Source organism: Meleagris gallopavo, chromosome 1, assembly GCF_905368555.1.
Source record: "Meleagris gallopavo chromosome 1, MGAL_WU_HG_1.1, whole genome shotgun sequence".
In the NCBI taxonomy this organism is placed as follows: Eukaryota; Metazoa; Chordata; class Aves; order Galliformes; family Phasianidae; genus Meleagris; species Meleagris gallopavo.
The window spans coordinates 102331652-102386592 of record NC_139404.1 but is presented as its reverse complement, the minus strand read 5'-3'; the positions used below and the strand labels follow the sequence as shown (position 1 = coordinate 102386592).

At 39.5% G+C, this 54941-nt stretch overlaps 1 protein-coding gene across 3 annotated transcripts; it reads right to left on the bottom strand.

Annotated features, from left to right (window-relative positions):
- Positions 1–23169: 23169 nt before the first annotated feature.
- On the bottom strand, positions 23170–53004 carry MAP3K7CL (MAP3K7 C-terminal like). 3 transcript variants are annotated; one of them, XM_019620473.3, is made up of 8 exons: positions 52559–53004; positions 52203–52280; positions 50265–50409; positions 50028–50088; positions 49677–49785; positions 41898–41959; positions 32689–32804; positions 23170–24345 (listed from the first exon to the last, which is right to left on the bottom strand). In XM_019620473.3, the coding sequence occupies exons 4-8, from the start codon at positions 50043–50045 to the stop codon at positions 24165–24167; spliced, it is 486 nt and encodes a 161-aa protein (XP_019476018.1). In that variant the 5' UTR covers positions 50046–50088; positions 50265–50409; positions 52203–52280; positions 52559–53004; the 3' UTR covers positions 23170–24164. The 3 variants fall into 3 exon arrangements, with proteins under 3 accessions (XP_019476018.1, XP_003202929.1, XP_010720864.1); XM_003202881.5 differs by lacking the exon at positions 52203–52280; XM_010722562.4 differs by lacking the exons at positions 50028–50088; positions 52203–52280 and having other exon boundaries at positions 52559–53002.
- Between the last annotated feature and the right edge of the window lie 1937 nt (positions 53005–54941).

Genomic DNA, 54941 nt, shown 5'->3' with positions numbered 1-54941 from the left:
ATTGGGAACTGGAACAGGCTTCCCAGGGCAGTGGTCATTACTAGAGATCAAGAAGCATCTCAACAACGGTTTCAAACCGTTGATAGATCTGATTTTTGGGTGGTCCTGTGTGAAGCCAGTAGTTGGATTCTCTGATCCTTATGGGTCTCTACAACTTGAGATATTCTGTGAAATTGAAATTAAATTGATTCTATGAAAAAAAAAAAGGCTGTCCTGCCCTGTGCTTATGTGCCTTATAACTTCGACAAGCTCCTTTTTCAATGGGTACTCTATACTTTTAGCCTTCCTGAGCATTTTGAGGGAAAGTTCTTTTAGATATTATTTTACTCCTACACGTATTTATACTCAATTTCTAAAGAGTTACCATGAGAGTGATAATTAAATTCTTCTTTATTTCCAGTGGTTAACTAGCTAGAACTCACAAAAATGTGCGAGCTGGTTCCAGATCCCACCCTGTGAACTGAGGAGAACTTGAACACCAAACTGTTTCATTTTCACTACAACCTAGAGAGGAATTTTTCAATGTCTTTCTTCAATGGTCATTATACCAGATTAAAACTGATAACAGACAGGAAGTCCCCGCTCTTTATTGATTCGTTGTTTTTGTTGTTAGCTTAAGAGTGAGTTCTCAACGGCACTTTTTTTTTTTAGGTGGGGACTGGTTGCATTTCACAGGCAGGTTTCGTGTTTCCTTGTATACTTTCTCTAAGTCTTTTAGCTCCCATTTTGAAAGGTGTATTTTGTTGAGGTTTGTTTTTTGTCTCCATTTCTTTAGGAGAAATCTTCCCCACCATCCAAATAAAAACGACAACCTGAAGCATCGTAAAGTAGATCTACAACTACCCCTGGAATAGGAGTTCCAGCTTGTTTATTGAAGGGTTCCCGATTGCTCCAGCCCTTGAAGAACTGCAGTATTTACTTTGTAAACTCTGCATGCAGGTGCAAATGTCTGTGAAATAAAGCTGCCTTTTCCTCAATGGACGGCTTTTGATATAGATGTTAACACCTTGTCTAGATTTGCACCAGGTAGAAGTCAGTTTGTCTTTTTGCTATGCCTGCTGTAGGCACATAAACTTTAACCACACTCCAAAGCGACACACCTTTCATTTTACTTTTACTTGTTCCTGGATTCTTTAAGAGTGTTTAATGTGGGCCAAGTAATAGTTGTCATTTGTAACTGATAACCATGCAGAACAAATAAAAGCAACACGAATAAACAATCTACTGTATTGTCTGTACATGAGATTTAGTCAAGCAGTGCTTTCTCTGAAAGGCCTACAGCAAACAGAACTATGTACCTGTATGAACATCCATGCCAGTGGCCAGATTTTCATTATAAAATACCATAAGCAATTGATTGGCAAAATCTTTAAGAACAGCCATTTTATCATTATATCCAAATAGTATATTTATGCTTGAGATGTGAGTACTACGAGTTCTTAGATTTTAAGTAGCAATGCTTTCTGAATCTAAGTTTTTCTAGTTGTTCTTAATGCTTTCTATGACTTGCAGTTCTCACGCCCTTACACATGTTGGTAACTCCCAGTCCCCAAGTGCTCAGACACAAAACAAGCAGCTTTAAAAAACTGTTTAGAACTCTTACTTTGGCTTGAAGATTGGCTACCAAACCGTGGACCGCACCCAGCAAGGAGGGATCTTCATCTCTTGTTCTCAGTGCTAAGGATGATGCAATGCTGAGTTCCCACACAATAGGAAAAGAAATGATGGTGTAACAGCTTGTTTCTCACTCACAGTCACACAGAAGAACTGAATAAATACTTTCCTTACTGAAATTAGACACAACTGGAAAAATGGAAAAAAAAAAAAAAAAAAATCATTTTCTTTTTTCCTAAAAAGGAGAAGTAAAACCAGCAAAAAGGAGATCTGGGAAGTAAGCTGACAAAATAAGGAAGTGTATCTTCCTGCAGATTAATGATGAATATTTTAAAGATTAAACACTGTATAAATTGAAATTACAAATGCTCACGGGATTAGAGAGCATGAGAAGGAATAAGAATAAAAGAATGTAATTAAGAGAAAAGGAAGAATGTCTCTTTTTCTGATACATTTAAGACATGAAAAAGCATGACTATTGCTATCTTTTTGCTTGTGTCATTTATTGCATCAGACACACTCAGCGCACCAGTCTCAGCTCTTGCTACTTTGTGGCTAGGTTTCGCTAAGCTCTGCCTTGTCTTTGTAGGGTAATGGCCCAGATAGATGAAAGTGATGTAATTTACAGAGTTTGGTTTTGGGTCAAACAGGCACGGCCTAAAACAGTCACATTCATGAGATTCTGGGCAGCCAGGTCTAGTATTAGATATGGAGGTTGGCAGCCCTACATGCGGCAAGGGGGTTGGAGCTTGATGATCCTTGGTGTTCCTTCCAGTCTAAGCCATTCTATGATTCTGTGGTTCTATCTTTAATATGTGTTTGACTTTTTCTGCAGTTGCCCTCAGTTCCTATGCTGAAGCTAGTTTCATACCACTGAATCTTGGCTAATAAATTCTCATTTAGTTGCAACACATCCCAACGCAAAAGGTGAGACTCATCCCACCTATCTTTATCCACCAGCTGTCTAGTATAAGCAATTTATTTACATTCCTGTGCAGTTCATGAGATAGGATGAGCTAGGCATCTCTACAGGGTAGTTTTCCCCTTCCTATGGTAGATGTCTGAGTCAGGTGACAAAACTCCTTTTGGAGTTTTGCCTGGATCGCTTATCTATCTGCATTGGGAACAGAGATAACTGGATTAGGTTTGGTGGATAATCCTCAGAAGACTGTGGGTTACTTGAATCTGTGCCTCCATCCATACTTCTGCTGGATGCTGGGATCAGAATGTGTTAAAGGCATTGGCAAAAGTCACTGAGAAATGTAAATGCTAAGGGCTCATCTCCTGCTTTTTGTGCCCAGTTCTTTCTGGCTGAGCATGACGCTTGGTGTCAAAAGAGGGTTTCTGTCTCTGTCCCCATACTTACACTGTGATGGAGTGATGAGGCATATACAATGAACCCAGCATTTCTAGTCATGAGCCAAATGAGCTAACAGACCACTGTATTAAATCAGGTGTAGTGAACTCGTCCCAGACACACTACTTCTCCTTGCATGGACTGAATGCACTGTACAGCACATGGAGCAGGTCTGATGCTTTTCTGAAGCAGTGTCGTAAGTACTGAAACAAATGGATGCATGCGCAGCATTCCAGCATCTCCAGCAACATATTTTCCATGCATGCATGCAGCAGCTGTGCTGCACATGTGCACGGCAAGCATGCTTGGTGGCAGGTGGCAAGGCAACAGTTTGCATCTGGGACTGGCCCAACCCCACCACAATATCAGTGCCAGTGTCCCTCAGGGGGACCTGCAGGAGGCTGGTGCTATGGCTGGAAGCTGGGGCACACATCTGCATCCAGTATAGCAGAAACCATGCAGAACACCATGGTGTTTGCATTCTGCTAACTGCAGCCCAAACCATTCCCTCCTGTCAGCTTGCAAACACAAAAGCTATTTTTTAATCTATCCTTAGACTACATTTCCTATCTGAAAATCTAGCTATCCAGTAGCTAATTTGCATGTAATGTATTTAAGTAAGGAAACCTCAGGGCTGTGTCAACATGTACAGGCTGTATGTATATCTGCCTCATATTTTAAAACTATTTTTAAAATCATTAAATAAGTTCTTCTAAATGGCCTCTGAAGACTTTCTACATTTTCTCACCAGTACATAAGCAGCCAAGTGAATTTCTTTCCATACTGTCTTTTGCTGTGTGTGGGGGGTACTGTTCTAATTCTTAAAAACACACATGCTTATTTTTCATGGTTTCTTGCTTACAAAAGTCTTTTGTTCATTCTGGGAAAGCATACTGTTACTCACAGGAAAATATTTTTAAATTCCCTGTTTATAAAAAAGAAAGAAAAATGCTTTTCATCTGGAAGTAAATCATACTCTAGTGGACTGTTCTTTAAAAATGCAACTATAAATATGATTATCTCAAAGTTGATTTGGTCCAAATTCTCATCGAAGCTTCTTAAAGTGAAAACTGCCCCCTCAGTTAAAAGCTGATCTTTTTTTTTTCAGATAATGTTTTTAAAAACAGCAACTTTAAACAAAATAATAACATTTCCATGGGGGAAAAAAAAAGTGGGGTCCCATTTGTTTGTTTTGATTCTAAAGAACAACTTTGTGTGTGTGTGTATGTGCACGTGAAAAGGGTTATAAACCACATGTAAACAATGGCAAAAGAAGATGGGAAACATGTTAAAGTTTCTAGCTGAGGAGCATCAGAAGGATGCTGGGATGGTCTGAGGGAGGTGAATGAGGAGCCCAGCAACTGAGAATTGCTAAAGGAGACCCATCCAAGTGCTTAGCTTGAAAGAGGACAACTGATTTATTCATGAAAAAATAGATTTGCTTTCTCGGAAACTTGGAGAACAACTGTTAGTGGCTTTAATTTTGCCTGACAGAAATTGTTGGCCTGAGGCATCTGAGAAAAGACCAGAAATGTTCAGGAGGTGAGATGAAACGACTGCAGTCAGACTGCCCACGTCACACATTGTCACACAACGTCTCTTTTGAAGTTTGGGAGGAAACTTTGGTGTTTGTGGGAAAGGCAGTGTATGTTGTCTAGAGCTTGATGAGCATTCTCAAGTAATGCTGTGGCATAGCAGCTGTGTGGATTTTAAATGAATTAGTTCAGTGCAGTAGAAAACCACAAAGTTTGAAACCTGCAGAAGCTGTTTTCAGCCAGATGCGGATCTGCAGACAGATTTGTGGAAATGCTGAGTACTTGGGAAGATGTAGGGAGACCAGGTGAAACCTCACACTGGGGTGCCCCTTCACAAACTATATACATGACACACTGCATCATTTTGGTTTTCCCTTCTCCTATGACCTCATGCTGGGTGAGAGAGCCATCATCTCAAAAAATGCCCTCAGTGGTGCTGAGAGAAAAGAAGAAAGAAGAGCCCATCTGTTTTCTTTAACACATAACATAGTCTATTGATAGTCTCAAATAGCAACTTGAATGGCTCTTGGTTTAGAGGGGCTGAGAGCTGGTAGATCATTCTCTCATATGTGTCTGGCTTGGGACACTGTTATAGCTCTTGCTCAAAGCTGCTCTGACTGCACAGTCCACTCGTTAGTGCTAAGTTATCAGAGATATCTGGAGTACTGGTTTGTTGCTCTTCCAGTAAAATGCAAAATATCTTCCCTAGATTAAAGCCTAAGAAACATTCACTATATCTACGGAAGGAGATACTGAGTGCTCTTAAAGAAACAAAAGTATTTGTGGGAGAGACTCTGGAAGGTAGGGAAAAAAACGGCTTCTCTTTCAAACATATGCAGATTCAAAAGATCTCCACAATACTTGAAACATTAAAACTTTGGACCGATTCCCTAAGAACTGTAGTCATACCCCTGAGAGGAGAAGGATGTTGAGTCATAGTGAAGAAAGGAAAGAAAAGCGGAATGTTTTTTCTATTACAATCATTACAGAGGTCAGACGCAACCAAGACAGACAGATGAACAACAAAAACACTGGTTAAGTGATTCAGAAGGGTAGGTTTTCTGGAATTAGCCAGAAACATTTCAAGGACTCTGAAGAAAATATAGAAATGAATTGTCATTTCAATTTATCTGAGCATATGTGCCTTTGGACTCTAATGCCTGAAGAAGGATTCACTTTTAAATGATTTGATGGAAACCTTGTGAAGGACTGACACTTCAGCTATCATAAATATGTTCGTAGCAGAACAGTGAATGATAACATTACATTTTGCTATTGGAGTATCTGACAGTGGCAAAAAGACTTGAAAGCGTAGGTTCCTTTGCAGTATGGCAAATATTAACATAACATTACCTTTTTATAAAATAACTAAGCCACTGTTAAAATAAGTAAGCCACTGTTTTGCTCAAATAAGTTCATTATGATCAACTAGTTTGCTTTTGTTACGCAGGAGGATTGCAAAAGTGAGTGATTTATCTGAAAGCTTGGTTAAGACTGGAAAGCCTACAAAAATTGGGAAAGAATATCATACATTCAAATACTTGGCTGGGTTTTAATTTCACAACATGGTGTTGTTGTTGTAACCTACCGCTTCTATATTGATCATAGAATTACCTGCCAGGAAAAGAGTTTGACCGTTCAGTGTACTAATTGCTATTATTGTTATTATATCTTTCTGAAATATATTTAAAAAAATAAAAAGGATTTATTTTTCTGAGGTTGTATGTTTTCCCATTTGTCATAACAGAGGAAAAAATTGATTCAGTGCCTGCTTCTGTTTAGAACTGCAAATTAAACGCCCCACAACAGAAGCCGTTCAGTTTCTGGTACTGATTACCAGGTTGGAGTCTCATCTGAGAAGGTGGAGCGATCGCAAGTCTGAACGTCACTGCGGTGATCCAGTGGGAGGAGGCAGCCCGCCCGGGCCCATCAGCCCTCGATCTGGATTTCCTCCTGTGCGCAGGCAATTGGCCACTCAGCGCATGGTTCTCTTGGGTGTGACTGTGAGCCCTGGTGAGTCACGGTTCAAGTGCACAACTCATACCGAAAGGAAAATGAGGCCAATTTTAACTCTGCTTTTAATTTTGTTTCCAGCTTAGTTCTGTGAAAGTCACAGAGAGTCCAGAATTGCTACGTGCAGCAAAAGGTAACCAAATAGTGCAGAGAAGACACAGTTGTGGTGGAGTTATGATCACCAATGTGTCAAGAAAAATGTACCTGCATGTCTCTGTGCTGGGTCTGTTTGGGATGGAGTCCCTTCTCAAAAATAAAACATTAGGTGATGTACAGAGTAGTGGTCATCTATTGTTGGAGGATGAAAGTTGCTACAAACAGCAAGTTTACAATTGGAAAGTGTACTTACAAACCTGGATCTGGTTATAGAAATGACATTATTTATTATATAGTCATTTTCCTGATAACTTGGTTCTCTGTTAGTCTTTTGTTAATCTTTTGAGTATATTGTATTTGAGTGAGTGGATACAGTAATCTTCTTGATAGTTTCCTATTCCTGCTTTTCTTTTCCCTTCTTTGGACAGTTGGTGATCCAAAACTGACAGCTTTTTCCAGAAACATTTTGCAGGTGTATTTCTCACAGTGCAAAGTAGGACCTTCTGGAAAGCACTTCATAAGGGAGTTTACCTCAGAAATACAGTTTCTTATCCACTTTTCCCTTGAAGAATCAGAGAGCAGCTGAGGCTGGCTGGGCCCTCTGGGTCCACCTGGCCCAACCTCTGCTCCAGCAAGGCCACCCAGGGCAGGACTACGTGCCCTGAGCCACGTCAGGATGGCTTTTGGACATCTCCAAGGACAAGAATCCACAGCCTCTATAGGCAGCCCGTGCCAGTGCTCCAGCACCCACACAGTACGCGAATGCTTCCTGGTATTCAGAGGGAACCTTCTGCATCCAGTTTGTACCCATTGCCTCTTGACCTGGCGCTGGCACCACTGAAAAGAAGCAGGCCCTTTCCACTCTGCATCCACACCTCAGTTATTTGCGTACATTGATGAGACTCCTCTGAGCCTGTCCATGACTGGGATGAAGTATTGAAGAAGGGCTGAAGAAGGCCCAGCTGCCTAGTCACTGACTAAGCTGACATATCTATTCATCAGAAACCTCCGATGCCACTTCTGCTACTTTCTAATGATTACAACGTTTTCTGAGGCATGTTTTTTGTCAGTCAATTGTCTAAATGTTACAATTAATGTCAGTGTAGATCTTGGATTTTTGCTGGGGCTTGGACACTGTCCCATGCAGAGCTTATCTTGCCTGGGAGGTTTTCAAGAGACCCTACAAAAACACCCCAAAAAGTTGGTGAATACTTATTTAGATATATTGGGTCATAGTCCAGTATATTCCTTTATGCCTTGAGCTATTTTTTCAAAATCCAGATGTATCTTAGGCTTGAGTACAGTACTGAAAAGATGTCTGTATGTTGGTGATATGTTCTGATGCGTATTTTGTATCTTTCTGAAAGGAACCCCTATCTCCTGTTTGCAGAGCTCACACAGGGGCTTCAGTCCCCTAAAAAATACAGTTTGCTTCCACATTGACTGCTTTACTTCTCAGAAAACATTCAGGGGGAGGGGTGTACATTGCTCACAGGAGTTGTGTGCTCCAGGGTGGGCTGTACCAGCACGCTGCCTGCTTCTCACATCCCCCACATCAGGGTCACTTGGAAAATTTGGGATTCTGGTGTTCACGTGGAGTTATGCAAGTCACAGTCAAGCTGTTTAAATCTCCGTGTGCAGCCCCAGTAGAACATGGCAGTGTTTCTTGCTGATAAGATATGAGTCTGCAGTTCTGAGTGCTTGTTCACAGGCATTCCTACCACGTGAGAGCAAGTTCTTGCTGAAGAGAATGTGAATGCCTTACACTCTACGACAATGTTGCAAATCAGAAATAATTGCAGTTACCTCATGCTAGTTCCTTCTAAGGCAGAACAAATCCTAAGGTTTCAGCTGAATGCTTATGAATCACTACCTTGGAAAAAAAAAAATGATACCACCTGTCATATTTCATCTGAACTCTCAGAAAATGGGGAAAATGTGCTGAATGAGGCAGTTAGTGATGGTGTTGTACAGGGATGATTACTACATGACACTGTGAGTTATGATATACTGCGCATTCCTTTCTAGCAGAGAAACAAAGCAGAAACCTCACAGCTGATGGAGTGTGAGGAGAAGAAATCTGAACATCATTGTCTAAGTAAGAAAAACGTAATTTTTTCAAGCAAAGTAGAAATGAACACAACACCTATATTTTCTATGAACTTAAAAAGTATGTGCAGAAGTCACATGTAAATTTGCAGTTAAATAGGGAGAAGTGAACAAATGTTCCAGGGATGTTTTTAAAAATGCTCTGGAACAAAGTAATAAATGGAAGAGCAGCATTCAGGATGGCAGAAACAGTGTCCAGGTAATAACATAGGCTGTGGGACTGAAGTTTATAGTACAGGACACTGTTTATGAAAGATTACCCAGCTGCTCTAGGGCTGTGTGCTAAACACCGCAAAGAAAGAGTGAAATGGAATATAGTATACGTAAAGTCTCTCCTCTGGTAAGACATTTAACATGTGTCTACAGGCAAATGTGTTCCTCGGACTGAGATCTGGATGAGCAAGCTTTAAAAAATCCATTGGACATTTACCCTGCTAAGTTACATATCAAGAAATACGATTCTATTAAATATAATTTTGTGAAATACCAGGGATTTTTGTTCTCCATCGTTTTCATTTATGTTATTTTAGTACTGCTTGGTGGGACAAATGCTTAATAAAAATCAATAACGACTCATTTTTTTGTCTTTGAGTAACTACATTCTTTTTTTCCCCTGCAGATCTTTATATAAGGCTTCTAAACCTTTCTGTCAAAGTTCATTCAGATCAGCTAAAATACAAAACGATATATAAACAAAATACAGTTTGAGATTGCAGCCATTTTGTCTTACCACTTTGCCCGGGAGAGGTTATGTGTCATAATTGTATTTATTGGTATTAGTGGCTGTCTTTCTACCAACAAGAAATGTGTAACTGCCTTTATGTTGCTGGCAGTTGTATTGGTAAGGGCACGATGAGTAAGCTTCACATGTTTCTATTAATACAAAGTTGCCTGTCACTGATAGCAGTGCTCGCTGTTGCATAAAGCAAGAAATACTGTCGGATAACCACTTCCAAATTGCTAGAAGCTTCTCAAATGAGTGCAGTGCCATAAACTTTGTTCTAAAAGTTCTCTCTTGTACAGTGCCACAGAAGCTTTGCTTCTGTCCGGACGTGAGCAGCCTGCTTGTTTTTTCGTTATTTGCCAATTGCAGTGGAAATGATGCAGCACAAAAAAATTGCTGACTGAACAGTCTGTTGTATTTTCTAGGTACTTTCTGGTTTTGAAATAAAACTAGAGATTATCGCAAGTGCTGCAGTTGTTCAAATTCACCTTCTGCCAAGTTTTCACACCGCTGATGCATCTAAGAACAGAGAAACCTACCTTAGAAGCTTCTTCCCAAGTTGTATCTTGCTATTTTCAGTATTAAATTTAGAACAGTGTCTAAATGAAATGTCTCATCTTATTTGTGGTGGCATTCTTTTAATGACATTGTACCTCATACACTTACATAAAGATTCATTCTGAGTGCTGCAGCTCCGTGGCAAGCAAAGCACCATCCTGTAAATGAAAGGATCGCATTCTCTTTGCAGGTTTTGCTCTTTCATGTTCCTTCTGGAGAGCTAAAAGACATAAAATATGAACTGGAGAAAAAGGAGAGGAAGGAAGCATCACACATCATCCAGCTAATGTATTTTAAACACACTGTTCTTTTGGAATGGTTTTGGTAGAATCATGAATAACAAAACTGTGCCATCATCAGTTTCCAGGAAATCCTCTTTCCAATAGTTCTCAAGACATCAGCCTTTTTGTGGTGCTCAAACAGCTTCTCTCCTAAACAAATCACAAGGATTTTATTTTAATCCATATTAAATCCATATTGTTTTAAGTGTATTAAAAAAAAAAAAAGGGGGGTGGGGGTTTAAAACAGGCAACAGGCCATTAACTGTGTGAAAATTAGCTTGGATTAAACTGAGCTTGTTCAGATGCTGTCAAGGTTTCAAACAGCAATGCAGGACACTCAGCCAAATGTGCTAGCTAACTGCTAGAGCCAAGATGTACTTGATTTATTGGCTTGATAACACTATAGCTGGGTTTGAAATTGTCTAGCTCCACTGAGTTCAAAGGGGTTCAAGTGAGGAGGTTCTTTTTGAGGCTGTTTCTATTTTCAAGGTACAATGTGGCACTGAGGGACATGGTTAGTGGGCATGGGGGGTGGGTTGATGGTTGATCTTAGTGGTCTTTTCTAGCCTTTATGATTCAACGATTCTATAGCTGAGCAAGTATTATAGGATGCATATATTAAAAATGAAACTTCAACCAAAGGGAAAAAATAGTGTTTAGGTAGATAATGCCATGGGAAATCCTTACAGTGAAAGCATAGAATTTAACCATTGATAAACCACTGTAGCACAATTCGTTAATTCTGAAAATTCTGAAAGTCTGTCTGGAAAACAAACGAGAAGTGCTAAGAAAAATTGTCTTGCTGAATTTAATCTTCTTGCTTATAGAAACTGTTACAGCACTTGGTGTTATAGGACTCTATTTTTAATGTCCTTTCAATATGTAAGATACACTTAGGTAACTACAACACGTGTTTGTTCTACAATTTCACTGGAGCAAGGCAAACAACTACTGTTAAAGACGTTTGTGTTATCAGATAAAAGCATGAAACAAGCTTCTAGGAAAATGTGTTCCAGGTAGGAAAGGTGCCTCTGACTATCATGCCAAAGCAGGCATGCTAGCAATAAAGAAGTAAGTTCCTACCTGGGAAAAGAGTTGCTGCTCCTGCTTCAGAGCAGTACAGAGCAAAAGGGGCTCAGAAGAGCAATGAGGAAAAAGAAACCAATTATTTGTTAGGAGAAGCATGTTAATTTGGAAAGCAGAATTATTCATAAAACAACTAGTACCTGATAACATTAATAATACAACTAGCACATACACATACATGAATACTAGTATATGTACAACTTGTGTATATGTACAACTTGTGTATTCATAAGACAACTATGCTCGTACAGTCAGGGAAAAGCTGCCCATCAAGAAAGGTAAACTACCTGTTAACGAATTGAGGCAGCTACTATGTTGCTACCAATAAATTCAATTTTTCTAGCAGTTTTGGTATGGGCATCAAATAAACTTTTCTACAGAGAAGGAGAAACTCTTGAAAAAAGGCATCTGACAGCAGGTTTGGGCAGTTTTAACAAAAATAAATAAAAATGCAATGAAATGGTTGTTGACTGAAGGGAATGAGGAACAGGTTTCTAGCAGAGTGAACAGGTAATGGAGAAGTTCAGCCACAAGACTGCTTGTAACCAGCACTGCCATTTCACATTTCTGCTGTATCCAAAGAGATTGTTTTTCATACTACTAATGCATGGATAAACTGTAGGCAGATTTTTCTGAAATAATTACACAGAAAGCTGAAGTTGGAGTTGAATTCACAGAATTACCACAGCAATAGAGAGGAGACTGCAGGCCTGTCCCAGGCTGTCGGGCCTGCAGGCTGCACTGAGGTGGTAGACATCACTGCCCACTTTTCTGCCCATGAGGTTTCACAGGGAAACAATCCTGGAGGGTGTTGCAAGGAAACTCCAGGAGACCTATGTAAACTGTCACAAGGTTTACAGTGAATATCTTATTTCCTGATCTCTATTACTCTAATGAGATAGAGTAAAAAGTCTATTCTCATACTGAAGTGTCATCAAAACCCTCTTTGGGTCAAAGAGTGCATGTGAGCAAAGTTCATAGGGTATATTTCCCGTATTTCCTAGCTCAAATGACCAAGTAATTTTTTCCTTCAGCACGTTAAAAAAGCAATGATCAATACCACCTATGTGCTGTCCATCTCCAGGATTTCCATTTGTCAGGTTTCACATCAGAAACTCTTCAGAGGCAGCATCTCACTTATTTTTTAGTTATCTTTTATAGGCTACAGCAGTAGTAATTATCTTGTACCACTTCAAAGAAGTTTCATGTTGAATCCACAGAAAGCTCAAGTTCTGGAATATAGTTATCCATATCAGCAGCTGTCTAAGGCCGTTGGTAGACTCAGAACACCCTGGGTCATAAGGCACCCAAAAATCATGGAGTCCAGTTCCTGGTTCCACACAGCACCACTCAGAATTCAAACCCTATATCGGAGAGCATTGTCCAGATGATTCTTGAACTCCAGCAGCTTGGGGGTGATAACAGACAACTGTCCATTTGTCTCCCACACATCTTCATTGCAGCACCACAGTACTATTTAAAAAAAAAAAAATATATATATATTTTTAACAGCACAGTTTCTGCCATTTCATGTCTTCTCTTATTGTTGAGTGCCCTGCTAGAGCTGCAGGAGCATTTGGTCTGCAGGTCTCGAAGCCCTTCTGGCTGCTTCTTTGCCACAAAATGGTCCCTGTAGAGCTCTGGTAACCAATGCTTTCTCTTTCTGTTCTCTGAAGACCTCTCTGCTTCCTGCTACTTGCAAGGAGTGGAGCAGCTTCTTTGGCTCCACTTTCCCCTATAAAACCTGTAGATGGCTCAATAAGGAAGGAGTCACACAAAATGGCTGCAATGTACATGGCACACAATAGGGCTTTATGTCAGACCTCTATATTCAAGAGAGCAATAACTATAGCTGCAGAGACATACCAGAAGGATTTCAAGCTCTCTTTCATGTTTGTTCAGCTCTTACCCATGCCATACCTGCTTCTGTGGGGCTGCCAGAACAGCTTATTTATATGTCTGCTTTCTGAGTGGGTGTTTTCAAATGAAGACAAAAAAAAAAAATTAAGTGCTAAGGATACTCAGAATCTGAGTTTTAGGTACTTTTTACATCCACATAGCATGACTCAGAGTACCAAGAGTTTCATTCTCAGCAGTATTCCCAGAAGCGTTAAGTGCTGAGAGCCAAGATTTCAGTGAATGAATGGCTCTTTCATACACATACAAGATGCAGTAAGTAAGAACCCTTTTGAGAACCAGCTGGTGGGGGACTGGACCCCAAGGTCCCCATACAGTCTGTGGAAAAGTAAAAGACCACTGTAGAAGGCACTTACCATTAGGATAGATGCTATTGACTGTGTTCTCAGAATAGCAGCAGCCCCACGTAACAAACAATCTGATTTGCTCACATTTTTTTTGAACCACGGCACTTTCTATGTTGTCCAAGGCCTTCTCACATGTCAGAGGAGATCTTTACACAACCTAAATTTTCTGAGGTGAAGTCTGGCTTGCTGCATTGTAACAATTTTGATTTATTTAAAGAGATATGACATTCAAAAAGTGCTGTTGCCCAGTTCCTGACAATGAAGCCTTGGGAGACTACTGTATGATGCTTATTCAAACATTATTCAGTTTTCAAAACTTGACTTAAATTATACTGCGAGTAATCGAAGTCCACTGAGTTCTACTTCTAACCTCATCCTCTGGTTAGTATTGACTCTTGTAACTGAAATGGCATTTATAATTGTATGGCTAATTAAATGGGATTGGTAATTCTCATTTATTGTTTCTAAATAAGCCCTCAATGGTGCTGCAGTAAGATACTGTAGCTGAGACTATCTGGATATAATGTGTTTCGTAAACCCTCTGCTCATTTCAGACAGAGATTAAGTAATCCTTACTCTTGAAATAGGAAAGTGTGTCATCAGACAAAAAGCTCCGATGCTTAAGATCATACTGAAATAGTCATTCTGTTTGTTCAGCTGTACATATTATGGTAAGTCTGAGCTCACTGCCTATCTGCATTACAAAGGCACTCTACTTTAAATCACTTATCTTTTCTAAGCATATGCTTAAATATTCCTGGATAGAGAGAAAAGAGAAAGAAGAAAGGAGGAGGGGAATGAAAGAGAAGGGGTGGAAGGGTATTTGGTTTTGATTAATAGTGATTAGTGATGCTAAAACAAATCAGAAAAGTAGCAATGGGTTCTAACCAGGTTTAAAGACAGAATCTTCTTCCTTCCTAGACCCATTTGTATTTGAAGATGACATCTTCCTCCTTCACAATTCACAGTGACCAAAAGAAGAATATCAATAGCATGGGTAGCAAAACAAAGATGAAATCACAAACACAAATCAGTGGTCATGTGTACTTCATGTTTGAAGTATGCATTTGAAGAGGAGAACAATCCATGTGCTGAACAGTAACAAATATACCAGTCCTCTTGGATTAAGGAATAAATTCAGCTAGAAAACAGGTTAGCTTCAATGCAACTAACAGTATGCAAACTTAAAACTTTTTATGTTTATTATAAAGCTAAATTTGAGCATGCGCTCACATGGAGAGCAGAGAACATCCCTTTATCCGGGCACCCCTCCCCTCCCAACACCTGCATCTGAAACAGAAGGGATACAGAGCTTCTCAGAAACAAGGGTGCCACAGTCACAACTCCCAGAAACATTTTTTCTCTATCACACCCAGTCAAGAACAATTTCTAGATGTGTTTTACAGTGCTTTGTAAATATTTGATTTTTTTTTTCTATGTTTGCTTGCTTTTCTTTAAACTCACAGGTCCATATAATGACTCTCTCCAATAAGCATTGGCACAGCTGTAGTTGTGTAGTGAGAATGGGTATGACTGCTGCCCGTGGGTGGGACCTACTCATTTCTTCAAGTTAGGTACACGTTTAAGAGATTTGTTTGGTATGGACACTGTGCTCCACAGTAAGTGCTGTGTTGAATCAGGGCCTAAACGTAGTTTGCTATGCGGGGCCTTCTTGGCCTTGCTGATTACCTACCTGGCAGCCTTGCTCACTTAGATGAGAACTCCTTCACTTCAGAACATGCGTTCAGGAATTTAAAGGCTACTTTCTTGTAGTAAAAAATCAGTGATTATTCTCTTTTGGATAATAATAGAACATTCTTATGGTAAAACTTTGAATTAACACTCTTGAGCTGAGATTACAGGATTAGGAGATCATCATAAACATCTGAAAATATGGCATGTATGTTCATATTAGGAGTTACACAGCTATCACAAACTACAAATAAAAATGTTGTCTGTTGCCTTTTGTAAAATTCTGCTTACATTTTCTTTCTTCATGCCTCCTTTTACAATACGATGTAACTAGAGTTTTATCTCTTGCCAGATTTAGCCAGGTGAGGAAACATAAACCTCTTTTTCTTAACTAAAGGGGAAATCTGAAACAGTTGTAGCAGCAAAGCAAACTTATTAGCATGCTTTTTCTGCTCTTTTTCCTTCTGTGAATCCAAATTTTCATAAAATACGGTTGTTCAAATGAACCATGGGCTGTGCAGAAGCCACCAAACTCATGGCTTGCAAAACAATCCTCATATTCCAGCACAACCACTTTAGGTCACTGAAACTTGACCTGTGGCTGGAACATGGCCCGTGCGTTAGGGCTCACTTCCGAAGCCTGGCACTCGGGATGTTCAGATTGCTTATCCTGAATAAAGAAAGAAAAATAAGAAGACAATATTGCATTATTTATTTATTTATTTATTTATTAATGTGTAACTCATGAAAACAATGCTGTATGAGATTTAATTCACCAACAGGAGGAATAATGAGTCGTCATACTGTAGTCTTTTTTGAAGTACATATCATTCTTAATTTTTCTGCTATTATATAAATACCTTTTGCCTAAAAATTCTGCAATTGATTAATACTAGATAGTACTTTGTAAAGCTCTTTAGGTCTGATTTCCAGGCAGGAATCCACACAGATCAATGTAAATCCAGCTGAAGTCAACAGAACTATTTTGGACACATATGACATGTAAGTATTGTGAACTCTCTCTCTTCTCTAGAATGCCAGAACTCATTCAGCTCTGGAGTTTATGTTAGCTGCTGTCCAAGGCTTTGCTGAAAACTGTACCCCCATGTAAGTATTCATAGTATGTAAAAAAAAATATTGGATATCTCTCTTCGATAGCTTCATGGAGCTGTGATTAGATAGTGAGAAATTGGTATCTTCTCCTAAACTAGATAAAGAACTAGTAGTTGTAACTACTTAAATAAATAATCAAAATTCCACTCGGATAAATATAATTACATACTGAAAACATTTACTCAGATGTCTGTATCTGCTTCTCAATGACATTGGTAGATGTGACGATACCCACTAGAGGGAGCTCACACAGTCACATTACCTTCTACAGATTTATGAGATGTTTTTCAAAAGGTCGTAAATAGATTTTTTAACACATTTTAATGAATGGCTGGATGTAAATTAGTCTAGCTGGGAACTTTTACCACAGTTTTTTTCTTTCTCTGAAAGAATACTCCTTTTTTGAAATTATTTCACAGTTTGTGTATTCCTTTTCAATAGTAAATCAATCTTATCTAGCTCTTATTATGTTCAAAGTAATGTATCAAATGACTCAGGTTGCAGTTGCAAGTGCTCAATAGTTTTGCATATCACTTTCAAGTCCTACACTCAGAAAATGTGGAACCCAGCAACAGAACAAGGGGGAATGGGCACAAGTGAGTTCCATCTGAACATGAACTTTTGTACTGTGAGGTTGACAAAACACTGGAACAGGCTGCCCAGAGAGGCTGTGGAGTCTCCTTCTTTTAAGATATTCAGGACCTGTATAAACGTTTTCCTGTGCGACCTGCTATAGGCAACTGCTTTAGTAGGCGTTGGGCTCAATGGTCTCCAGAGGTACCATCCTACCTCTATGATTCTGTGATTCTCATTCTCCTTGGCCTGCTGATAATTAGAGAATATCCCAAGCTGGAAGGGACTGATGAAGATCACCACGTCAAATTCTGTCTCCACTCATGATCACCCAAAATCAAACCCTACATCTGTCAGCATTGTCCAAATTCTCTTTTAGCTCCTGCACTGGGGGTCGTGCCCACCGCCCTGTGATGCAGACCCTGTCCCTCACCCCCAGCCGCCCCTCCCCTGACACAGCTCCATGCCGTTCCCTCGGGCCCTGTCGCTGTCACACGGAGCAGAGCTCAGCGCTGCCCCTCCGATCCCTGTGAGGAGCTGCAGCCGCCATCAGGCCTCCCCTCAGCTCCTCTGCTCTGGGCTGAGCACAGTGAGGGGCCTCAACCGCTCCTTGTATGCCTTGTCCTCTTGACCCTTCACCAGGAAGTATTCCACAAGGAGGTATTATTTTGTATGTGAGCAGCAGACGGTCTTTTCTGAATAGACGTACAAAAAAGAGCTGAGCCTCCCAAATATACTGAATAAAGAATTAAAGAATATTCCAAGTTGGAAGGGACTTGTAAGGATCATCAAGTGTAACTTGTGGCTCCACACAGGACCACCAAAAAATTACATTTAGGACTGTATTGCTATGAATATGTCTGAACACGTCTGCCTTCTGTGAATATTACCACTTTCTTAGTATTGTCTGTACTGATATTTTATCAGTAAATCTCTGTGCTGACATGAACGCAGAAGGATTTGAGCAGAAGGAAGCTGAAGCTTTCAGCAGGTAACATTTTCAAAAGATGACTTTGCTGCTGGCTGCTGTTAGCAGCTCTCAGGGGCAGACACGCTCCAGCCAGCCCCATGCAGCAGAGTCGCTGACAGGCACACGCCAGAGGAAGAGCTGGGAGCCCACTGTAGGGAGCGGGCTGCGGAGGAGGGCTGTGCGCTGGCAGGGAAGTCACAAAGCAGAAGTGGGAGGTTTTCCCTCCCAGAACATCATGTCATTTTCCCTTCATGTGGGTCACTGGGGGTCTAGTTAGTACAACAAACATACTGCACTTTTGTGGTGGTAGCAGTAAAAGCCAACTACTGGGGATGCATTTATTTCAGTGCCAAAGAGCTCTACTTTCAGAGTAGTTTTTACTACATATAGGCCGGAATCTGTAATTTAATTATTTTTAATTAATTTTAATGCAAATATAGTAATTAGCATAGATACATCTACACCAGCAGAAGAGAGTCATATACCAATGCTGGTTATTCTTTGTATATGAGAACACTCTGCAAAACTATAAGCTTCTTTACCCCAGGTAGCTCTATTCATATTAGGCATGTAAGAAAGAAACAGTACAAGAAAGATGCAGAGCTCTTGCAATGAGTCCAGAGGAGGGCCACTAAGATGATCAGTATGCTGGAGCACCTCTCCTATGAAGAAAGGTTGAGGGAACTCACCTAGGGTTGCATCTAGGGAGGAATAATTGCATGCACTGGTACAGGTTGGGGGATGAGCTGCTGGAGAGGAGCTCTGCAGAGAGGGACCTGGGTGTCCTGGTAGACGACAGGTTGGCCATGAGCCAGCAGTGTGCCCTCGTGGCCAAAAAGGCCAACGGTGATCCTCGCCCTCTACTCTGCCCTGGTAAGGTCTCATCTGGAGTACTGTGTCCAGTTCTGGGCTCCCCAGTACAAAAAAGACAGGGATCTCTTGGAAAGAGTCCAGCGGAGGGCCACAAAGATGGTGAAGGGCCTAGAGCTTCTCCCCTATGAAGAAAGGCTGAGTGAACTGGGTCTGTTTAGCTTTGAGAAAAGAAGACTGAGAGGGGACCTGATTCAGGTCTATAAGTATCTAAGGTGTGGGGGCACAGTGGCGAGGCCAGACTGTGTGGAGACAGGACAAGGGGAAACAGCCAGAAACTGCAGATTAGGAAGCTCCACACAAATGTGTGCAAGAACTTCTTTACAGTGAGGGTGATGGAGCACTGGAACAGGCTGCCCAGGGAGGTTGTGGAGTCTGCTTCTCTGGAGATGTTCAAGACCCGCCTAGACACCTACCTGTGCAACTTGGTGTAAGGAACCTGCTTTGGCAGGGGGGTTGGACTCAATGATCTCTGGAGGTCCCTTCCAACCCCTACGATTCTGTGTTTCTGTGCTTGTTTAGCTTGGAGAATAGAAGGCTCTGGGGAAACCTCATTGTGGCCTTCCAATACTTGAAGGGAGCATATAAACAGGAGGGAACGGCTGTTTGCAAGGGTGGATAGGACAAGGGGGAAATGGTTTTAAACTGAGACAGGGGAGGTTTAGGTTAGATATTAGGAGGAATTTTTTCACTCAGAGGGTGGTGACACTGGAACAGGTTGCCCAAGGAGGCTGTGGATGCCCCATCCCTGGAGGCATTCAAGGCCAGGCTGGATGTGGCTCTGGGCAGCCTGATCTGGTGGTTGGTGACTCTGCATATAGCAGGGGGGTTGAAACTAGATGATCGTTGTGGTCCTTTTCAATCCAGGCCATTCTGTGATTCTATGAACATTCCCATAATGTAAATATTTGGAAATAAATATTTCAATGTAAAATATCCAGTATAAAATATCCCAGTAAAAAAACCTCCAAGAGAAGCTTTTTAATTTTGGGCTAAGAATAACCGTCTGTACACCCCTCTAATGTCAGCCATAAAAAGCAAGCAAGGCAGCAGTCAGAGCACACAGCTCACTCACCAGTTCCCCTTCTCACAGCTCTCGTATCCCTGTGCTCACCATAACCATCCAAAGCACAGTCTTGCATCTGTCCATGCATTTGTTACATCAGCACACACATCCTTATTTCATTTCCCTAATTTATCTATTAAAATTTAATGCACAATTGAGACAAATAACTAAATCCACAGATACTCGTTCTCATATTTTCCTAAATAGTTCAGAGAAGGACAAAGCACCTCAAAGCTGGCAGCTGCAAGCTGGCTGAGCACTTTGCTGCCATGCCCCAGCACCCAATCACAGCGTCCTACAACCAAAACTTTTGGAAGACATGTGAAGAACACAGTGATCATCAGACTATGTCATGACATCACCAGTCAACTGGATCTGCACTCCGGGCTATTGCTCTGTTCTCCAGAAGGGGTAAGGATGCATGGGCTGAGAATGAGGGAACTGAAGGAACTGAGGTTTAGAAGGGGGAACTGATGATGGTCACACAGAAATGCCGAATGACTCATGCTAAAGCCCTTGCTTTCTACAGCTTGAACCACTGGACTGTGCATCTAGAAAGCCTTGGTTGAGGTATTTTGTGAATGATAGCAGTCTTTTATTCATCTGGGTGTGACTAACACACGATACGCCTTTTAAGGAATGCTGAAGAATCTATTCCAAGAAGGTAGGTTTTCTTTAATTTTAAATTAAAGATTGAACAGCTTTTTGTTCATCTGAAGCATCATCTCCAAATCAAGGCATCCAAGAGAGGAAACAGTGAAGACTGCCCATCCAACTTTACCTTGCTTCCCTCCTCTCCCTCTCCTTGCACCTGGTGTGCTATAGGACCCAGCACTTGGTCTCTCCTCAGACAAGCCAAGCAGGATAGGCAACTGGGGGCAGCTTTTTGGTACTTGGTATTCTCCTCCTCATTCAGAAACAGCTTCAGGGCTCCCTTATTACACACCTTTCGGTGCCACTTGAAGACATTCAAGAGTATCTGTATGGATTTTCCAAGGATATTCATAGAATTATAGAATCATTTGAGTTGAAAGGGATCCTTAAAGGCCATGTGATTGAACTCCCCGCAGTGAACAGGCATAGCTACAGCTAGATAAGATTGCTTAGGGCCCCATCCAGCCTGACCCTGAGTGTCTCCAGGGGCTGGGCATTCACCACATCTCAAATCACCATGTTCACCACTTCATTATCCATGGGTCTCCCACTTACCTTTCCTACAGTGAAAGATGCATTAATTTTCTTAGTATGTGCTCCCACCCCTTCTCTCATATAGAACTGAGGCACACAGATTAGAATGCAAAAAGCCATTAATACAGCCTGCTTGGAGATGCACAGAGTATCACAGACTGGGGCATTCAGCATCAGAGAACACTTCAAGAGTTGAAAGTCCAACTTTTGTGGGTATTAATGCTCACTGAGTTGGGAAATTGGAGCCACAATGCGTTCTGCCAACCTTCCTCATAGTCATGCTGGCCAGAATCCTCCTGCTATGCTTATGCCTGAAGCAAAATTTCTCTCCCTGAGACCTTCTTCTTTAGTCAGTGCCCATTTTGCATTCTCCTCCAGGAGAAGAGTGGCACGGCTTCTCCCACCAGCAGCCCCCTTGTCCGTTCCGGTGCTGTCATCCTGAGCATCAAGCAAGCGCAGAATGTTAGGTGGGGAAAAATGAGCTCCATGTCATGGTCACAAGGGCCTCGGTGGCAACAAAGCTTTTTAGACAAGGGAGATGACACATTTCCGAAGATGATTAATCCACAAAAGCCACCGGAATACAGATAACCTCGGAAAGAGGAACATTAAAAAAACATGCTGCCAAACCCAAACCTGCTGCAGGTTCTTATCCTCCAGACTTTTCACATGTAAAAGTACCCTAGGATCTGGCTGCTTTGAGACCGCATGAGTCATATCCTTGCTAACTGGAATACTTAAATTAAGCTTGTTCAGCACTTGTTACGATGGAAGGAAGTTCGTAAAAATAGGAAATGGATAGCACAGGTCTTGTTTCTTTAAACCCATTTACTTCTTTCTAAGTGGTCTTAAGCAAATCTGTTCGTCATTGTAGTTGCATGTTTATTTTTGCTAATATTTGCCAAATAATAACAAGGAATATACTTTCTCTTGTAACAGACTGTATCTGCTAGTTTTATATGTGTAGAAACTCCTGCTATCTGAGCCTTTTGCATTTCTTTCCTTGCCACTTTCCTTTGAAAATTCCACTCGTCTACTCTCTTTGAATCACATTGTGCGACCTGCTGTAGGGAACCTGCTTTAGCAGGGAATTGGATTCTATAGTCTCCAGACATCCCTTCCAACCCCTACGATTCTGAGATATTGTGATCCCAGATTCCACAGCATCCAGTGCTCCAAACAGAATCCTCAAGCCTGCACAAGGTATGTTAGCCATCAGAATGGCTTTTCCAGCATTCCCAAGTTTGACATCCCAAGTGCTTTTTATTCATTATCGTATTTTTTTCTCTCCAGTGTTCACAACACGGAGTGCAAACCGGGTCCTCAAATAACAGTGGGTTCAGAAAGAGGGACAGAATCACAGAATCTCTTGGGTTGGAAGGGACCTACAAGGATCATCAAGTTCATCTCCTGACTCCACACAAGGCCACCCAAAATTCAAACTCTGTGTCTGAGTCCTTCTATGAAAACCTATGTCCAAACGTGTCTTGAACTCCAGCAGGCTTGTGGCCTTGACCACTGCACAATCTTTTACTGCTCATTAAGTACTCCAACAGCAAACAAGCACATGTGATTGCTTATTACCCTTTACGTCTCCGCTGGGGTAGGGTGATAGAACAAGTGCTGTGCATATACACTGCCTTGGCATCCCAGATGGAGAAGTGGGCACAAGGCTGCAATCCATGATCTCATGCTCTCCTGTTGCAATGTGAGGCACTGGCAGCAAAGCAGGGCCTGCCTCCACTCTGCGCCATGGGGAACACTGAGGTGACATGCACGAGGTGACTGGAGCTCATGCTCCAGTCTCTGCTGCCAGAGTCGCTGGGGTGCCAAGAGACTTCCTTAGGAAATGTTCAGATGAACCTAAAACCTAAGAGGTTACTGATAATAGTCACACTTAAAGTTATGGCAAAAATCTTAAATTTTCAATTACTAAGACATTTTAGAACTGATGACAAATCAAGTTTGTATTGAATTCCAACCTCATGAAAATGTAACAAGACGAATTAACAATTTGAGCTAAAAATACAGGGAGGTTTAATAATGTTCAGAACATAAAATGGTTTTTCTGTATTTGCTTTTAATGAAAAAAATACTGTATGAATAGAAATGGAAGTATAACAAAGAATTTCAATTGAATTAGGAAAATACAGGGATAAATAGAGCAAGGAAAACAAGCATTTTAATTCCAAGTTATTTGTGTATCATGGAACTCTTGTCTGTACTTATAGTTACTTACGTTTCCAAGCAGACCAGAAGATGAGAACAAAATACCCTCATGATACGCTTACTGACATGTTCTCAGTTACAACTATGACGGTAGCATTCATATATTAACTTTTCATTTCTCAGATGGCAAAGAGCACAATAAAAAAGACTCTCAGGTCATCTACGTTTGGGGAAGGAAAGCCTGATCTCATCTGTTCCCTGCAATTTCAAAACTTGCAAATTACTGTTGTCACTACTCTCACTTCATAACTAGTAACTGGGTTAATTCAATTTTAATGTACAACTTATCTGATTTTATACAACAGTGTAAAGCTGACACGGGATAATAAAGTCTAGTTTTTACCCATGAGGAGATCTGTTTTAAGATAACTTCCAAACACTTTAGGCATGAGGAATATAATTTTAAAAATCTTCACCAAACTAAAATTAACATATGTGTATTCCATATATTAACATTGTCCCTGCTGTATGCCTTAGTATGGTCCAAATTCCCAACACAGAGACTATTTATATCATTTTCTAGTGTGTCCATATCTTCTTAAATTGGAAGAAATATGTTTAGAAAAGAAACCTGATCTACTAGAACATATAATGGGGATAGATTAACTTCAATTATGTTACTTGAAATAAAATATCCATTATATAATGGATGAAATATCCATTATATTAAGCTACTGGCTGGCAAGCATTAAATCAAATATAGACTTCTACATACTCTGTATCTGTAGTAAAGTATTATAACATATTAAACAGACCTTTATTTTAAAATCTCTTTCCAGCACAGGATCAATCCTGTATTAACTGCCTGACATAAGCTAGTTGCGAGTTATGAGGATCCCTGCCTTTTTTGGTACTGTATTCTGAGCTTTTCCAGTTGTTCTACACACTGCGTCTGGGCCAGCTTCAGTGTTCGGTTCTCCTCTGTCAGTTCTGCATACTCCTTGGCCAGCTGAGCAGCATCCATGCTTTCTTTTTCCACTTGTTCCAGTCTGGCAATCAGCTCCTTTCTGGCAATAATATTAAAAAGAAATTCACAAAGATTAAAAATGGCAGCAAGCAAAATACGTATTGTCATGGGTTAGGAGAAAGCTGCAGTACACCTTGTTGATATGGCATTACCTGAGCTGCTATGAAATACACACCTAAAAACATATCTGCTACAGATGCTCTTTTTCCTTTAAACGATGAATTCTCTGATTGGTTTGTTCTCCTGAGGCCAAACCTGAAAAATGCTGAGGACCTTTAAGTAAATATCTCTCTCTTCAGTACGAGTTCACCGTGCAGCTGTATGGGGAGGACCAACATCCTAGAGACTGAATGCTAAATGCTGCCTGTGTAAGAAGAGTAGCAATTTACTTTTCTCTAGCATGCCAAATATATTTGAAGGCCATCAAGGTTTCAAGGATTCTAGGGCACACTAGGCACACAGATCTGAACTAAACAAATTGCTTCTTTTCAGTTTTTATACTCAGATCTTAGTTCTGCTGCTGAAGCATGGTCACCAACTGAAACCTGACCCCTCCTGGCCTTTTTGAGAGCAGACACCCAAGAATTCAAGCTGTTGCTCCAACCCAACTGGAGTCACCTGGTGCCCTATGTTCCCAGATTTGGCCAGAAGTCGCAGGCTACTGTAGACCATCCGCTGAAATTCCCTCCACAGGAGTTAAGATAGTGGAGGCCTTAAAACAAAACACGCTGAGCGCATATGGGATATCTAATCGCACTCCACTTTGTTACCCAGCAGACTAGTCTGACCTCTGTTTTATTTCCCTTTGAGTCAAATCATTTTTCATCTCTGCTACAAGAAGCCTCTTTTAAAGGGTTCTTGGCTCTTTTGATCACTCTATCTCAGCGCTTAGTTAATCTTTTAACTCTTTGGAGCCCTGTGACTTTCTCAGTCACGCCAAAACAATGCTTGTAGATCATCTGTTGGAAGACGTAATGCCTTCAAAGCAGACTGCTTTTTCTGCAGTCTTTGAAGGAGTCCCCTGGCAAACCGAACCAGTGCTTTCATGCAGGAAATTCTTACAGATTAGTGATTCCGCTTCCGTAGGCCAGAGCATTCACAAAAAGAAAACATTTCAGTATTTGCTGATCGCTTGCATTACTTACACCTGCAAAACCACCACTTCTAGCAGTAAGACTTTAAGCACCTGGGTTTTCAAACAATTGTCCTATCTGGCCTTCTTTTAAGATTAATTTAATCCTTCTCTCTCTTTACTGCAGCTTTGAGAGATAGCATCGTTTACCCAAGGCTTTGCTGACTGTTTACATCTGCAGTTACTGCAGCTCAACGAGTTGTAAGAGAGCCGTGGCAGACCCATTTCTCAAAAAAATGCTTCCCATACAAAAAAGAAATAGGGAAGAGTTAGCAGGCTTTACAGCACTTTAAATCACCCCCAAGTTGCAGTATATAGAAGCTCTCCTGTAGCTATGTTTCAGCTTTGTTTTAGACCACTGGTGTAATGCACAGGTGATGCAGTGGCACAGGCTGCCCAGGGAGGTGGTGCAGTCACCGTCCCTGAAGGTGTTCAGGAGCCGTGTGGATGTGGCACTGAGGGACGTGGGCAGTGGGTGTGGTGGGGGTGGGCTGATGGATGGACTGGATGATCTTAGAGGTCTTTTCCAGCCCTTAGTAGAATTCTGTTAACATTTGGCATAATGTAGTTGTAAAAATTTTAAAACCAGCAGAGCCATTAACAGATTAATTTTTCATTGTTTAGGCTGTGCTAGATATTCTGCTCTTCAAAGTAGGCTAGATGAACTGATCATGCCAGACAGTTTGATATTCCAGTTCCTGTTAATGAGGCTATTGAACACGCAAAAAAAAAAAAAAAAAAAAGCAGGTAAGATTTGGAGAGTAAGAAATGTATTTAAGGCAGTGAAATTTTACTAGCTTAATCACTTCAGCCCCTTCAGCTTCCACTGAAAGGTTTTTTGTCTCTTAGGGCCAAAAGAGAGCTTTAGCAGTACTTTCTTGTAATTATTCTACTGGTGCAGCGCTGGGCGGAAGGATTATATGACTCTTTTTCAAACTACAGGGTGCTGGCCGAGGAGTCTTCTAAACTAATTAATTAGGAATAATTATTTTCTCACTCTTTATGAGGTTCATAAAGGCAGGAGCAGTGAACACACTAGTAAGTAATCAGCATAGTAAGAGCAGATAAACCTTTTCCATGGGAAATTTTAGCACTTGTGAAAGAAAGGTACTGCCTACCCTATTTGGAGTTGAGCCAGAGGTGGAACAGGCAGACAGTGTACAAACTCAGACAGCTCTATTAATGAGTGCCAGTCCTGATTTGATAAGGCTGCTTGCAGGCATGGTTTTCATGCTGCTATCTAATGAAACTCAAGCAGCATTTATATATTTTTTTAATTTTTTTTTTTTTTTTTGCTGTTGAAGAAAGCAAAAATGAGTTAAGATCAAAGTAAACTCATTTCTGCAGTCCAGACTCTAGGACCTCCCTTCCTTGCCCTGAGGTAGTAAAATTGCCCTCTTCTGAGTCAGCAGAACCTACTTATTCCCTTCCCATCAGGATCAACACCTGTTTACAGGGTAGGGTGATGTTTCAGGCAAATACTACCAGCCTGCCACAGAGATCTAAAATTAGAATACCAGGGAATTGCTAAATGTTATGAATGGTGTGGTTTACGAAGCTTACAAAGGATGAAGACAGTAACTAACATTTGCTTCTGATCTAATCCAGGATTTGAACTTAGCTCTCAGAGGTTAAAGAACACCGTACTAAGCTCTTGCACCATCTAGCCTTTGTTATGGATGCCTAATAAATAGATTTATCATTGTGTAATCTGTGTTTGCTGTTAATGGTTACCCCACGTTTAAATATTAACAGCACTTATAAGGTATTTTCTAAAATGGTGTTGAGGTACTTAAAGCTTTGAGACAATCTGTAACATGCACTTTAAGTGCTCTTTTCTGGGGAGGGGTTAGGGTGGGAAAGGAAGACCAGTGTGATTTGCATCATAAACCAATAAACCATAAGCAATAACAGAGAAGGAAAAAAAGAAAAGAAAAGAAAATCAGCATGATCTTAGGGAAAGTATTGCTTTAGTCCTGGTTTTAATGACTTTACCCATGCAATGAACAGAATTACTTTATAGTAATATTCACAATGGATAAATACCAAATAAAGTGACAGATGAAGCAGATATACTTGTCTCCAGATAAATCTATTGGCAGAGAGATAAACCAGACTCAAGGAAAACTGCTTCCACGGTGCAAAGACACAGGCTCGTCTCCCTGCAGTTGTGAACAATGTATTCAGGATCATACACGTGGTGCAATGCACGTCTTCCTAGCTGACGTGTTCTGGTGGCCATAAGGTCATTTACTTTTCCCATATTTGACACAGCTTTCACGTCAGGAGGAATCACGAGACCCCCGTATGATAACTGCTGACTGAGGAGACTAACCTTGCAGGTTTAAAGTCCAGTAACTAATTTTTAAACTGTGAGACAGACTTTTTTAATGTAAATAAAGCTATTTCTCAAAAACCAGCAGGTAAAAGATAAGTATTTCTTACTACAACAGGGGAAGTTGTGGTTTCTCTTTATACTTGAAAAGCTTTCATTTCTACTGGCTTGGCAAGTTAACAAGTATTTTGGATGTGCGTAAGTTAATGAAAAATCAAGTCTGGAATGAAAAAAAAACATAGTAAGGTAAAAGGTAGTTTTTATGCCTTAACATCAGTCTTTTTCTGCAGTACCTGGAAGTCTGAAGAAGGCTTTCCTTAACAGCCCAGGGAAAGTGACACCAAAAAGTGTGCCTGAAGGAGCCACTTGAATTTGAGACCTTAGAAACACTCCAAGGTCACAGTAACACATTGAAGCACATAGAAGGCTCTCACAAAATTCAGTGGACATCTCCACTGCATACCTACTGTAACATGTAAAGGAAGGAAAAACAACTATAACCATCGCAAAGAAGAAGAGTGATCCTAAACCAGGTGGTGGTCGAGTGATATTTTCTGGACAGTTATATTAGAATTGTCTGGGAGGAAAAAGAGAAAAGCAGCCAGAGCTAAGAATATAAGGTATAGCTAGCAACCATGGCAACTCTAATATTTAACTACATAATCCAGGGTCATTATCTAGTAATAGCAATATAACAAGTGCTCAAAATAACCAGCTATCCCATCCCTTTCACCCAAACTTAGATACCCAAAAACATCTGTTATGGAAATACATGTGTGTTTCTGGAACATAAATTAAATAACATTCTGTGACCTAAATGTGGTGTGTTCTCACTTCCCCACCCTTTTCTTTCTTTTTGATCATGTCTCCCATTCCAGACTGATTTTGTCCCTCCTACTTCGTATTGCTGGCATAAAAGGGAAGAGTCTGAGTCAAGACTGCAAACAGAGCTATGATGAATTATATTAGCAAAGCAAATCTATTTAATGTTCCCTTAAATTATTTCAATTTCTTGCTTCCTTTTGTCTTTTTTGTAACCTCAGTCTACCTTCTCATTGCTTTGCCCTCTGATTTTTCCATTTTTGAACCTGCAACCTGCCTTTCACATTTCCCATTTTCTTATGAAATAGTTGTCATCTTCTCTCTCACTACTAGTCTAGTAGATTCTCTTTCTATCTGTACTGCACACAAAATAGAAGGGGCAAAATAAGCCTCTGTTCAAGCTCTGAAGAAAAGCAACCCCAGTCATTTCACACTACTCCCTTTCAGTACTCCAGCTACAGATAACCCACACACTCCAGGGAGAGATAAGCCAAACTAAGAATTGAAAACCACTGAAAAGTTTCAAAAAGAGTAACTACTTTAATTTTATTCATCTTTTTATTTCTTAAAGATGCTTCTTTTATAAGTATACCTATGTGTTATTTCTATATATGAAAGGTTACTCTGAACTTTGGAGGCTGAAAAAAAAAACCACCAAACCACCAGACCTCCAATAACTTTAATAATTTCAGGTTGACTTTCTTTCTCCTAACCACCAAATTAAAATGAAAAAAAATCTTATTTTCTGCTTTGTGCCTGACAACTACCATCAATAGTCTGTATGCACAGTGTTACTAGTAGTAGGCACCACAGGTGCCGACGCTGCCACTCAACATTTGAGTTCCACAGGTGAATTGACTTGTGAAGAAGAAATTCAGAAGACTAGCAGGGCCATCAGCCAATAGCACTTCTCACTGTCTTTAGTAAAAACGGAAGCTGAACAACCCTGCACAAATTATTTGTTCCCATTACAAGGGATTCTTTGTCCATTTTATCAAGTGGATATTTAAAAGAAATAGATAGGTGTATTAAGCAATTGTGATTCTCCACTTCCATACATTCAAATTCAAATTTAGAAAATTAAGACGACTGTAACATTTCCTCATCTACTCATGGTTCAGAAAGCTACAACATCTCTACATTTTCCATTTGATTATAACTCTTCTTTAGTCTAAAATCTCTGCATCACCTTGGACTTCTTTTAGAAAAGACAAAGCATCGTTCTCTTCTGAGAAAGGAATACTCAATATGCATGTCACTCCAGCCATCATGATCCATTCTTCACGTTTTCAGTTCAGCATATGATAATCTATAAATTTCCTATAACTTTCAAACTGTTACTATTGAGAATAATTTCGGATATAAATCACTGATTGCTAAACCAAAAATTTCATTTATGTCTTGCTTATCTCTACACTCATACCCCTTTCAACATAGTTTTATATAAAAAATAAGGTAAATGTGTTCAGGTCCTGCATCCTTACATGTGTGTAGAGGTGTGTATTTCCTAGTAAGATTTTAATCCACCATCTAACTTCAACCAAACTTTAAGGGATAACAATGTCTCATTTTCTCAAAGGTTTAAAAAACAAACGTACTGCTACAGAAAAGAAAGACACCCCAAAGAGGAAAGACAGTACCCTGACCCCTCCTCCAAAGCACCGAAAGATCGAGATTTATATGGAGGGAGGGACTTCATAAATAGTTTCCTGGAGAAAAAGTTTCAGTTGGTATTTGCAGCTTTTTAAGCCTCAAAATCAAATACCTACAGTGCACCTACCGGTAGGAAATAGGAATCTTTGATCCTAATGCTTGTTTCTCTATTTCTTTTGATTAGAAGATTTGAAAGGTGGGGAAAGATGCTGCACAGACATCTTTCACTTCTTGGGACTTCACGGCTACGAAGCACGTGAGCATCTGGGCCATAAATGTGCAATTAGGAGGCTTGTAAGAAGGATCATAATAGAATTCTATTTGCTGCCTTATTCAGCTGCTCTTGCATTATTGTATTTTCTGGAGCACGAAATCTTATGTCCACCACACAAGTTCAACAGAGGTAGAAATATGGAAACTTCCTCAGGTTGTTCCACTGTTTGCATCCTCTAGTGAAATGAAGGAAACTGGCAGCTTGAAGCCCTTTAATTCATCCAGAATTACAACTGCTGAGAAACTTTCTTCTGGTCTCAGAGGCTTATTAGATAGTTTTTAAGCTCAAGTAAACAATTCCATGCATGCATCTCCCATTTTCAAGGAGAAAATATTTGTAATGTAGCTAGTACCACAGATTGCAAAAATGCACTCAAACAGCATTCTTTTTTTCATTCTTGCAAATGCAGAACATACATATTAGTTTAGTTTTCAAGAGTCTCAAGATAACTTTGTAAATGTGTAGAGCTGATTCAGGAATGCGTCAATAACAATAATGAATTTGTATTGGTGGGCTCTAAAATACAATTAATCTAAGGCTATCATTTGAATCTGTGTCTGAAGTTAAGCACCAACATTCAATATTTTATATTCAGTTGGCATTTACAGAAAGGATAAGCACATATGGTTCCCTGTGAATTCCCTTGGTTATAAAAATAGACACATAAACAGCTTATAATAAATGATCAAATTTGATAAGTCATTGTAAAATTATTTGAACTGTATATCTTCTCTCTACACAATTTTTAACATGTCAGTTGCTTTCCACTGGCCAAGTTTAATTAATGATGAATCAAGTGCAGTCACTGAGAGAATGTAGTGTTAAGATTCTTTAGGTTATCGTTTTCTTCTTTTTTTAACCTCTGTGCCAATATGTTAGCAATTGAGTGCCATGCAGATCCCACAGTGGAAGAGGATTTGGTACTGGAAAACCTCAACTGTTTCTGATACATTTGGCAACAACTAACAATATTTTGTCTACAGCCATCAACTCTGATAAAGACAAGCATCACTTTCTTACTCTACAAAGTTTGGTTTCACAGTGATCTCTCGCTTATTACTTACTTACTTGTATATTACTTGTATATTACTTACAAGACCACAGAATTCCACCAGTTTCCACCCCCTCAGTTTGGGGTGCAGCTTTTGAAGCTGCAGACTCCCGCAGATGCAAACGTGGCTGAACTGTGTGGTCAACTGGTGCTAAGATTGCCATGACACATCTAGAATGGTTCCTCCTCTAATCAAAACCTTCTTTGCTAGAGCTTTTCCCAGCCACACTGCTATGCTATGAATGCTTATCTTCCAAACATGTTAAGAGCTATAGTCTTTCTTTCGCCTTTAACTACAGCAATCACAAGAACTTCATGCAGCATTTGGAAGTATGGTTGTGTGGTTTTATTTTCCCAATAAATCTCAGCTATCCACACTGAGATAACTGTCCTAGAGGACAGCAGCACTTCTTGAAATCACCCTCAATGTAAATGTCAAAATAAAAAAGCACTTGAAGTAGAAAGTCTTCTTTGCAGTAACTGCTATTGCTTGGGGTTTACTGCCACTCACCCTTTTTCCTCCCTCACAGAATTCCTTTTTGTCAGGTTTCTTGTAGAAAGAGTCCCAGAAAACCCACTTTGTCATTTAATAGTCATGTGAAGATGACAGGGCTATGACATAAGACATAGACAAAAATTTTAAAAATAATTTAAAAGTCTCCCTCCAGCTTAAGCACTCTGGATGTGAGCACCTGAAATATGAATGTACATAGCGATGACACTCAGAAAAAAATTTACTAGCATTGCCAAATAATTGACATCAAACTGATCCATTATGCTTTTCATTAAAACGTACAAAGTTACACTGGGTAAAACCAGCCCTAAAACTAACAAGGTAACTGCTCCAGATGATCTAGATTGCTATGTGACAAGGATAAAGCGTCCCGATGCTGTCAGTGAGGGTTTTAGGGGACTTGGTATAACTGAGGGCCCAAAGCTTTGAAAGCTCTGTGTTCTTAGTGGACTCAGTTAATCCTAACGAAGGGCCTGTTGTGCTGTACTGTGACTGTCACGCAGAGGAATAAGGTCACAAAGTGTCATCTAAGACCCTCGCATTTAGAATGGAGTTTTACAAGGAGAATATACAGCAGTAAATACTGTGGGAAAGTTACTCACTTTCTTTCTTCCAGCAGAGCAATTTCTTTTTTCACCTCATGATACTCTTCTGCTATTTTGCAGTGTTGTTTGTACACCTGCATCGATTCCTTAGAGTCATGACAAGGAGGCAGAGGCTTTATGAACAGAAGAAGAAAAAAATACTGCTTTTGAATGCAATATTAGGAATAAACACATATTTTGAAAGATACAATTGTCAGTTCATCTCTGTGAGAATACTTAGAGAAAAAGTTGAATACTTTTGAGAAAAGCTACTGTATTGAAAATAATCCTAGCGATGGCTTTCCACAGAAGGGAAAGAATGCTTTTCTGCACATGAATATGCATAACCTTCAATCTTTGTAAGGATTTTCAGAGCTTTTCACAACAACTTTGCAAAGTATCATGAAAGACTGTTTAAAGAAAGATTTCTCCCTTACCTATTCCTTTTTCAGCTATAGCAAAGTAAGAATGATAAAGCTGACACATCAGTCATATGTACAAAATATGTGAGCATCTTTACACTGCAGAAACTACAGAACTGAAGAGAAGGGTACTTTGAGTGTAAAGTAGCCCTTATTCTCCAATTCTCAAAAGGAGAATAAAAGGTGGAAAGTTATTGACTAAACACTCTTTTTCATAGAAGCACTGCTTCTTCCAGCTTATTATTAAAATAAAAATGGACAAGACTGTGAATTGAGACACTAGGGCTGGATTCACAAGGAGCTACACTGCTGACTCTGGTAAAACCAAGATTTCATAGTGCATGTGACCCAGCCATGCCTCAATTTCTAAGTAGTTTGCTCAAGACTGTCTCCAGTTTCCCTGCATCGCTAGTTCCTGTAGAAGAGGATATACTTAGTTAGCAGAAATGTTATGAGAGCATTGGCAAAGTGTGTCCAATTTCCATGAGAGGAGCATGTGAGATTCAGAATAGAAAGATGACAGTAGTTAAAAAATCTGATAAAAAATAGTGAAGTTACGTAAAAGCATTGTATCCCCTAACCTGTATACCTTATTATTATTAATAATTATACATTATTACAGAAAGATTTGTTGTTGTTGTTCCAGTGCATACTAAGTACAGCAGATTAAATCACCCTGTCCTAAGTCTCTTCATAAGAATTTCAACTAAAAACTTGAAAATACAGTGTGGTTAAGTGTCAGTGTATTCTGTTCCTTAAAAGAGTACGACTTAATTTGGGCCTCAAGCTTGGCTGGCACATCGTGACCACAGCACTTTCAGGAAGTGTATTATTTTTAAGTTATTAGCCATGAATCAATTGACTGTAAATGAAGTCCAAATAGCATGCTTGAGCCACCTGTTTGAAGCAAAAGGAAGCACTTAAAATAGTTTCTTTACTGTCCAGTTAAAGAACATCCAATTGCCTTTCACAATATAAGCAGATTTTTATTTCTTGTCATTCTATTTTGACTCTTATTTGTAGCGTAATATTCCTCCAAGTGCGTTCTTAGAAAAAGAAAAGCACAAGTCTTCAGACATTTCCTATCCATGGTCTTGCAATCTTGTGTTCTAGCTAAACTGGCAATACATCTTTTATCAAACATATTCAGAAATAAACGTTGAAAATGTTTTTATCCAAGAGGCAGAGTGTGTTGGCTTGAGATGCACACCAGTGCAAAAATGTAACTAATGTATGGACCTCTGAAAGTATTTGCAGATGGTATGCAGTTCCGCATTGAAAATTTAAAACAGATAGTCGTTTTCCATCTTCTGAATGTAAGAAATGCCACAGCAGAATAGTTTTCATGGCATAGTTCTAAGCTCGGAGAATTTGGGACCCCAGAGAAAGGGCTGTTCATTACTGGGTGAGTGGTCCTAGGAATGGGCTTTTAATTGCATTTCAATGTGGATGAGCAATAGCACCATTCATATAGTCACCCAAATAATATCCACAAATTTAACAGGACAGAATATAGAAGTCTCGGCGCTCTAATCCAAGAATGCAAGGGTGAGCCAAAGTAGCATCTCTGGTATCTACCAGAGATCAGCAAACAACAAATGCATCATAATAAAACAATCTTTAACAATACCCAGTGAGGGAAAGTCCCCAGAGTGATACTTCAAAGAAGAAGAAACCTGCTTTTGCTTTCAACATAGTTTCCGCAAAACTAGCTGGTTTAAATCAGTTTAAAAATTAAAGCAGCATTCAGTTTCTGTATTCCAGCTTCCCACTCAAAAGATATATTTAGAGAGTTAAAATTATCTAGTCATGCTGAGCCTTAATATCTAATTCCCACTTAGAACCAGTTGCTGGCTTTCAAACTCCTACCATTGTTTCCTCTTCAGTGTCATTTTTTCTTACATTGATATTTTATCGCTCAAAATAAACAGACAATAAAAGATATAGTTTACTGATATTCCGTTCATACAATTCTGTTTCAACTTTGACGGATGCTCTTACACAATAAATCAATAACTTTATTTCTATTTGTGAAAAGATGCTTATTCGGTACATAAAAATTAAGGCGATGCATTTTACTTTGAAATGTAGATCATGTTTTTGTGTGACTGGATATTTTGGTTTGCTCTTTGGTAAAATTGGCATTTCTAAGAATGGTTTTGGAGGTAATACCTACAGTTCCTATGAGTAATTTCTGGGCTGTGGTACATAAAACAGAGGCTTCTGCATCATTATTTAACAAGCAGCTGTACTGTAATCACAAGAGACGTGGAGGTGCAACACTCTGTTTGTTTCTTTGCTGCTCACCATAAAAGACCAAGCAACACATAAGCATAGGGAAATTATTTCAGCCATGTCGAACAGCCTACTTTTTTGCCATAAACAAGGGTGCAGAGAACTAATGATACATCTATTCCCACTAAAATAAGTGTTTTCAGAAGATGGAAGGGCAAACTCCTGAAAAAAAAGCTCAGAAAGATGTGAAGCTTACTTGTTCCAAAGGTGTACCTCCGAATTGGCACACATTTACAGTGTTGACAAATTTCCTTAGAAAAGAAAAGAGTAACAGTAACGTAGCAGTTACTGAACTTGCCCATAATCATCTCAATAAGACTGGGAGAAATGTGCTAAAATCTGAATCCAGCCCCATGTTATCAGAATCAAATTCTGCAGTCCACGGACTTATCATGTTGTTAGAGCAGCTTAAGTCCTCTGCCTCAGCTAAGGGTCTGCCCCAGAGCCTCATCAAGACTAGAAATTATTCTGTTACTTCCAGTCCCATTTTGCTGAAGACAAATTTCCAGTTTTTTTTACTATGCCAGCATTGGCTTTCATTCAAATGGTGCTCCCTTATCCTGCCTGTGATATGCTTACAGAGAGCTCTCATGCACTTTCCAACCCTACATCCAAGCTGCGCTCCTCTAATCCCTCTCAGACAAAGATTTTTCCTCTAGCTTGTCCTAAGCAGTCTCTGTTCCCTGTTCCACCTCCAATGCCTTTCTGAATGCCTGTGACCAGGCTACATGAAGCCTTACAGTGCCTACCCAGAGGGCAGTCCTCTGGCAGAGAACTGGCATCCCCATTCTAATCTATGAAGTCTGTATGCTATTTTTTAGTAAGAGCACTCCAGCTTCCATAGGTGACAAATGACAGAAGTCCTTAAAAAAAAGTTCAATTTACAGTATGGTGTTTTTTTTCATTCAGATACTTCAGGAAGTATCTTGCCAGTCCATAATTAATATATATAAAAGCATACCTGCTACGTAAGCAAAAAAAGCTCCTGCCAAAGAAAGTTATATTTAATGGCCACCAGTTGCTACTTTTAATCCTGCTTATTTCAGGCTTCAGTGTCATCCACCCTCATTTTCCTGTGTTGGCAAAATATGTGCACACAGCATCTCTGATTTGGTTCTCAAAGCTATTACAGAAACTATAGCCTTCAGTGATACCGTTGGTCTATCCTGCCATCCCTAATTTTCGACAAGGTCTGATTTTCCTTGTACTTTATGGAATGACTCACCTTGACAAACTTTCTAGAGAATCCAGCAAACAGACACTAAGAAATCCTGTTATAGGCTATTCTGTTACTGCACATAGGTATGTACGTCTGTACAGGACATCTGCAATGTCTGTTTAGGTTTTCATTTCAAATATATGAAAGACGTTGAAAGATGATATGTAAGGATAGTTCATGAAAAGACAGTTAAGACACTGAGCTTTCTGCCTAAGACAGGTTGTTCTTATTACCTTTGCTGAACAATTTTCAATTTTGTTTTGCACATTTTTTCCTTGATTTGTTCACTTTACAAACTACATTTTCCCACGCCACATGAATATCAGCATTCTAAATCCACAGAAGTTCACAGTCAAATCTGTAAGCTCTGTGTAGTCAGTAGTGTCACTGTAGTATTCAAAAACTTTAAAAAATCAATTTTTTATTTATTAATTTTTGTTTGTGTTTATTTTTGTTGTTGTTGTTCTAGGTACTTGAAAAAGAAATCAAGACTTGTTTCTGGGAAGTTTAAAGAAAAAGACTGTGTCATGCATTTTTGCCTACTGAGCATGCAGACTCAACTGGAAGGTAATCTCTAGCCCAGGTCTGGAGTGGTGTCTTATTTTTTGTAGATCTGGTAAACCAAATCCAGTTAAACCATTCTGGAAAAACAGAAAGCCCAATGACAATATTTTGCATGTGGCCTATTTTCATTACATGGCGTTGTCCTTTCATGTGATAGCTGAACATTGCAGCTCCTTTTTGGTAGCAACTGCAATTCTTCAAGCAATTTCAGGCAGCTAGTCTAGGATATATCTAGTCTAGTCTACTTTTACTATGGAAATAAGCAGCTATCTTTCTTTCAAACAATTCAGGTCAGCTGGATGGAAGCAACTGAGAGTTGTGCTTTCATTGCCTGAGAGATTTTCTATACTTTTCCAACCATAGTGTGTGATGCTTTGGCTTTTTCAACACCCATGCCACAAAGAATCTAAAAGTGCAGTTATTACAGCAGTGTTATGGGAGACTTAATAAGTTAATTGGCAAGCAAATCTAATTACAGAGTACCAAAGTACTATAGGAAGTCTCTTGGAATTTAGTACTTTTAATACAGAGCAAACTTTTTAAAACTTCTGTACACTTTTTAACTTTCTAAAATATTGTTTTGTTTGTGTACCTGTGGTCTTGGCAGTCAGCAGAAGCAATGGTTCCATTATTTAAGTTCCAGACAGAATAAACAGAGTTTCTGATAAATGCTTGTGTCACATTTAAGTGACATTCAGTCCTTTTTGCAATGTTTTCCTCACTTCTTTTGTATAGACATTTCCTACTCAAGCATGGAAAACAACTCCTTGACTTAACAAGCTGATATTATGAACAGTTGGAGTCTTTTCTCTGTCACGGGAAATTTAATGGTCATCCAACTCTACTGATTTCAGGAGATTTATCATTCATACAAAATATGATACAAGCACTTGTCTCAAGCTCATGATTTCATGAAGGATAAAGAGTTACAGAACTCTCCATATATCTGTATGACATTTGTGTTCTTCCCTAGTTAGAATCAAACACCCAGATGAAATAAACAGTTTCTTGGAGATGAACCACGGGAAATGTTGGAGCAGGACAGACAGCAGACAGGGCCTAGCAATTTAAGTTTTTAATACCAGACACATCCATCTACATTCTGTGACCTGTGCAGTAAGGCCTTACATGCTGATGTAGATGTCTAAATATAGACAAAATCAGTAGTGAAATGTCCGTCAGAGAGGCCATCACCACTGTGCAGCTAATCAAGGCCTGGTTTAGCTCTGACACAAGGCGAAACATTTCCCAACAACAAACTAACAAATGCAACAAGCCTGGCCTCTCTTCACCTCTGACTATACTGCCTGTACAATGGGGGGAAGAACACAAACCCGAAGCCCAAATAAGCAAGTTCTTTATCCTCAAAGTGTTCTTTTCAGTGGGAAGATTATACATTCCGAACAAAGGAAAGCCAAATTAAAAACTTAGTAACATGAGTTTGGTTTCATTTAAGCATATAAGGAACTTCTGTATATATTTTCTTTTAATAACGAAGCTCCAAAAAAGATGAAGCTTTTCTTGTCTATAAACTGCTGTGTTCTCATATATAGAGCTATTGTGTCTGATTGGCCATACACAATACTTCTTTTTTTTAAAGGCCAAGAAACAAGAACAAAACTTCTGAATTAGAGAACTGGTATCATTTTCTTACATATTACTTCTTGAAACATTTTCCTCTCACATTAGCAGAAAAAGTAACACTCAGAAAGGTAATTGGAGAAGATAATATTTTTGTCTGAACATATTTTTGTCTGAACACTGGACTGATCATTTTTATTCTTCAGAAAGCAGCTCTGACTTTCAACTAGTTTCTCCTCTAGTAAGAATACTTACAGAGAATTAAGTATTTGCAGTTGGCCTCCTAGAAATACCCTTCCTCCAGCCAATCCTACCTCCACCTCTGCATAGCTGGCAGCAGTGCTTGGACAGCAGGCACGATCACCCTGCCAGGGTGGCCACACTGAACTCTGCCCTGCCATCGGACACCAGTGCCCGGGCAGGAGGCATGGCAGGACTGTGGGAGGAAAAGTGGGAACACTAGGTAATTCTGCTCAAACAGCCAAGATGACTGCCAGGGACAAAGATAGAAGGGCAAGGGCTTGAAGCCCAAAAGAGAGGTGCAAATTGCTTGGTACTCAGGCTGTGGTCTGCCGCCTGCATGCATAAAATACTAAGGCACTGATTTTCCAAGTGGCTCGGTGAACTTACATATCTTTCAAGCTGCTTTCAAAATCTAACCTGAAGATCAGTTAATTTGGGCTCTTCTTTTTAAAGGTTTCAAGGTCTCACCAGTTTTCAAAAATACAAGGATAGTCTTTTTTTTTTTTTTTTCTTTTTTTAAGTTCCTGGTATTGTATAGACGCATACCCTACATATATAGTTTTTTCTTTAAATAAAATACTAATGCTTTTGACTGTATTTACAGCATGGTGATGAAAATCTCATGGCTCTATATGTGATGTTTTTATTATAAAAATATGTACCAACATTCTTACAAACTCAAGTATTTCAGGCAGCTATGCCATGGTTATGAAAGGGCTTGCTGAGATGTGCGCTGCTTTATACTAGCTAACTCTGGGATACAGAAAAGCGTGGATGGGGTGGCAAGGGACACCACTATTCACTACTATTCAGTACTTCTGCAGGTCCTGGTGAAGTCCATGTTGTTGAAGTTTGCTTCTGTAGTATGGGAGCTACTTGTTCCAATGCTGGCAAGGTTCCATTAACAGAAATTGCAAACATATGCTCAACAGGGCTGACATACCCTGTGCAAATTCAATCACACTAACTGAAAAATGTGATTAATAAGAAATTGTAACTAGGTACATTATAACTTTATTACATCTACTGTTATTTTGGAATTTTAAAGCAATTTAAACCTGATTCTATTAAATGTTTATAACTTTGTGATCCACATTGAGGAAAGCAAAAAAATTAAAGTATTTGTTGCTAAAGCTAAATGTACAATTACCTCTACATAGCTCAGAACCCTATACTAACTGCCACCAGTTCAGCATTAAGGCATCTAAACATAAATATGCACAAAAGCTTGAAAAGCTAATGGATGAAGCAGCACCATTAACATTATAATGTTGAGTGCTTGAATCAGATATTCCTCATAAGATCCTTTGAATTACCTCAGATTTATCCCTAAAATAGTTAATGAAGGATAATAAGAAGAATACAATCTGAATCAAAGTCCTTGATTGTTCTTTGAGCTTGCTGTCATCTTGAAATCATGAGGGCAAGGGAAGTTTCTTTTACTTAGTAGACCATTATTTATCCAACACATTTGAATGCTTCCAGTTTATTTCAGCCTATCATAAAATTACACATTTAGAGCACATTACTTGCTCCAGAAATGGGCTGTAAAAGTCCTAATAAAAAATAATAACTTGGCCTGTAAAGTACCTACATCTAACACTACTAATTTTGTTTTTAGGTACCAACAGCCGTAATGACAATCATACTTTGCTCTTTTAGAGCAGCCTCCGCTTACTCATTTCAGTGCTCTTTAACAAGGAAGGTAAAAATTATTAACTTCATTTCACAGATCAGCAGAGGGATGAGGCAGTTTATCCATGAACACACAGTGTCACTGACCAAAAAAAAAAATGCAGGTCATTGACTTTCTATTTGATGTATCTGCCACAAAACAATACAGATTTTCTGAAATGGAGTTCTTCTGAGGGAAGAAAAAGTATCAGTTGTCTCTGCTGCTCTTTTCAGCTCAGACTGTAAGGTGCTATTCATTCCTTTAGTCTTTCCTAGTTATGCCCAAGCAGCCTGTCTCTATTCCCAGGATTAGAGGGACAGAGCAAGAGAGTCTCTGTCATCCTCCATTCCTTCCTCAGTCATCCTTTTGACTAGAACAGCAGGAGAGAAAATTAAGTCCTTTAAGTCAGCAGTCCTCCAGTGTTGTCTCACTCGTTGATGGGGACAGGAAGGATGACATCATTGAACAACACGGTCTGCTAATGCCTTTCTCAATTTACACTCAGGAAACAACTGCCTTCATATTGAAATATCAGAGGAAGTCTAAATGCTCCTGGGAAACAGATGATCTAAAGTAGCTTACAGAGGCCAACAAACACTCCAGAACTGCCAGAGAGGAAAAGGAAATAATCCCTGGACACAGAGCTGGCTCTGTGCCTGGCAGACTATGGAGTTGCCATCAATTGCTACCTGATTGCCCAGCAATCAGGGCTCCACTGACATCATAAATTGGAGCGAGCACAAAGGAGTTCACCTCTTCTGTCTTGTACTGCCTGCAGATATCTTCTAGGGCGACTGTGTGGCTTGCTGGCCATGCAGTATGAATTCAGTAGAATTGAGATGGGATGGCACTGCAGAATGCACCTCTGTGTTCTCTCGGGATGCTTAAGAGAAAGCTGATCACCAGCTTTCTTAGCACAATCTGTGTACATGCATGGCTCATTTCCTTTCCCATCAACTCACAAGAACTCCCTTCATTACTGTGCAGTAGTACATGCATGCGAGATTATTAAAGTAGTTATTTCTCTGCAATTGGATTAAAGATGCTGAAACACTTTTCTCAGATCTTAAAAAGACAATGTTTTCCTCTACGGAAATATACAGTCTTATTAAATGTTCATAGATTAGAGAAGCACCACTGAAAACTTTCATCTTAGTGTAACATCCAGAGTCTTTTAACAAAACAAATCTAGTCAAGTAGAACCGCAGTCAAAAAAGAAAAGGCTTACCTGCAGCTGCTGATCTAGTTCTGGAAATGCCAAAGGGAAGGAGTTTTCAGGAGCATCATCATCTAGAAGGTACAGATGACATTAAAAGCTAGTATCTACCAAGAAGGGCATTTCAAATGATCTGTTCAAAGTAGTTCTAAATTGCATATATTCGCAAACATCTTCATGTATATGCTTATTTTTCTACATTTGAGATACCTTAATGGACTCTTTAACAATATCAATGGGTGGGAAATAAGGAAATGTTTAGGTTCTAGAAAAGCAGAAATCCTATTTTGTATTGCTGTGATTAAGAAACAAAACAAAGCCGTTACAGAAGAAGAATGTGACAATTTAAAAACAATACAGTGAAACAATCTTACTCCCTGAGATATCTATTACAGTGCAAAATAAGGAACCTTCCACAAACAGCATCCTTACTATGAAAAAGTTCATCACTGGAATGAAAGGGAAAGATGACTTCCCCATCACAGTACAATGACTTACCAGGGCTAAAACAACAATAATAGACATCCAAAGACAACTGCATGAACAAGAAAATAAGATTGGCACACCGGCAACTAGAAGATAGTCACCAACATAGAGATGATTAAAGTGAGGAAGCACCGCAAAGTTCTCCATACTGTAAGGAAATGTCTTTACTTTAACCTGCGGATTGTAATCCTTCCCTCCCTCCCAGAGTTAGTTCATTCATGACAATGAGCCAAACTTTGTTTTTATTTATTTCTTTATTTTTAGTACAGGCTTCATGCAAAGGTGGGACAGAGCGTGCCAGTTGCGTCAGTGTTGTGGTGTGGACACCTGCCCACTAGTAGCTGGACTGAGATCAGAAATATGAATCATACTACGCAGTGTCACAGCTAGCCACCGCAATATTTCTTTCTCAGTGACTTTCACACTATCAGTTTTGCATTGGGTTGTGATGACGGTTTATGTATCTTACTACAGGTTATGGGAGGTGAAGAGAAGGTTACTATCAGCCAGCTTACGGAGTCGTAATGTGTCAAAATAAAACAAGGATGGCTCTGACTGGAGAAAATTGCTACCATAGGTCAGATCCTGTAGACTGTTTTATGCTGACAAACCTGTATACCACAAATCCCCAACAGGATTTGAAGAACTATGTGTCAAAGCAGGTTTAAATTATTTTTCCAATACTGTTATCTCTTTATCAGTGGTCATGTACTGGCTAACAGACAGTCAGGACCTTACTTTTAACTAGCTTGGCCTGAGATGGACACCACTAGGAAGGAATGCCCAGAGGAAGGCAAATACAATGATACGAAAGGGAAAAGGAAACATTTATTAATCTCTGCAAGAAATAAAGCAAAGAAGTATATTTTTATGGGCTAGATGTCTTCCTCATAAAGTCACACCCACACACACAACTTCCACTTGTGCACCATGTCCTATACATGCCTATTATAGAAAATATTTAAATGGCTTTTATTTCAGAGTTGTACCCTGATTATATGCAAGTGTTTACCTTTAATTTTCTGTTGCTTTCTTGCACGATATTTAAAAATAGACCAATAATCTAAAAGAAGAAAGATGAATCATATGACAGAGCTAAAAGGAAGGACAGAATAGGACTCAGTCAGAGAGGGGTACAGCTGCTCTACAGATATTTGGCCAAATAGCTGATGAATATTCTGACAGAGATACTGGACCAGAGGAATGGTCCTATTTGTTTTGACAATTTCAGCAGTACAACTTCGGTATAGTAACAGTAAGGAGGGAACTCAAACAATTTTATCTTAAGGAAAATCAAAGAAAAAGTCACCCCAGAAGAAGAGACATCAGCCAAAAAATACCTTTTCACTGAATCAGATATTAATAAGGAAAAATAATGTTGCGGAATATTAGAAAATATTTTGGATTCCCCTCAGGAAAAGCAACAAACAAACAGTAAATAAGGTTTGAAAATGTTTTAGAAAGGATGGAATAAGGAGAGAATTTACTGTAGAGGAAATCCTTTCAATAAGCAGATGTTCCGTACTTATTTTCTGAACTCAAGTGACTGAGTCAATGGTACTAAAAATGGAACATATTGGTATCCTAACCATTAAGGCATACCATAGTACATTTTATAATGGGCCTGCCCTAGCATCTATTGAACAGCTGCTAGGGTTTTTTTTAGTTATGCTAGTTTAAGACTTGTTTAAATCATCCTCTCAATGATGCTCACCACATCAGATAAGCTGGGGACTTTGGTGGCTTGAAATTTTTCTGAGTTCCTAATTCTCTTGGGCTCCTATCAAAATTTTCAGCTTAAGTGTTTAGCCCACAAAACCAAACAGATTTGCCCACAAAACCAAAGTGTATCTCCACAGCTAACTGCAAGCTTGTTTTCCACAAAACCAACAACAAAAAGATTTCCCCATAGCTTCCAGTGAAATTAATTACTTCTTCAGGTTGGTCTGTATTTCACTGTTGTCAAAGTAACAGCCACAACAACAAAAATTACTTGGTAAAAATAAAACACATTTAGATTTCACAAAAGAGGAAAGCAAGTGACAGCAATTATTCACTTCCTAAGATTCTTTTAAGGATACATGCAGAAAATCAAGAGGCAAGAAACTCTTGCAGTTTCTTCTAAAAGAATTACTACTGCCTTAGTGCACAGGGGAACAGACTAAATCACATTCTTTTTGCTTTCCACTCAGTTGAGCTCAGACAAAGCATCTTGATGTTTCAAAACCAGCTCTGACCATTCCTACAGCAAAGCTAGCAAGATAACAAATGAAGAAGCTCCCTAAGCTGCCCAGCCAACACACCTTCATGCCAAGATGGCATGATGGGCAGTGGTGTGCACGGGCAGCAAGGCTAAGCCACTCAACCTCTGATGTCTGGGTGAGCTCTTGTCTCTCTGCTGATCACACCTACTCATACAAACGTGATGATGCATTTATTGTAAGAAATGGTACAGAGATTCACTCAAGCAATCTGATCTAGAAAGCTGAACTACATTAAGACTTTCTTTGCACAAAAGTCTTATTACTTATTAATGATGTTGTTACGCATTCAGTCCCCCAACATACACTAATGTTGTGTGCATTTAAGAACAAATCATGCTTTCTGGGAAGCTTACCATGTTTTGGCCTTCTGGAAATATCAATAGCACAGATTTCCATGATGTAGACAAATAAGTAAAATCCCTCGCATTCTACTGTCTGACAAAATGCTTGGTATAGTGAAGAGTAACACTCCTGTCTCTTCCTCTCTACCTGCTCCACTGGCATATGGGCAATGGTCGATGACTAAGTACTTGAAGAACAACAACTGATTTGTTTGCAGCATGAACTCACAAATTACAGTATCTCTTGGATCTTCACAAAGATAGCCAGAAATAGAACATAAAAATTTAAATGTGTTAAAAGCACATTAAGGTTGCTAAATCAAGCACTCAAAATTTAGGAAATGCCAATCACAACTCTGCTTCCTCGAGTAACTGAGTTATGATCCAGTCTTTAATTATACAATCAGATACTAATTTTCTCTCCTACATGCGTGGGCAAGTGTATTCAGATCTCTTCCTCCTAAATTAAAGAATTAAATTGGTAACATAAGCAGGCTGTTATCCTGTAAGTAGATCAGCCCTTGTACAGGAAAAGTGCTCAAACCCGACTGCAACTGACAGTTGGACATCACTGGAAAACCGTGTTACAAGGGGTCCGGCCTTGGCCCTAAGAGGGCAGTGAGGCCCAGTAGCTACAGTGCTGGTTACTGACAGATGAGCACAGACTGATCGAGTTCATCCTGGAAGGCTGTGTGGCTAAGTGACTGGGACTTGGCACCACTGTGTGAAACTCCCTGGGTTCTATTCACAGTTCTGCCCGAAGCGACCTTACGCAACCCCTCAGTTACCTCACGCATAAAATAGTGAGGAATGGTCACTGCCCGACCCAGGAATAGGCTATGAAGGCTTGCTCAATAATAAGAGTTGCAGAGCTCCCCAAAATAGCACAGCCCATAACACAAGAGGTAAAAGCAAAACCCTTCTACTCAGTATACCTTCAACCTAAGCCTAAAGTGTCCTGTGAGGAATGTACAGCCTCTGTCCCTTTGAGGGTATCTCACGTAGGTTCCTAACTTCCCCAAAATACAACAAGTAAGTACTTCCTATCCTAATAAGGTCTTGCACGCAGGATTTACTAAACATTTGGGGCTGCAAAGACATGCGTGAGCCCAAACTAAAAAGTGAATGTACTGCAGTGTTCTTATATTGTCCCACTCCTAGAATTTCTTATTTTATATCACAGAAATGCCCAAAAGATTTCAAAAGTGGGCTGATCATGCCAGCCCTTGAACAGACAGCCACACTGGCAGTATGTTTCCCACTCAGGAGCTAACAGCATGTCTGTAGATAAGAAACGAAGAGTGAGATGAGGTGAGTGGTATGTGATGATTCTCATCATTTCCAAAGACCCAGCCACTTACTTGTAGGCTGAGTGCAGTTTTGGAAAATCGGCTTTCTAAATTTCACCCATATATTTTAGCAATCTCCATTAGTTTTCAATCAATGTATTATCAGTTGAAAAGTCTTTGCTGCCATTACAAATGAAAATGAAGATGGAGTAGGGCTTTGAAGCTTGCTATTGACACAGCTATTACAAAACAGTCTTACCAGATCAAATATAAAAGCAAAAAAATATTTATGGTCACTAGGAAAACAAAGGCATAAAGAGGAATAAAACAAGTCATTTGCTATGCTAGCAAAAATACCATGTCATTTCACTGTCTGTCAGTTTTATTAAAAAAGATATATTTTGCTTTTGTTATCTGTGATTTTTCCCAGAGAGTGCTATCAGAGGTAGAGCAGTAATTTATCACCACATTGCTACCAGAATTCTTTTGTTAGATTCAAGTTTTTATTCTGTAAGGGAAATTAAAGAGATATTTACCTGTACAGTTTTTTTTTTGTTTTTTTTAGATCTACTACACAATACATATCCAGTACTGTACATTTAATAATTGGATATGATGTTTTAATGAAATGGTCAGTAAATAAGATTTAATGACATAAATTAGGATATACTGGATTTAATTGGTTTAAATATATCAATGTTGATAAATTAAAATGAACTTTCTATTTGGGACCACTTATTTAAATTCTGGAACATCATATTCAGTTTAACTTGCATTGATATAAGATAGACTGATATTATATATCTCAAATACATTAATTTAAAACAGTACCTTAAGTCAAACTGTTGCAATATGATGTCAGACATACTCTGGGAAACCTATGTTTGATGCCAGCTTAGTGAACTTGAATAAAAGAGCCAAACATAGATATCTATATATACACGAATAAGAGATACACAATAAAACTGTCATCTTATATAGCACTCAAATCAGCTGCTGTTCTTGGGACTTTTAAGGAACTGGTTCGCCAACATTCATATAAAAATGCTGTACAAAGCACAAAGCAAAGCATTGACTGTCAAATAATATAACACAATTAAGTTATTTCTTGTATACTCAGGATAGGCGAGCTCCCGTCTTGTAGGTCAGTTAACACAAACTAATCTCTTCTCATGAGTTGAGAGCAGTTTCTCCTTTCACTGCTTCTCACACCCAGTGCTTGGTTACAATCCTAGCCAGTGAGATAATCACCACCCAGAAGAAACATTCCATTTCCCCTTTTTATATCTAGTTATGCTGCAAGTTCCTCCAAGTAAGCTGTGGTACAGCCCCTGGAAGGATAATGCAGCGTTACTTGGTGAAACCTATCACTGTGTCTTTCAAATGAGATAAAATTCAAGGAAAAGTTTAAGTCAGAGAGATTCTGTCACCACTTAGCCCTGGTGAAGGACTTCCTGTATGTACCCAGCTCATCTTAAAAAATGTGCTATGTAGTTCTTCACACCATCTTGATCTGACTATGGTTTATTGTAAATTTGGAAACCTTACAAAAGTTTCTTTGCTTTGCCTTCTCTGAATATACTAAATGTAATAATATTTAATAATATTAAATGTAATAATATTTATAATGTAAAAGGTAATAATATTTATATGTTACCACTAGAAGAAAGAGCAGAAATCTTGTGATGCAGGGGCATCACAGGGCATGAGTTAGACCTCTTACTAGCCCCTAAGGGCAGAGAAATATATGGCAGTCACTTTACTGGTTGCTATTTAGTTTTATCACTACTCAAAGATTCTTTGCATATTGCTGGAACTTTTGTCTGTATGTAATAAATGACTCAAAACTATGGAAAGGTTTAACAGAATGTAACAGAAAAAGATTACCTTTCTGTAAGTGAGATTCTTTCTGTAAATGTTAAGAGAGGCTGAAATTATTAGCAGGATAGAGAAGTAAAAAATAAATATGATGCAATGTTAAGGAAGCTAGGCTTCCTGCCTTTCATGTCCCTCTTCTTCCAAGCTATTCACAACCTTGTTATTTCCTACTGCCGTCTCCTGTCACAAACCACTCTACCCTCTTTGATTTTCCCATGGTCTCAGCTTTCCCTGACTTGTTTTCAGTGTCTCCCATAAGCATTCTCTTTCTGTAATTCATCACTCCCCTTTCTTTTCAGTCGTTCTCCAAATCTAGATTTGCCTCAATTCTTGTATAAGAAATGTACCGTGCCATTGTAGCTTCAGAAGTGACAAGGATTAATTATAATTTTCCAAAACAAAAATATAATTAGCATGTTACTGTAATTTATGAAAAGAGGGCACATAGACAGCCACATGTATTTCCTTATATTTCTTCTCCCAATTTTTGTGGATTACTCATCTTTATAAGCTGCAAGTCATGTGCAATAATATAAATGTTTGTTTTGAAATCTCCTTGCATAAGGGATGATATTTTATTCCAAACTAATAGCTGCAAAATGGTATTATGCAATAATTACCTAGGGAATATAAAGTACACTCTACAATATTTTTTAAAATGAGGAAATGATATCCAAGTTAAGACTATTCTCAGAAAGCTTAGGAAGGGACTTCACAGTGCATCCTGTCCCACAGAGCACTCATCAGCAGTGGGTTTGTTATCTTTATCAGAGATCCTTAGATTTCACATCATCAACACTTCTCAGACAGTGGCTCACCTTTTTCAACAGCTCAGTCAACTTTATTTAAGATACTTCCTAGCTTCCATTTTACCTTGTCACACCCTGATTTTTTATTGCATCTCAATGGCTCCCCAGACCTTAATAATATTTAAGATACAAACTAAGAATATTCATTTGTTCCAAAGTCTGAAGGGGCCATGTGCATACAGAGCATATTTGAGGAAATTAATGCTCAGTCAGCACTAGCTGACAGGATAAACATCAATGAAGTTTCTGCTGCTTTCTCAGAGAACATGCCATGCGGGGCATCCGTTTCCTGAAACCTTTCACCAAGCTGGGCACGTGTGGCACTTTCCAACCTTCCTGTTGAAGGGAAAGTCTCTTCCTGTTCTAGCCTCACTGTCAGTACAAAATGTCCCTTTTCTTCTATTATTTTAAAATTGCCTGAAAATCAAGCATACTGTAAATACAAATGATTTTGATAGTTAATTAAAATCTTAAGTCTATCTTCCTGAAACCATTGGAAAAAAGTAATCTAAACTGTCAGTCAGTCATTTTAGTCTAATGAAATTGTTAATGGAAACATTAAAAGCTATTGGTCGAGAAAACTGATTATACTATACTGCTATCGCTCAGTAAGAAAATTCACCCATAACTCCGGACTTCATTTGATAGTGTAGACACTAGTAAAAGCATGTAAATAATTAAAGCAATCACTTCCTTGTGGTTTAATCTGTAAATTAAATTGTACCTGGGGATTCATCCAGGCTGAAGGCAATTCGTACTGGCTTATCAGCAGGTACCCTGGCGGTGGTGATCATGTGGGCACTTGAGCCAATGCTTTTACTTGTCTGTTCCAGCTGCAATAATATAAACAAAACATTTATTACAGAGCATGTGATACCATCCAGCAAATGAGTTTTAATGCTTCTCATGCATTCATAGCTACCTTTCTCATTCTAACCAAGCAGCGTTTAGAATCAAAGCCAAGGGAATGCCATTTCACTTATCCATTTAAAAAGGATTCAAGTGCAGACTGCCTTTCTTTTGCTATTTGCAGATTAGAAAGTACAATGGCAAAGGAAGCTTCCCCTCTCCTCACCTGCTTGCTCCCCGCCATTGCCCCTTCAGCAAGCCTTGACTCGTGGCAATGCTGCCTGGTTCTGAAGGTGAAGAAGGAAGAAGGGGTGGGGAGTTGAGAGTAACATGACCCCAAGCCTGCCATGTGATTGGAAACGTGCACACCACTCCAGATGGTGTCAATGAGGAGGCACCCAACCTCCCACCTTCCACCCATGCTCCCCCAGTCAATGGACAGAAAGTTAGTGGCTTGCCAAACCTTGGTGGTGGTTCTTCAGCGGACCTCTGTGCAGATGTAGGGGTCTTTCTGCATGGGTTTGCCTCCCAGATCAGGACCTTATGCAGTCCTTGGTATTTCTTCTGAGACCAGCAGCTCCAAAAAGCGGTTTTAATGAGATGAGACCCTGTCCATTAAGAAAACTGCTAATTCACTTCAAGCAGAGCAATGAAGAATCATTGAGTAACAAAGAAGTTTGTTACTACTGATCTGTACTAGTGCAGTTAAAGTATCTTCAAACATTCAAAAGTTATACTCACAGTTCAAGTGCATGCATTAACCATTTGAATGAATGGTATGACTGAACTCTACTAAGTAGATGAACACAAACTTGATCTTGTTGTATACCTAGCACAAAGCTGCTGAAATTCACAGATATTAACTTTCTAATTAGCTCCATGTGTGAAGAACGTGAAGTCAATGGGACTGCATGCATGCAAGAGATCTGCCCATAAAAAATTATTTTAGGACTGTAGACTATGCTATCCAGAGTGCATTGTATTCATACCAACAATGTGGACAAATAATGAGAGTGGCTTTTAAATCACTGTAAAAACTCCAGGGTCAATGAGAAACCAAATTTTTCAGGAAAATGCAACAACAACAATGACAATAATAACAGTTGCTAAATAATTGCTAAACATATCTTAGTGATATGTTGTACCGCATATTACTAAGAACATAGCATTTAGCTAGTGAAAACACAAGCCAATTTCCTAAGCCAATAATCTTCCAGTTTTTCAGTGAAGTAGCGATTATATTGCACTGAAATCCCAACAACCCATTCCAATTTACACTTAGTTATTTGGCAGTCTCAGAAAGTCAATAGAACAGAATATTACAGGATTACAATCTTCCTTAGTGATGCATGAGTGAATCAAATTCTTCCCTGGCATCATTGCCTTGCGACCAGTGGAAGAATATCAAATTTGCATTTGGCCCATTAATTTCAGCCTTTATCTGCATTAATATTTAGCTAACAGATACAGTTATTCTGTAGCAATGTTACACAATCATTCATTAGAATTAACTTTAATCAAAGAAATTGTAATTTAAAAGTCTTACTTTTTCTGAAATTAACAAATATTCTAATATCATTAAATAAATCTCATTTAGAGGTGAGAATTTCTTTTTCTGCTGACACATGAAAAGTATCAGGGATTATTCCTTATTCCCCCTTACTATTCATGAAGGCACAAAAATTTGAACTGATACCTATTGGGCAGAGATGAACGAAGGTCAAATAACTGCCACAGTGTATGATTTTAGTCTCAGAGAAAGATCTCTAGAGTCGATTGAAATATTCTATTATGAAGAGCACTAACATTTACCTTCTCGACATTATTGAGCTTTTTTTCTTCCTCCGGAAACACTTTATAAGAAATATTTGAGACATTTCATTTTCTTAAAGGACAACGGAACTGCTAATCCAAAATTGTTTGATTTTATTTTCCTTCTCTACTCCCCAGTACAAGGTAAAGAGGAAAAACAAAGAGATTTTAAATGATAAGCACATCCTTGAAACAAGGCTACTCATCATTCTGTATCATTCCCCTGACATCTACTATCACAAGTGATCTTCCACTTCACAGTTCATATCATAGCCTAAGAAACTAAAATGATGCATTCTGCTAAAGGATTTAAACTTCTATAGCAATATTGTTTGGAATAAACTTGTTGTCTTCTCCCAGTTACATGGTCTGCAGTCTTTAGTATCTTTACGTTAGCTCTCTTAACTCTAGGTGCTTGAGGGCAAGAATCAATACCCTCTCAGTAAGTAATGGTGACTTCTATCGTAACACAAAAGAAAGTTTTCATTTTATTCTAATTCACACACACACAAACAACAACAAGAAGAACAACAAACAGAAATCACAGAGCAATTACTCTGCTGTCTGGTTTCTTATATTACAGTTATACCTTCAATCAGTTCTGTGCAGCATCCTCAAGCTCTTCATCACAAAAAGCAGTAAGAGTACAGAGAGAGGTGGAAGCATTCTGTGTGCAAACAAGGTGATGCAGGAAACACACAGCCTGAATGCCCCCATCCCACCCACCTTCTCCACACATGATGAACGGTATCGCTGTAGACAGAGATGAATGTGAGTGGGCAACCTGGAATTTAATGTCCTTTAATGAGCAGCCCCCTAGCTCATGACAATTGCCCACAGCTCTGGCTGCTGATGCTTCATAAAAAATCTGTAGCAGAACCCAGATAATCTAAGTGTTGTTACAGCGTTATCAGTTTAGTTCAGTTTTCACACCTGTTGCCTTACCTCACTTAGTAGAGTGTCTGCACTTGTATAATCCAGGGCCAGCCACTGCCTTGGCTTGTCGTTGCCTTTATGGAGTAAAGCTTCAATAAAAGAAAAGGCTGCACCTGCTGCATAGCAACAAACTGACAAGGTCTGAGAAGCTGAGACAGCTGTCAGGGCAACATGCTGCTACCTGCACTTCCCATGGGCTTTGCGGTCCCAGAAGATCACCCTTTTCTGCTTTTCTTCACAATTCTGCTTTTCCTTCCTCTCCTTTCCAGTGGCGAGGGATTATGATGCTGTCATGCTTCAGGGAGGAAAAAATCCTTCTGTCACAGGCATTATTAAACAGCAAGCTGTGGCGAGACCAAGATTTTTAATTCATTAGTCCTGGCAAACCTAAAATACAAACAGACTTGCTTCATAGGACAGGAATGTTTTCAGCATGACCCAATCAGTGTCTGTGTCTATTCCAGCAAACTGGCAAAGATAGCATGACTCCAGTCAGCAAAAATGTCTGTGGCTCCAATCAGCTTGGGGTGACATTGCCAACTTGGACCGGCTACAAGCGGACTATCAAATGATAGCAGCAACGATCAGAGCTAACAACAGGGGATGGGCTCGGTGTTTTGGGCTCGGTTCGCGCTGGCTGCGGTGAAGCGAGGCTCGGCTAATAGCAGGCGACAGCACTGCAGCTTCAGAGAGAGGCAGTGGCACATTTCAGAATGCATGCGCCGTGAAAGCAGTTGTATTTATAGATGAACTGATAATGATGGCGATAACTGAAGCTGACTAAATCAGAGACTTGACTGAACTCGGAGGATTTCCTAGTGTGATTTCTGATAGCATTTCTCAGCTTTGAAACTGCAGGCAAGGAATTAAGAGAGAAATCTCGAACTATCACAAAAGAGAAAAACTTCCGCTTAAATTTTTATCAGGCACGTATACTGCCTACATAACTTTATTTGATTGACTGTTACCACTGTAATTAAAGAAACGGAAAACAATTACAAAATGAGTGCACAATAATATTGAAAAAGGGGTTCTTTTAAAAAAAAAAAAAATTCAAGTTATGTTTTGAAGGTATATTTATTTCTATCAGCTCTAGATGGAAAAGGTTTATCTAACCCAAGTGGAGGAACTGCTAGATTCTTCTGTTGGCTCAGCTGAGATATACAGAGGTTGCAGGACAAGTTGAAGTGAAGTCTCTCTGAAGTCAAATCTTCATCCTCAGCCTCCCACCCCTCCTCAGTTTCTGGCTTCAGCCTAGGATTGCTGTAATCATTGCAGATCTCAGGAACTCAGCAGCTGCCCTCACAAGACCTTTTTCATATTCTGAAATGACCAAACTACAGAGATATTCTATCCACATTGCCCTTCCGCCAGCAATGATCCAGAAGGGTATCAGAGAGCCATACCATTAGTTAGGTGTCTGGTGAGGCAGTCTTCTGAACCGAACTGATTTTAGAGCAAGCAGTAGGCCCAAATAGTTAGTCAAAAGCAGAAATACATCTCTGATTATGCTCACCCTTTTCTCTTGATGTATTTCTGAAAACAAAAAAAGAAAAACGATGGTGTTTTCCTCTATGTCTACTTTGGAAGGGGAGGGAGAGAGATTTGTGTCCAATCATAATCACTACTTCTAACAACTTTCTACAGATCAATAGCATCAGCAACTAATATTGATCTCCAGCTCTAGGACCAGCTATTGGGAAAGTATTTGGAAATACAGAAAATCCTTGTTTCACTGACATTACTAAAAAATACTTTTTTTCTGTTTCTACAGAGCCAAGGTTTCACTGTAAACAGTCTGGGGCCCCTCAGTAAAAGAGGCCCTGGAGCGTGTCCAGAGAAGGGTAACAGAGCTGTGAGGGATCTGGAGCACACGTCTGATGGGGAGAAGCTGAGGGAGCTGGGGTTGTTCAATCTGGAAAGAGGAGGCTCAGGGGAGACCTCACTGCTCTCTACAGCCACCTGAGAGGAGGCTGTGGTGAGGTTGGGGTTGGCCTTTTCACCCAGGTAACAGCAATAGGATAAGAGGGAATGGCTTCAAATTGCTCCAGGAGAGGTTCAGGTTGGGTATCAGAAAGACTTCTGAGCAAGAGCAGTGAGGCAGTGGCACAGGCTGCCCAGGGAGGTGGTGCAGTCACCGTCCCTGGAGGTGTTCAGGAGCCGTGTGGATGCGGCACTGAGGGATGTGGGCAGTGGGCCTGGTGGGGGTGGGCTGGTGGTTGGACTGAGTGATCTTAGGTTTCCAACCTTAATGACTGGAAACATAGGAATGGTCCTACGTAATCTCTTCTGCCAGATGACATTTAGATGGTACAGCTGGCTTTATTACATGTCACTACGATAAAGCCTAAAAAAGGCTCTCCACATAAAATCTTATCATATGCAAGATCTT

Coding starts and splice junctions, on each gene's coding strand:
- MAP3K7CL (XM_019620473.3), bottom strand. Junction 32,805..41,897: donor AACTAGATCAGCAGCTGCAG/GTAAGCCTTTTC, acceptor CTGTTCATAAAG/CCTCTGCCTCCTTGTCATGA. Junction 24,346..32,688: donor GCTCTGCTGGAAGAAAGAAA/GTGAGTAACTTT, acceptor TATTATTGCCAG/AAAGGAGCTGATTGCCAGAC.